The sequence below is a fragment of the Zingiber officinale genome, chromosome 8A, assembly GCF_018446385.1.
Source record: "Zingiber officinale cultivar Zhangliang chromosome 8A, Zo_v1.1, whole genome shotgun sequence".
NCBI classification, from domain to species: domain Eukaryota; kingdom Viridiplantae; phylum Streptophyta; class Magnoliopsida; order Zingiberales; family Zingiberaceae; genus Zingiber; species Zingiber officinale.
In genome coordinates this window covers 74586828-74658916 of record NC_056000.1, presented here as the reverse complement: position 1 = coordinate 74658916, position 72089 = coordinate 74586828, and the positions used below count along the sequence as shown (strand labels likewise).

The following is a 72089-nucleotide window of genomic DNA, read 5'->3' as shown; positions in this document are numbered from 1 at the left end:
AGGGAAGAAAAAAATAAAAACATCTCCCTTTTCCTCTCGCACTTCTTTCAGCTAGCTGCCTTCCTCGTCTCTTCTCGTCGTCTTCCGGGCCACAGCATCGCCGAGCTCCTTCTCCTCAGTACGAAACCCTAGCTTTCCGATCTTTTCGGCGTCCGGCGATTCAATCCGATTCCCCCTGTCCCATCCCGGCTTGGATTCCTCCCACGCCGGAATGGGATCCGCCTTCTGATCCGCAGTCTCCCCTCCTCCTCGCGTTCAATCTCCGCCCCAGTGTATCCCATCCTCCGCTGGTTCTCCCAGATTGCGAATATGGCGATTCGTGTCACCATCTTGTTCTCCGTCTTCCTCGCCCAAATCCTTGCCACCGCCGCGGCGGGGGTCCGCTGCGGTGGAACTGCTTGGCTTTTCCACGACAGCGGGCGCCCCATCGCTCTCTTCGCACGGCCTCTTTCTGGGCCTGCCCCCCCTCCGCGGATTCTCGAACGCCGATGCGTCGCTCGTCAGGATTCGCCTCGGGATTTCTTATCCGAAGCAACTCAGGCTAAGGACTGGGGAACTTCTTTCGCTGCTGGCCTGTTCTCTGTGATCATGCCCGGATCCTGGTCAGCGAGTGGTAGTGCGATGAGCATCTCTTCGATGTCGGCGAGGGGATTCAAGCCGTCGTCTTTGATCCCTCTTTTCCAGACGTCCAGGTGGTTCCCGTGCAATGAGTTCCTTGCCGGATCGAGACGAGTCGACCCAGTGGATGAGCGAGGGACTGATTCTTCAGATCCTCCTTGGAAAGAAAAGAAAATAACTTCTTCTGGCAAACCGCCGGGAGACTCCAAGCACTGTTGTGGCTCCGGTCCCAGGGTGACTTTGATGAAAGAGTTGGAAGAAACATATGAAATGAGCTCCAGCGAGAAAAGGAGCTGGATCTCGCGATTCCTGAGTTCTTGTTCAGATGATGCCAAGACATTGTTTGCGGCAGTGTCTGTTCCGCTGTTATATGGATCATTCTTGGCAGAGACAAAATTTATCCCTTCCAAGTCGATGCTTCCAACATTTGAAATTGGAGATCGAATTTTGGCTGAGAAGGTAGCTCTTAATTATTTTCTTCTCCTGGTGGATTATAATGACTTTTTAACCCTTTTTTTTTTTGGTTATCACATTATAGCAGCTGTTAGACAAAAATTGTTATGCACTACTAATTCTACATTCATCTGTTAGCGTATTTGTGCTGATAATATTGTTTGCTATGGCTGATCTAATGTGTCCTTTGTAGAACCTTTTAATTACTATACTGGTGCAAAGTAATTGTTGATTTATAACACAATATAGTGTCACAAAGACTAGCAAATCAAATGTTAAATAATTACTCTTTCAAATTTACTTGCTGCTGGTTAGTATTTAGCATTGACTGAATTATATTGATTGGTTATCAGCTTCTGTTTTACTAACATTTATTGTGCTTGCTAAAATTTCAGGTCTCGTATCTGTTTAGTGAACCTGAAGTCACAGATATCGTCGTCTTCAGAGCTCCTGCTATCCTTAAGGTATTTTTGGTTTTTCTTTTTCATCCTAGTCATTTATTTGATGAAATAGCTGGGAACCAAAATTTGGTTTTGTAAATGTTATCATTGATTCAGAAAAAATCCTTTTGTGCAGGAATATGGGTTTGCATCAAATGATGCCTTTATTAAAAGAGTTGTGGCCGTAGCTGAGGATGTTGTTGAAGTAAGCTTGTTTTATATTCATGTTCTTGCTATGCTACTGTATATTTTGTGACTGGATTGCAAATATTTATAGTCTTTTTCCAAATAATTGTTAAATCATATGTATTCCTTTATTTTTATCAGGTTCACGGTGGCAAATTGTTGGTGAATGGGGTGATCCAGGATGAGGAATTTATTCTTGAGCCACTTGACTATGAAATGAAGCCAGTGGTATGTATCTCACTCCTTTTCAAATATTTAAACATGAATTGACTTTCATTTTCTTGTGCTGCTGATATTAAATATGTTTACTTTGTTTTAGTAAGAAAGAGAATGCTAGTTTCTCTTTTACTTACTGAACACATTAAAATTTTGAGCTAAGTATGTAAAGTTAGAACCTAAGAATGTTATTGTTTCCCGAAAAGAAAGAAAACCTATAAATGTTGTCTGGAATCTAGAGATTTTAGACGAACTAATTACTGCTAAAGTTCTGGGAAACCTTCAATTTTGTATTATTTAAAGTGTGAGCAATTTTCTCTTGCTCCATAGTTTCCTCTCAACAAACTTAGTTGAAATTTGTGCTATATTGGTTAACTTCTGAAACTTATCTTTGATTTGCTTACTGATTTTGGATTCTCATATGCAGTTTGTGCCTAAAGGTTGCGTCTTTGTGCTAGGGGATAATCGTAACCACAGCTTTGACTCTCATAACTGGTGAATCCTGAATTAGCAGGATAGCTCCTTAGTGCTTGCTTTTCTAAGTAAATGTAATGTTTTAGAAAAAATTTTGAAGATGGAAGACTTACAACCATCATGTTGTTGTTTCAGGGGGCCTCTTCCTGTAAAGAACATTCTTGGAAGGTCAGTGCTCCGCTACTGGCCTCCATCAAGAATTTCCGACACTATCTATGAACCGAGTGTGATGACAAATACGATGGGGGTTTCTTGATGCGCTTTTCTTTCACAAGAACCACATAGTAACTGAAGAGGTGGCTTTTTGCAGTACTTGCCTTTCTTTATTTTTTTTATCTGTTTCCATTTTACCGATTCTGCACAATGCCATCAATAGACTTGATATCTAAGCCATCTGTCAAATTGTATTATGCCTGATCATGTTTTGGCACATTGCTCTGATTAATTAGTACTAAACAAAGATTGACATTTCATAATATTGAACCTTTTGCTTTGCAGGACTCATAATGGTTCCCTGGCATCTAATTCATCAACATTAAGACTAGCGGCTATTTATTCCGTCTCTAGCACTTTCAATTTGAGGAAATCAGATGAAGATTTCAGTCCACTGATGAATAGTGTAAACATCGCTACTTAGTTGCAGGATTTAGTCATGGTCATTCATAATAAATATAGGGTGATTCTGCGCGAAGACCCTTTGCAATAATTTCCTTGCCATAACATGGAGAGGATTTGTATGCGAGATGCAATTGTTTTAACTGTCGCAATTGAATTTTATTTCAGTGGATGATTATTTGTGATTCGTGAGTACTCACTGATCATTACACTATGAACTCGAACATATTGTTAGACAGTAAAGAACTTAAAACGTTTAAGAAGCTAGTGATAAGAACGTATGTAGATTGGCAGCAAAGTGTTATGCTAACTTAGAAAAAGTGCATACACAAAGTGGCAACAGATGATTCATTCGCCCTATCGTCTTTGTTAGTCCGTCCCCGGGTTAATACGGAAAAAGTAAATTATGATATTATTGGTCCTGTGTGATCGGCAAGAGGGAAAGTGAATTATCCTGAAAAGACAACAATAATCTTTCCGAAACTTTCGACTTTGATTAACACAAACACTTTAATAAAATAGACTAAAATGCATAAAAAAGTATGAGACAAAAGAAAGGATTTACTTAGTTTACAATTGAGGAGGTTGCTAATTCAAGACAAATGTGGCTCAACTAGAAAACTCCTTTTTCAACACAAATCGGAGGCGAAGAAGCCTCGTACAGGATGTTTACAGCGCAGAACAATGAAAACAGAAAGAGAACTTTGAGTATAGAAAGTGTTGTATAAATGAAGAAGATCAGGGCTCTATTTATAATCCACTGGTTGAAATTGATATTTACTCACGTGGCACGATCCGGGCGTTCGGATCCTATCCGGGGGCCCACAGCGTGACAAACTCTATCTCCACGCAATGACAAGAAGATAGACTTTTTCATCTACGGACGCTTGGACCATGTCCTAGCGCCCGAACTGGTGCTGACGTGAATCCAAAAGTTGATGTGCAGCGACAAGGTGCCCTTCGGGCATCCTGATGGTCTGGGCACCCGGACAAACTTGACCAAGTGCCTGGATGGTCCAAGCGCCCGGACCAGTCAGCTTTATGCTAACCGTTCGACGCCTTCTTTGGTCGCTGGCTTCAACTTCAGTCGCTTAGGTGTCACGCCCCGGGGGAGTCCCTGCCAGAAGAAATTTCGGAAGCATCTCCCTTGTACGGGTGACAATCTGAAACTTCCTACAACATACTCACACTCGGCCAACACATCCGGAACAATATATATATGATAACATACCACGCAATTTAATAGTAAACTAAACTAATGCAACGATAAGGAAAACCATCTCAAAAATCCTACTCAACTACACCCATAAAGCTCAAAACTTATATCCTACTCAACTATACCCATAAAACACAAATCACAACGACGCACATAAAATCAACTCACCTCTTCTGTCGTCCAGGCAGGCATGTAGCAGAACATATCCAAATAAATATAAAAAGAAAATTCATCGACAAATAAAAGACTATATAGTAATCCATAGAACAAACTAGTACAAATCTAAAACGTAGTTTATATAGCATCATAAGAAAAACCAAATGACGAAATAAATATCCTTAAATATCCTCGCTATCTGCTGGGGGACTAGTGATTGGAACTTTCCGGACAGTCTCAACCTGAAAATAGTAATAACAACGGGGTGAGTCAACTCCTCAGCGGGTAACTACTGACATGCATAGTAAGAAATAACCAATAGCAATAATTATGCGTACAGTCTCCTGATATAGGAATGATAAATGCAAACTGAAAGGAATAGGGAGTATCTGAACTAACCAGGACCTGGTGTATGGATAATAAACTAAGAGGTATAGAAATCCTGTATGCATGTCAAACATATGCATCCACCAAATATGCAGCATATAAGTGCAGCAAACACAAGCAATAAATGCATCAATGCGTATGATGTCAATGACATGTCCTGGTCACCCCTACTGCCAGTCTGCCGTCTCACAAACGATGGTGAAACCGAGTGGGTAGAGTTGTGACAACCGTGCACTCTGAAATCACTGCTCCTGAGTGACCGAGTGGACGAGATGCTGTCGAAGTACACCTATCCTCCTTACCCCAAATCATAAGTGGGGGAGCTCAATGCTCTCATCTCCTTGAACAAGTCCAAAGAGGGATCCCTGTCCTGCTACTACGCTGCGTCACACTACCCATGAGTGGACCAACAGAGCCCTTGACAGAGCAACCTGCTGCAACACACCCTGCCTGATAAAAACCACTAACCCATGAGTGATTGTGTGTGCAGATCCATGTTACTAGCGATGCCCTCAACAATAATGGAGTTGACTATCGCACAGCATGCAATCATGCGAGATGGTGCATGACACTAAATATGGAAATATCCTAAACCTATCCATCTCTACATAATGTGTACCATAGGACAAATGGACCAAATCAATGGTCTAGGTACAGAGGTCAGATAAGGTATAAAAATCTAGGTCCTTAACATAATAAGGCATGGTTATGTCACTACCCCTATTAGCATATAAAATCAGGTGGGTACTAACATGGAATGCATAACAAGTAAGCAAAACAAGCATGTAACAGGTATCTGGTAGTGGCAAACGATGCAGATAAAAAACATAATTATTACTGCTTGTTAAAAACTACTATGCATATCAAATGACATATCTAAAAAGATAAGTCAAAGTACCCACCTTCAATAGAAAGGTCCAATCCAATCTAAATCCGACGTCGAGATGCTTGTCTCGCGTCAAAGTCCTGTGCCACCAATATATATACATTTTTATTTAACTACAACTCAAATGAATAACTAAATAAAAATCCTTAAAAACAATTTAGGGAAAACCCCTAAACCCTAAACCTCAACCTACCTAAATTAAATCCAACGGTTAATTAGGGTTAGTTACATAATCCCCAATCAACCCATTAGATTAATAATCCAACCTAAATCAATCTAGTCATTATCCCTAACTAATCATAATCCAATTACACTAACCATCTAAATAATCCAAATTCTCTATGATCTACAACTAAGATTAATTACCTACTCCTTACCTAAATTCTCAGCTGCTGTTATACTGCTGGATGGGGTTGCTGCGGGAACCAAGAGCACCTACAGCAAATCCTACTTCACGATCACAATTCCAGCACCATAGAAACGTAACCTCTCTGTTGGATTCCAGTATACTGTTAGGATCAAGATTGGAATCAACTGGACCAAGTAGAGATCAAGCAGTGGAGATTACAGATCAAATAAACAACCCAACTCACCTTGCTGTTACATTACCTGAACACCTTTACTCTAAAGAGGAGACCAAGCTTGGCGCTAGGGCACGACACAATAGATCCAAGCCGGCGATGAAGAGGAAGGGTCAAGGCTAGGGCTAGGATTTCCCTTCTTGATCAGAGATCTGCTCACATGAAACAGTGATCCAAAGGGGTAAAGCACCGACGATGAGTGGTGGCAGTCGGGTGAGGATGGTCGGCGATCGAGTAGCCCCCCGATTGTAGGCACCGAAACCAGATGCGAGGCTGGCGGTGTCGATTCTAGGCTGGCGACCATCGGTCATGGTTCCGCAGCGATCGGCAGTGGTGTTAGGGCACAACGGATGGGACTCAATCGCTTCAGCAAGGGTCGGCACAACCCTCGCAGCAGTGGCGGTGGATTCAAGTTGGCACCGTGTGTCGCTCCAAATGTGAGGAGATTGGAAGAGGAGAGAGCAGCGTCGGCTATGGGAGAGGAGTGCCCGGTGATCGTCGGCGTCGAGTCGTCCGCGCGAGAGGTAGAGGAGAGGCTTCGGCGCTGCTCGGCATCGGGAGAAGGAGAGGAAGAGGAAGGGGTTCGGGCGAGGGGAGAAATAGGTCGTGTGCGGTGCCGGTTAGGAGCGATTAGGGCACGACACAGGTTGGGGGGGGGGGGAGAAGAAAAAGAAAAGAAAAAGGAAAAGAAAAATAACTTTTCGTCACTTAAATAGGGTACCTTAAACAAGCTTTCCCGCGGCCAAATTTTTATCCCCGTAATTGAAGCCATACGATCTCTTAAAAATTCCAGAAAAATTTCTAAAAATTTCGGAAAATTACCTTATGGTTATTCACCATTTTTCGATATTTTACATTCTCCCCTACTAATAAAATTTGGTCCCCAAATTTTTGTTATCTACCATCAGCAAGTACTGACAACATATAAAGAATATAAATGTTGAACGATAAATTAACCCACATACCTCAAGTGAAAAGGTGAGGGGTATCGAGCTCGGATCGTATCTTCGAGCTCCCAGGTGGCCTCCTCGTCTGAATGATGCTGCCATCCGACTTTAACCAGTCGGATAGTCTTGTTCCGCAGCCGACGCTCTTTTGGTCCAGAATCCGTATCGGAATCTCCTTGTAGGTAGCGTCAGGCTGAAGGGGAACTGGTATATCAGATAGCACATGTGTTGGGTCGACTACGTACCTCCTCAGCATAGACATGTGGAATACGTCGTGAACACCTGCCAGGGACGGTGGTAGTGCTAGACGATAAGCTACCGCTCCAATCCTCTCCAAGATCTGGAAAGGTCGAATGTAGCGCGGAGCTAGCTTACCTCTGAGGCCAAATCTCTTCACCCCTTTTGTGGGTGAGACTCGCAGAAATACATGGTCACCTGTAGAGAACTCCAGGGATCTCCGTCTCCGATCAGTATAACTCTTCTGGCGGTTCTGCGCCTCTGACATCCTCCATCTAATAGTACGGACAAACTCTGCCTCCTGTTGAGCTCTATGAGACCATAGCAATTGGCCCTCCCCAATCTCATCCTAGAGGGTGAGTGTCTGACAAGGCATACCATACAACGCTTCAAATGGTGTCATCTAGATAGTCGAATGAAAGCTGTTGTTGTAGGTGAACTCTACCAATGGCAAATGATCCTCCCAACTGCCTTCGAAATCCAATACACAAGATCTCAGCAAGTTCTCTAGAGTCTGAATGGTCCGCTCTGACTGTTCATCTGTCTGCGGATGGAAAACTGTACTGAAACGGAGCTGAGTGCCCAAGGCCTGCTGCAGACTCTGCCAGAACCGGGACGTGAACCGTGGGTCTCTATCCGAAATAATACTCAAAGGAACTCCATGTAATCTGATGATCTCTCGGCAATACAGATCTGTCAATCGATCTAGGAATCAATCTTCCAGATCACTAAGAAGTGCGCGGATTTGGTTAATCGATCAACGATTACCCAAATCGCGTCATGACCTCGTCGTGTCCTAGGCAAACCCACCACAAAATCCATGGTAATGTGTTCCCATTTCCACTCAGGAATAGGAATCCGCTGAAGTAATCCGGCAGGTCTCTGGTGCTCAACCTTCACTTGCTGACAGACAAGACATCTAGCTACGAATTCCACGATGTCTTTCTTCATACCATTCCACCAGTAGGAATGCCTCAAATCTCGATACATGCGGGTCCCACCTGGGTGGATAGCAAATCGCTCCTGAAGTAACTCCTCCCTGACCGGGTGAGATGGAGGTACGCATAATCGACCTCGGAAATATATAATACCCGCATCATCTCGGGTGAACTCTGTCTGATGATCGGAAGCTATCTAGCTGCCAATGAACTGAAAATGCTGATCACCGGCCTGGGCCTCTCGGATCCTAGTCCTGATCGACGACTGAGCAACCATGGTAACCATAATACCCTGCTCTGTTTGTCTCTACTCCTGAAGGCCCAACTCAGAGAAGCCCTGAATCAAATCCGTGACTGAAGCTTGGTGGCAAGCCAAAGTCCCTCTGGACTTCCTGCTGAGTGCATCAGCAACCACATTAGCTTTCCCTGGGTGATAGCTAATGGTATAGTTATAATCCTTCAGGAACTCCATCCATCTCCTCTGTCAGAGATTGAGTTCCTTCTAGGTGAAAATATATTTGAGACTCTTATGATCCATAAGAATCTCAAAGGTAACGTCATACAGATGATGCAGCCAAATCTTCAAAGCATGTACTAGGTAGTTCCAAATCATGTTCCTTCAACTGACGAGAAGCATAGGACACTACCCTGCCATGTTGCATTAGGACAGCGCCCAAATCCTGAAGAGATACGTCAGTGTAGAGCACAAATCCGTCCTCTCTGGAGGGTAAAACCAAAACCGGAGCCGACATTAATCTCGGCTTCAGCTCCTGGAAGCTGGTCTCGCAATCTTCTGTCCAAGTGAATTTCACGCATTTCCTGGTCAGGCGTGTCAGCGGCATAGCAAGCCGGGAGAAACCCTCAACGAACCATCTTTAATATCCAGCTAGTCCCAGAAATCTGCGGATCTCCTGTACTGATTTCGGCTGCTCCCAACTGGTGACAACCTCGATCTTCTGAGGGTCTACTTAAATACCTCGGCTAGAAACCACGTGACCCAGAAAACTGACTGAAGGTAGCCAGAAGGCACACTTGCTGAACTTCGCATATAGCTGATGTCATCGAAGAGTCTCCAAGACTGTGCGAAGATGTTGTGCATGTTCCTCCTCGGAACGCGAGTAGACCAATATGCCATCGATGAAAATGATAACAAACTGATCAAGATACTCCAGGAAGACGTGGTTCATCAAATCCATAAATACCGCTGGAGTATTGGTAAGCCCAAATTAGGGATGGCAATGGGTCGGGTTCGGGTCGGATTCTATATCCTCCGTCCCCATACCTATCGGATATAGGATCTTCGATGGGTATACCCATACCCATTAAATGATCGGATATTTTCTATAGTTATAATTCTTCTTCTTTCTATCCAACTATTATCATTCAACAAAAATATATTAAAATTAACAACCTATTAATATATATATATATATATATATATATATATATATATATATAAAATTAAAAAAATAGATTAAACATCTATATAATCTCCTCCTAATATCAATAAAAATAGTAAGTTGATTTTGGAAAAAGAAATTTTTCTTTAATATATGTATATATATTATTTAATCGGGTATTCGGGCCGGGTATCGGGTATTGATAGTCCCTCCATACCCTCCTCCATGCGGGTCGGATGTCGGATCCTCCATCGGATTCGGGTGAAATTGTCATCCCTAGCCCAAATGACATTACTAAAAATTCATAATGATCATATCTGGTACAGAATACTATCCTCTGAATATCAGATTCTTTGACTCTCAGCTGATGATATCCGGACTGCAGATCAATTTTAGAATACACTGATGTACCTCTGAGCTGATCAAATAAATCCTTGAACCGAGGTAAGGGTACTCATTTCTGACGGTCACTGCATTCAGTTGTCTATAATCTATGCACAACCTCAGAGTACCATTATTTTTCTTGACAAATAATATCGGAGAACCCCATGGAGAAGCACTAGGGTGTATAAATCCCCTGTCTAAAAGCTCATGGAGTTGAACCTTCAGTTTGTTCAACTCTTTTGGTGTCATACGATAAGGAGCTTTCGATGTCGGCGTGGTTCCCGGAATCAACTCAATAGCAAACTCCACTTGCCTTCTGGGAGGCAAACCTGGTAGCTCCTCTGGAAATACATCCGAATACTCTCGGACTACTGGAATGTCGGAGAGTTGAGAACTACTGTCATCTTTAGTATGAATCAAAGATAACAGAAAACCCTGACAACCATGTGACGGCAGCTTCTGATCCTGTATCGCTGAAATAGTCAATATGTCGTCGTTTCTGATGCCAGTGAAATCCCACGAGGGTTGGCTCGGAGGCCGAAATGTGACCACCCTCGTCTGGCAATCAACAGTAGCATGATATGCTGACAAACAATGCATGCCAAAAATAATATCAAAGTCGACCATTTCCAGTATTAAAAGATGTACTGTAAGTATCATGTTGTCAAAGTCTAACAGGCAACCTCTGACCTCCTGGGTGCGTCCAAAGTATCATCGGACGGTAGAGAAACGATCAGTCACTGCGGTCTAAAAGTGGGTAATCTACCAAGCTCCCTCATAAAGGTACGAGATATAAAAGAATACAAGCTACCAGTATCTATCAGCATATCAGCAGATAAGACATAAATGGAAATCATACCGCGGAAAATGGATCTGTCGTCCCGCTGCACATCCTCTCTGGTAACCGTGTGTATCCGTCCAGTCTCTGGCGGAGGTGGAGGTGGTAGCGCTGCCAGCGACGGTTGCATCTGAGCAGGAGCCGACCACTGAGGCGGTGCTAGATATGAGGCCAGAGGTGGAAGAGAGGACTGCGACTGATACTGTACTGGTAGCTGGGACTGCGTCTGGTACTGAACCAGCAGCTCGAGCTGTAGATACTGGACTAGGGGTTGAGGCTGCAACTGATACTGGGGTCCCATGACAGAACTCTGTGGTACCATAAGGGCACTGGGGTGCTCTTATCTATATATGCCATAAGCAGCAGCTGCAGGGGAAGCTGTCCTTTACTGACAATGCGAAGATTGGGCTCTGTACCCTCCTCGCTGAGTCCCTGTCTGACTGAGGTGAACTCCGTGACCAGAAACTCCAGAAGCAATATGTTGAGCCTTCAGCGAACAATCTCGGCTCATGTGCTCAGGCGGTTTGCAATAATAGCAAACTGACTGTCCCAAGGTGCAGGTTGATGTGGTGTGCTCTCTGGGCCCACACCGGGCGCAGTGGATGTCACTGGCGGTTTGTTTCCAGGTCTGCTGAGGAGGTCGGAAACGTCCTGATGAAGACCGCCTCGACTTCTAAGGCTGACCAGAAGCCTCAGAAGTACCCTGACCTGGCCGACTGCGACCACTCTGCTGCTGTCCAATCGCCTGTGCCTGTTGGATCTGCCCTGATGTCTGACCCATCTGCTTCCTTTTCTTGTTCGGATACGCTCTCTGGTGAGCTGACTCTATCATCAGGGCTCTGTCCAGTGTCTCTATGTAAGATGAGTTCCTAAAACCAACAAGCTTTACTTGTAGATGTCCATCCAGTGTCTGAATAAACTGCTGTATAGGAGAATTGTCCTCAGCAACTAGTTCTGGACAAAATCTAGCCAATCGATTAAACTCGGCATTGTACTCTATCACCGAGTGGTTGTTCTGTTGCAGACTTAGAAAATCCTGACGGCGAGTCATCGGATATGCCCGTGAGAAGTAGCGGCTCTCAAAAGCCTCTCTAAATCTGGCCCAGGTGATGTTCTGCTCGCCAATGATGGAACGCTGCGAAACCAACCAGGTGTCGGTCTCATCCCGTAAATAGAAAGCAACCAGCTCTGCTTTCTCCCACTCGGAGCAAGCCATGTAGAAGAAGGTCCGCTCCATGGTCTCTATCAGGACTGGGCCACACTCAGATCAATCTCTCCTCGGAAGAGTGTGAATCGACTCTTCATCGACTCTACCAATGCTGGAATCCGGGCTCGTGCCGCGACAATATCTATGAGGTGGGTAGGGATCAACGCAAGAACTGGCAGAATCTCCGGAGCTGGTGCTACAGGTAGTACCGCTGGATAGACCGGGGGAGGTACTCCCGGTGCTGCTGCATAAGCTGGAGCATGTACCACTGGTGGTACTGTAGGGTCGATATGGGTGGTCGCAGCTGGAGGTACGGTAGGTGATGGTACCAGAAATGGAGCAACCGATACCGCTGGTGCGGGTGCTGGGTACACTGTAGGCACTGGGGGTGTGGGTGCCGCTGGGTCGGGTACACGATAGGTCCAGGTGGCGGTGGTGCCTAGTATGCCGTAGGCTCGATCGGAGCAGGTGCCGAGTATGCCGGTGGTACCCCTGGTGGTACCGTAAATACGGTAGGGGTGGGTACAGCGGGTGCAACCGAGATAGGTACCTCTAAAGGAACCATCGGGGTCTGAGAGCCCGACGCGCCCGCAGTATCCTGAGTCTATCCCTGACCGACAGACTCAACCTCAGTAGGTATCTCTGGCAAGTCCAGAGATTTCAAAGTCCTCTTACGTGGTTGTCCAGCACCACGTCTCGACGCAGCTGCACGTGTAGATCTCCTCATATCTGCTAAGTTATATCACAGATATTACTACAAGTAATAAAATTATAAAATTACCTTTTTACCTTTTTACCTATTTACCGTCAGGAGATGTTTCGTTGCTGTCCAGTCCTTATACATAACCTCGGAATCCCGTACGAGAAAATCGACGGAAATCTGTACAAATCCAAAATGGAATTCCGAAACATGAACATAACGGAAATCCGTACAAATCCGAAAGTACCCAGTTTGACTCGCAAATCGAGTTCTAATACCAAAAATATTGGTATCAGATTAACACGTAAAACCAAAATACGAAAACCAAGTATATGAAACCTGACTCTGATACCAAAAATATTGTCACGCCCCGACGGAGTCCCTGCCAGAAGAAATTTCGACAGCATCTCCCCTGTACGGGTGACAATCTGAAACTTCCTACAACATACTCATACTCGGCCAACACGACCAGAACAATATATATGATAACATACCAGGCAGTTTAATAGTAAACTAAACTAATGCAACGATAAGGAAAATCATCTCAAAAAACCTACTCAACTACACCCATAAAGCTCAAAATTTATATCCTACTCAACTACACCCATAAAACACAAATCACAACGACGCAAATAAAATCAACTCACGTCATCTGCCGTCCAGGCAAGCATGTAGCAGAACATATCCAAATAAATATAAAAAGAAAACTCATCAACAAATAAAAGACCATAGAGTAATCCATAGAACAAACTAGTGCAAGTATAAAACGTAGTCTATATAGCATCATAAGAAAAACCAAATGACCAAATAAATATCCTCGTGATCTGCTGGAGGACTAGCGATTGGAACTCTCCAGACAGTCTCGACCTGAAAATAGTAATAACAACGGGGTGAGTCAACTCCTCAGCGGGTAACTACTGACATGCATAGTAAGAAATAACCAATAGCAATAATTATGTATACAGTCTCCTGATATAAGAATGATAAATGCAAACTAAAAGGAATAGAGAGTATCTGAACTAACCAGGACCTGGTGTATGGATAATAAACCGAGAGGTATAGAAATCTTGTATGCATATCAAACATATGCATCCACCAAATATGCAGCATATAAGTGCAGCAAACACAAGCAATAAATGCATCAATGCGTATGATGACAATGACATGTCCTGGTCACCCCTACTGACAGTCTGCCGTCTCACACACGATGGTGAGACCGAGTGGGTAGGGTTGTGACAATCGTGCACTCTGCCATCACTGTTCCTGAGTGACCGAGTGGGCGGGATGCTGTCGAAGTACACCTATCCTTCTTACCCCAAATCATAAGTGGGGGAGCTCAATGCTCTCATCTCCTTGAGCAAGTCCAAAGAGGGATCCCTGTCTTGCTACCACGCTGCTTCACACTACCCATGAGTGGACCAACGGAGCCCTTGACAGATCAACTTGCTGCAACACATCCTGCCTGATAAAAACCACTAATCCATGAGTAGTTGTGTGTGCAGATCCATGTAACTAGCGACGTGCTCAATAATAATAGAGTCGACTATCGCACAGTATGCAATCATGCGAGATGGTGACACTAAATATGGAAATATCATGAACCTATCCATCTCTGCATAATGCACACCATAGGATAAATGGACCAAATCAATGGTCTAGGTACACAGGTCAGATAAGGTATAAAAACCTAGGTCTTGAACATAATAAGGCATGGTTATGTCACTACCCCTATTAGCATATAAAATCAGGTGGGTACTAACATAGAATGTATAACAAGTAAGCAAAACAAGCATGTAATAGGTATCCGGTAGTGACAAACCGATGCAGATAAGAAACATAATTATTACTACTTGTTAAAAATTACTATGCATGTTAATTGACATATCTAAAAAGATAAGTCAAAGTACCCGCCTCCAATAGAAAGGTATAATCCGGTCCAAATTCGACGTTGAGATGCTCGTCTTGCGTCAAAGTCCTGTATCACCAATATATATATATTTTTATTTAGCTACAACTCAAATGAATAGCTAAATAAAAATCCTTAAGAACAATTTAGGGAAAAACCCTAAACCCTAAACCTCAACCTACTTAAATTAAATCCAACGATTAATTAGGGTTAGTTACCTAATCCTCAATCAACCCATTAGATTAATAATCCAACCTAAATCAATCTAGTCATTAGCCCTAACTAATCATAACCCAATTACACTAACCATCTAAATAATCCAAATTCTCTATGATCTACAACTAAGATCAATTACCTACTCCTTACCTAAATTCTCAGCTGCTGTTATAAGGCGCTGCTAGATAGGGTTGCTGCCGGAACCAAGAACACCTACAGCAAATCCTACTTCACATCACAATTCCAGCACCACAGAAACGTAACCTCTCTATTGGATTCCAATATACTGTTAGGATTAAGATTGGAATCAACTGGACAAAGTAGAGATCAAGTAGTGGAGATTGCAGATCAAATAAACAACCCAACTCACCTTGCTGTTACATTACCTGAACACCTTTACTCTGAAGAGGAGACCAAGCTTGGTGCTAGGGCACGACACAATAGATCCAAGCCGACGATGAAGAGGAAGGGTCAAGGCTAGGGCTAGGATTTCCCTTCTTGATGAGAGATCTGCTCACACGAAACAGCGATCTGAAGGGGTAAAGCACCGACGATGAGTGGCGACATTTGGGTGAGGATGGCCGGCGATCGAGTAGCCCCCCGATTACAAGCACCGGAACCAGATCCGAGAGCTGGCGGTGTCGATTCTAGGCTGGTGACCACCGGTCGTGGGTCCGCAGCGATCGGCAGTGGCGTTAGGGCACAGCGGATGGGACTCAATCGCTTCAGCGAGGGTCGGCACAGCCCTCGCAGTGGCGGCGATGGATTCAAGTTGGCACCGAGCGTCTCTCCAAATGTGAGGAGATCGGAAGAGGAGAGAGCAGCGTCGACTGTGGGAGAGGAGTGCCCGGTGATCGTCGGTGTCGAGTCATCCGCACGAGAGGTAGAGGAGAGGCTTTGGCGCTGCTCGGCGTCGAGAGAAGGAGAGGGAGAGGAAGGGGTTCGGGCGAGGGGAGAAATAGGTCGCGTGCGGCGCCGGTTAGGAGCGGTTAGGGCACGGCACGAGTTCGGCGGGGGAGAAGAAAAAGAAAATAAAAAGGAAAAGAAAAACAACTTTTCCTCATTTAAATGGGGTACCTTAAACATGCTTTCTCGTGGCCCAGTTTTTATCCCCGTAACTGAAGCCATACGATCTCCGAAAAATTTCGGAAAAATTTTAAAAAATTCCTAAAAATTCCCTTATGGTTATTCACCCTTTTTCGGTATTTTACATTAGGTGATGCTCCAACCTTCCAAAGTTAGCTCACTCAGACTCAACAACGACCTTCTCCTCGAGCAGGCTTCCGCTCTGGCTTCTCGTCTCTCGGAAGCGCCGCGCACGTCCTTCTCGCTCCAGTTGTGTACTCTTCCGCAACATCTCGTCATTCGGATGCACCGAGCCGGTCAACTTAATTCTCATGCTATCATTCTCGTCCACCATGTCTTTCGCTTGATTTCTTACATTCCTAAGTCTCTGCACACTCAGATGCAAGACATCAAATAACGCAGAGTTTAACTTGACTTGGTCGATCACATCAAAATTAAGACGGGGTACTTACAATATTTCCTTTTTTTATGTGATCAACCCAAGTTAATTTAGTATAAAAAAACAAAAAAAAACAGTAAAATAATTATAATTAATAAATATGTAATACAATTAATAAATGTGCAATATAAGATAATTAATCGGTAAAAAATGTACCTCCCTCTAGATTTAATTTAATATTCTTTCCATTTGATCATATTAAAAATAGGGATGAAAATTCTATGAGTTACACAAATAGTGACTAACGGTTTAAAAAATTTTAGAAATTAATTTAAAAAAAAATGAATTTTTTCTGATTTAAAAAACAGTTTTAGATGAAATAATTTTTAAAATTAGCTTTAATCATTGAAAAATTCTGAAAATTTTTGTATCCGTTAAACATGTTTATCCAAAATAGTGATAAAATTTTCATTAATTAAAAAAATTAAAATAAATAGTAATTAATTATTCTATACAGAGAGTTATATTTAAAAAAAATATTTAAAAAATAGATTTTAGCTTGTAAGATTTTGCAAAATTTGATGAACATGTAAAATAAGAAGTATTTCGGCAAAAAAAAATAAAAATAAAAAATAAAAATCGAATAATCAAGAATTTTTAATGTTAAAAATTAGTATTTTGATAAAAAAATTGTAGAAAATTAAATAACGATAAAAAAATATTTTTTTTGAACATGATATTTCATTAACAAAAATAATTTTTTTAAAAATAACTTTGTGAAATAATTTTAATTTTAAAGATATGATATTTGTTCAATAAATCATAAAAAAATAATATAGCAATCAAAAAATTTTAAAATATTTACTACAGGTAAGTAAGAAAATCCTTTTTTATAGAAAAATTAAGATTTAATTAATTTCGAACAAAAATAAATCCAAAAAAATTATTTGAAAAGGTTAAATAATTTTAAGCATGCAACTAAAATATTAATGCAAATAAAAATTACAACATGTATTAAAATTGAACCTAAGTATGATTTTAAAATCTAATATAGATTCTTATCTACTAGATTAATAAAAAAATTTCTTGGTATATATTTTCTTGTTACCTTTCTGATTTGACCTTTATAAAATTTATAATACCAATTTAGCCCTTGATAGTTCCTAAAATTTTGAAATTGTTTTTTTTCATGTTTTTATATTTGATTCCTTAATTTTTCATTTTTACCTTGTTGAAATCTTTTAATCGGCAAGATTTTGCTAAAGTTATTTCTAATTCTACATTTTTCTTTTTAAATTGTTCATTAATTTTCAATTTCTAATTTACAAGAACTTTTAGACAACATTTATATAAATTTATATAACTTGTCTGGAGGTAGAGATCGTACCTGATTTACCTTGTCGATCTCGTTATCCGATGCTCCTCCTGTATTGTTGCTTCCTTCTGAAGTGGTTCCCTCTTCATCGATGCTCATTTTCAGATGAACTCACTTCCTTTTCTTCTTGGTGAATTGTCATCGGTGCAAGTCCGACGTAGGGTATGATTTCTGAATCTGATGTCCACTCGAATAGTTTTAGAAATGAATTTAAAGCATACATTAACGAATCTCGGTTTGTTACCTTTTCTTTGAGATTCGTGAGTCCGGTGATGAGTATTTGATCCTCGAGTGTAGATGCGTGACTGTTTCGCCTTCTTCCATTCGGAGGTTGCTGATTTGGTTCCAGAGTAGGTCTCGTCTCGCGAGTTTTGCCTTCAAGGTCCCTTCGTTCAGTTCCAAGAATTTCTCCTAGAGCTCTTTGGCTGACTCGTAGGCTCCGATCCGGTTGACTTCTTGTGGTGGTAAGACACTCAACAGATGGAATTCTGCCTTGCCTTTTGCCACGAAGTCGACTTGCTCCTTTTTCGTCCATTGATATTCTTCTTTGTCACCTCCTTGCTAATCCTTAGGTGCTACAAAACTATATTTCATAATTAAAAGTAATTCAAAATTAGTTTTGAAGAGTACCTCCACCTTCCTTTTCCAAGTCACAAACTCCCCTTCGAACTTAGGCAGGTAGATACTTGGTCCGACCATTTCTTGTGTGGTTTGGTTGATAGTTAGTCCTTTTGAAGCGTCCTCACTCTGATACCACATGTTGGTCTCGTGTGGCCAACAAGAGGAAGCGTGAATTGCCCTGAAAAGACAACAATACCCTTTCCAAAACTACTTTGATTAATATAAACACTTTAATAAAATAGACTAAAATGCATAAAAGAAGCACGCGACAAAAGAAAGGATTTACTTGATTTACAATCGGGGAGGTTGCTAATCAAAGGCAAAGGTAGCTCAACTAGAAGACTCCTTCGATACACGTCAGAGGTGGAGAAGCCTCGTACAGGACATTTACAACACAGAACAATGAAAAAAAAAAGAGAACTTTGAGTACAGAAAGTGTTGTATGAATGAAGAAGACCAGAGCTCTGTTTATAGTCCACTGATTGAATATAACTGTTTGCTGATGTGGCACAATCCGAGCGCCCGGACCCTATCTGAGTGCCCCAGCGTGGCAAACTCTATCTTAACGCAACGTTTACACAACGACAAGAAAATAGACTTTTTTTTTATCTCCGGACGGTCGGACTTGTGCTAATGTGGACCCAAAAGTTGATTCGCAGTGATGAAGCGCCCTTCGGGTACCCTGGTAGTCCAGGCACCTAAACCATCTTGCCCGAGCACCCGGATGGTCCTGGCACCGGGATCGGTCAGCTTCGTGCTAACCGTCCGACGCCTTCTCCGCCGCGTTAGAGTGTATACTAAAAGCCTAGCTATTGGTATAAACATTTATCTAAAAATAAGAATCACATTGGTCAAATATCTACATTTATGATAAATGTAGTTGTTCAACTAATTTATATTGTAGATAACATGGTGTGTGGTGTCACACACAGAAGAACATGTTATCAGTTCTTTATAAATTATAAACAGTTGCTCACAACTAAGATGGAAAGGAATAAACCATTGGAATAGTCGTAGTATAATTAGGTATTAGTTTATCTTGACTAATAAATTACACTAGTACACTCTAAGTATATTGAGTAGGACCATTTTAGGTAAGTTCTTTTTATACTGACTTGAAAAAAGAACTAGACCTTAGTTATTATGGAAATGTGTGCTCTTAATCCAAATATAATAACAAGCACATATATTTGATATTTATTTCTTTAATTTATCAATGGGTGAGATTTAGTTCGATAAATCAATAAGTTCGATAAGTTGGGAAATGATATCACTTATAGTGTGTGTTGTTGATTATAGAAGGAATCTGTGTCCTACTAATCTAGGTTGAGAATGACCCCAAGAGGAGCTCATAAGGATTGTCATGTTAAACCCTGCAGGTGGACTTAGTCCGACATGACGATAAGGTTGAGTGGTACTACTCTTGGACTAAGATATTAATTAAGTGAGTTGTCAGTAACTCATTTAATTAGTGGACATTCATTATCTTAAACACAGGGAGACTAACACACTCATATTAAGAAGGAGCCCAAAATGTAATTTAGAATTGGTGCGGTAGTTCAATAATAGTTCTTTAGTGGAATGAATTATTATTGATGAAATTAAGTTATGTGTGTAGGACCGTGATCGTTCGATAGAGGGGGGGTGAATATCGATTCGAAAAGTCGAGTAAAACTACGCAGCGGAAAAGTAAATGAACACAGTTGTTTTTTACTTCGTTCGGAGCCTGTGACGACTCCTACTCGAAGGCCCGTGGTCCTTGACCACTTTCGTTGGGCAATCACTAGCAATTCGAATATAATTACAAAATGAATACAGGAAATGCAAGTGAAGCAAAGTAATATCGACAAAGAAATTAACTAAAAACCGAAGGATCACTTTGTCGGAACGTAGAGCAGCAGGACCAGCAGTAGAAGAGTTCTCAAATTGATTGTTGAAGAAGCTCCATCCTTGGGGCTTCTTTTATATGCTGCTCCGGGCGCCTGGATCCCTTCCGGGCGCCCTGGTACGACGTGGCAGGTCTAATCAGCGAACTCCACGTGGCGACGACTCGGCCTGGATAAAATTCACCTCCGGGCGCCCGGATCCCTTCCGGGCGCCTGGACCTCCGGGCGCCCGGATCCCTTTCGGGCGCCCGGACCTCCTGTTTCCAGAAACTTCCTTTCCTGCAAAACAGAGTTAGTCCGAGGCACATATGTATTCTGCAACACAGATTGTTAGCACAATTTATGAAATAGAATTAACAGTAAAAATATGACTTAGATTCCGTCTTTCCGAGACCGGAATCTAGTCACGATCTTGACTTAGATATCCGAAATGGATCTAAGCCGGATCGACGCCTAATGTTCCCTTCCAGGGAACGCGTCCTCGCAGTCACTCCCCTCCAGTGACTTACCTCACTTACCTGCCAGACGTCCAGTCAGCCCGTCGACCCGTCTGGACTTCTCGCCAGCTATCTAGTCAGCCCGTCGACCTAGCTGGACTTCTCGCCAAGCGTCCGGTCAACCCGTCGACCCGCTTGGACTTCTCGCCAGCTATCCGGTCAGCCCATCGACCTAGCTGGACTTCTCGCCAAGCGTCCGGTCAGCCTGTCGACCTGCTTGGACTTCGTGCTAGACTTCCGGTCAACCCGTCGACCTGTCTGGACTTCTTCTGCACACTCGATCAGAGTGTTAGACAACAACAGACTAACTTAACCTGATTTGTCATTCATCAAAACCTGGGTTAAATCGTTAGTGCTAACCGCACCAACAATCTCCCCCTTTTTGATGGAATGACAACCTGGTTAAGTTAGTGAAAACATATGCAAGAAAAAAACAAGCATTTAAAGGGTTTTTAAGTTAGTTTGTATTTTCAATTCTGGTTTAGCTAACTTAACCACCTAACCCTCCCCTTTTGGCATTCATCAAAAATAAGCATGGATTAAGTAAGCATAGACTTCAGACAAAGAAAAAATGTCAAGATAATCTGGGGGAGTTTAAACTTTTTGAAAACTTGTTCGAAGCATTAGCTTTTAGCTTTTAGAAAAAACAACTTTCAAACATAAGTGTATAAGTTCTAAATTTCAAGATCAAGTTTTAAATTTCCAAGACACGTTTCAACTTTGGAACGCTTTTCAAACATAAGTTTTCAAAATCAAAACTTCGTTTGAAAAATCCAGTTTTCAAAATTGATTGAAATTAATTTTTCAATACTAAGTTTGTAAAAGATTCAATTTTCAAAATTAAGGAAAATGATTTTGAGAAGCTTAGTTTGTAAACTTAAGTTTGAAAAATCTAATTTCCACAATTTTCAATAACAAAGTAATTTTTAAAACTAATTTTTGTAAATTTTAACTTTCAAATCAAATTGTCAAAATTAAGTAAAATCAAATTTTAAGAACTAGATTTTTAAATTCAATTTTCAAAACTAAGTTAAATCTAATTTTCAAAATCAATTTTCAATAAAAGGTAAAACCCAATTTTTTAAAAACAACTTAGTTTTATAAGAGTTAGTTTTCAAAAATAGGTTTAAAATTTTTTAAAGAAAACATTTTTTTTAAACACAAATTTTAAAACGAAGGGAAATTTTTAATTAATTCCTCCCCCTGAACTTAACATAAAATGTTGAAAATATTTGCTAAAAATATTCAAACTAGAATTTTTTTTTTTTTTAAATGAGGTAGAATTTTCTAGAGAGATTTTAAAGAGAAGATTAAAAAATAACACTTAAGGAGATAATTAAAAAATGAACCTCCCCCTGAATTTGATACTCCTTTAATTTATTAATCCTTCTTATTTATTAATCCCCCTTAATATAAAATTTTACAACCGTAACATATTTTCGTACCTAAGTGTTTTAGGCGATTGTATAATTATCTTTATAAAATTGTTTATTTAAATTTGACTAAACGTAATTAACGTTAGATTCAGTTGAAATGAGTTAACCTTTAGTGTAATGTTAAGTACGATAAGTTGTTATTAATTCAATAATTAATCAATATTAATAATTTATTGATTAAATTTTGATTGATTCAATAATTTAATATAATCAAAATTTTGTATTAATTGATGAAGGTGTTAGTTATAATTTAACTTTTCATTTACTTCCTTTTAAGTTGGATTAACTTAGTTTAAAGTTGGTAGTAATTTGAAGTTAAACTCGTTATTAAACAAGGTTAAGTAAGGTTCAATTTAAGTCAAACTTTAATTATGTTTTAATAAAAATAATATTTTAAAGGTTGATAAAAAAAATGACTTAGAGTAATTTTAATATTTTTACTAAGGTTAAACCTAGGTTCTAATCAAATCAAGCTTAGTTCTCAAATAAAGTTAAACTTAAATAGTTAAGTTCTACTTATTAATTACATAATTAAGTTTAAAGTTAAAGTTAACGGAATTTAAGTTTTTAAGTTAGGTGTCTAAGTTTTAAATGAATTTAAAAGAATTATAATTATTATTATTTTTAAGGGATTTCTAACAGGATTTTAAAATGATTTTTATAATTATTTAATGACAATTAATATACGTTCAATTCAGTTTTGATTTTAGATTTAAATTAATATCAGTGATTAATTTAGGTTTAAGTTTTAAGTTTAAGTTAAATTTTTAAGTTTTAATTTAAGTTTTAATTTTCAGATAGGTTAAATTAAGTTGAAAAGTAATGTTTAAATTAAGTTTTAATGAGTTTTAATTTAAGATTAAAATAATGTTTAAGAAAAAAAATTAAAATCTAAATAATAATTTTTAAAGTTTAAATAATCAATAAGAATAATTTTTTGTAAGTTAACAACATTTTATCAAAGTGAACAATAATCTTAAGAAGAATTTTTCAAAATGATTTATTAAAGATTTAATTTTTAAAAGACTCTTTTTTTTACTGATTTTTGAAAGAGTTTAAAAGTAATTTTTAAAATGGTTTAAAATAATTTTTAAAAGAGTTTTTAAAATGTTTTAAAATAATTTTTAAAAGAAATTTTAAAATTTAAATTAATTTTTAAAAGAGTTTTTAAAATGATTTTTAAAAGGTTTTAAAAGAATTATAAATATTTTTAAAATAATTTTTAAAATACTTTTTTTAAAAAGATTTTTAAAACAATTTTTAAATGAGTTTTTAAGTAATTTTTTTAAATGGATTTTTTTTTGTTTTAAAATAATTTTAAAATAGTTTTTAAAGAATTTAAAAGAATTTTTAAAGAATTTTAAAAGAGTTTTTAAAGAATTTTTAAAATAGTTTTTAAAGAATTTTTAAAATAGTTTTTAAGGAATTTTTAAAAGAGTTTTTAAAGAATTTTTAAAATAGTTTTTAAAGAATTTTTAAAATAGTTTTTAAAGAATTTTTTAAAATAGTTTTTAAAGAATTTTTAAGATAGTTTTTAAAGAATTTTTAAAATAGTTTTTAAAGAATTTTTAAAAGTGTTTTTAAAGAATTTTTAAAATAGTTTTTATAGAATTTTTAAAACAGTTTTTAAAGAATTTTTAAAATAGTTTTTTAAAGAATTTTTAAAATAGTTTTTAAAGAATTTTTAAAATAGTTTTTAAAGAATTTTTAAAATAGTTTTTAAGGAATTTTTAAAATAGTTTTTAAAGAATTTTTAAAAGAGTTTTTAAGGAATTTTTAAAATAGTTTTTAAAGAATTTTTAAAATAGTTTTTAAAGAATTTTTAAAAGAGTTTTTAAAGAATTTTTAAAATAGTTTTTTAAAGAATTTTTAAAATAGTTTTTAAAGAATTTTTAAAATAGTTTTTAAAGAATTTTTTTTTAAATAATTTTTTTTAAGGAATTTTTTAAAATAGATTTTTTTAAAAAAAATTTTAATTTTTAAAAAATAATTTAGTTTTAATTCGAAATTTAATTTTAATTTGAAATTTGAAATTTAATTTTAATTTGAAATTTGAAATTTAATTTTAATTTGAAATTCAAAATTTAATTTTGATCCTTAGTCATCTCACCCGATCCAAGTTTTCAGTCAGGGAATCCTATAATTTTGTGAGATGAATTAGATTTAATTATAGAGTTTGGTTTAACTTGTTTTAGATTCAGGTTTAGCTTTGCTCTCAACAAATAGGCATTCTTCGGATAAACTTCTAAGCTTGGTGAGTCACTTGGACGTCATTAGAAGTAACCAACCTTTCGAGGTTTTCCGAATAGTCCTATCCACGGAGCTTAGTACTAAACCTTGGTCTAACTAGTTGGGATCCATTTAAAGATAGCTTCGGTCGGTTCCAGTTGGCCAAATGCACCAGATTGAAGTCATATCTTTCTAGACATGCGATGCCCAAGCTTCCCCAACGTACTATCATCAAAAAACTTCACCAGTACCATGATTCAAGTTAAACTGGGTCCCTTTTTAACTAATCCTAATTACCCTGCCGGGTTAGTTTATTTGGGTTACCCTGTCGGGTAAGGTAGTTTTGGAGGTGTCAGCTATTCTGGAGCCTCCACCTGAATTATTGGCTTTTAATTTAAATGTTCGTTTTAGGTTTGTGTCTAATTAGAGTTGGTTTTAGTTAAGTTTTAATGTTTAATTTGTAATTTAAGTTTAAGTTTTTAATTTTGAATTAATTAAATTGGTCAAATTATCTTTCTTTAAAAGAGTGTATTTAATATTTGAATTTTCTTTCAATTTTAATTTTATTGGGTTAATTGAATTATCTTTCTTTAATAGCATAATTTTAAAGTTTAAGTTTTTATTTATTTTTAAATTGTAATTAACTAAACTGTTTGAATTATATTTTCTTAACGGTTTATCTTTTAGCTTTTTATTAATTGTTAATTTTGAAATTTCTAGATTATTTTTGTTTAATATGTTATTTTTAACATTTAATTTTAAGTTTGTTAAATTCCGTTTTGATTTTATCAAAGTGTTTGATTTTATCCTTATATTTTCTTTGCCTTTTAACTTATATGGTTAATTGAATTTATTAGATTAGTTTTATCTTTAAAGTTTAATTTTTTATTAATTAAATTATCTTGGTTTTGGATAACATTTTCTAGACTGATTTTATCTTGATTATTAAATATTTTATCAAGGTATTTATTGATTTTATCCATTTTCTCATTTTTAGCATTTAAATTCAAATTTATTTTATTTATGTCTAAATGCTCACATAATTTTAAATTTTCTGAATTAATTAAATTATTTGAGTTGATTTTGTCATTGTTTTGTTTGACCAAGTCAAGGTTGATGCCAAATTGATCAGAGTCTTGATTGACTTGATCAGAGTCTAGATTATTTTGTGATTTTGAATTTAAATCATTTAAATTTAGATTATCATGCACCATACTTGGACTAATTTCATAGTTATCATCATGCTGATTATTTAAATCACTATTAGCAGGGGTATTTTGGTAAATATTACTAACCTTGAGCGCAACCCCTAATTCAATAGGCTTCTCTGTTGGATTTGACTCGAGTCCACATTTGACTTTAACTTGATCTTCTAGCTCCATCGGCGTCTCGTGAAGCTTGATCAATTGGATCCACAGCTCATATGCATTCTTGTACTTTTCTAATCTGCATAAAATATTGTTAGGTAAAACATTACAAATAATGTTACTTACCTTTTTGTTCAGTTCCGAGTTTTGAGTAGGTTTCCTCAAAATTAGCATATAATCGATGTCTACGCTTCCTAAGAAGCATTCCATTAATCGCTTCCAGTAATTGAAGTCTTTATGATCGTATGGTGGTGGTTCGCAGGGGTTCCGTCCTTCTAGAAGAGTCATAATTTCCCGACAAGATAAACAAATAAAAAAAATCCCAAGACTTGGTCTTGGATTAGCAGTGCTGGAGAAAGAATATAATATTGCACTAATTTCGAAAAATAATAAAATATTAATAAAATATTAATAAAAAATATTATTTCAAAATTTTGAAAATGTAATATTTTATCAATATTAAGCAACGGTGAAAAGATGATGATGTGTTTTTCAAAAACGGTTTTGGAGGGAAAAAAATGAAAGGCGGTTTTGGACAAACGATATCTAATTTTTCTTTCAAAAAGTCCCGCCTTTGCCTGATTGGTGGTTGCACCAAATCAGAGCGGTACCTACTCTGATACCACTTGTAGGACCGTGATCGTTCGATAGAGGGGGGGTGAATATCGATTCGAAAAGTCGAGTAAAACTACGCAGCGGAAAAGTAAATGAACACAGTTGTTTTTTACTTCGTTCGGAGCCTGTGACGACTCCTACTCGAAGGCCCGTGGTCCTTGACCACTTTCGTTGGGCAATCACTAGCAATTCGAATATAATTACAAAATGAATACAGGAAATGCAAGTGAAACAAAGTAATATCGACAAAGAAATTAACTAAAAACCGAAGGATCACTTTGTCGGAGCTTTGTTAGCGTCGTAGGAACGTAGAGCAGCAGGACCAGCAGTAGAAGAGTTCTCAAATTGATTGTTGAAGAAGCTCCATCCCTGGGGCTTCTTTTATATGCTGCTCCGGGTGCCTGGATCCCTTCCGGGCGCCCTGGTGCGACGTGGCAGGTCTAATCAGCGATCTCCACGTGGCGACGACTCGGCCTGGATAAAATTCACCTCCGGGCGCCCGGATCCCTTCCGGGTGCCTGGACCTCCGGGCGCCCGGAACCCTTCCGGGCGCCCGGACCTCCTGTTTCCAGAAACTTCCTTTCCTGCAAAACAGAGTTAGTCCGAGGCACATATGTATTCTGCAACACAGATTGTTAGCACAATTTATGAAATAGAATTAATAGTAAAAATATGACTTAGATTCCGTCTTTCCGAGACCGGAATCTAGTCACGATCTTGACTTAGATATCCGAAATGGATCTAAGCCGGATCGACGCCTAATGTTCCCTTCCCGGGAACGCGTCCTCGCAGTCACTCCCCTCCAGTGACTTACCTCACTTACCTGCCAGACGTCCGGTCAGCCCGTCGACCCGTCTGGACTTCTCACCAGCTATCTAGTCAGTCCGTCGACCTAGCTGGACTTCTCGCCAAGCGTCCGGTCAGCCCGTCGACCCGCTTGGACTTCTCGCCAGCTATCCGGTCAGCCCATCGACCTAGCTGGACTTTTCTCCAAGCGTCCGGTCAGCCCGTCGACCTGCTTGGACTTCGTGTCAGACATCCGGTCAGCCCGTCGACCTGTCTGGACTTCTTCTGCACACTCGATCAGAGTGTTAGAAAACAACAGACTAACTTAACCTGATTTGTCATTCATCAAAACCTGGGTTAAATCGTTAGTGCTAACCGCACCAACAATGTGTTCGGGGCGAACACGGGATGCTTAATCTCATCGGGAGACCAAAAATAATTCCTCCTTTCGGTCCCTATCGTAGCCTCTTGTATATAGAGATTTATGCCCACCACATACCCACCTTCTTAGCCAACCAATAGGGGCCGGCCAAGCCAAGCTTGAAGTTCAAGCTTAGGGCCGGCCAAGCCTAAAGGTTGAGCCTTAAGGTGGTCGGCCAATAGCTTGGAGCCCAAGCTTAGGTGGTAGGCCACAGCATATTAAAAAGTTTTTTTTGTTAAAATTATTTTTTATGTGGATATCATGATTTTAAAAGAGAGTTTAAAATTTAAATCTTTCCTTTTATAGCTTTCTACAAAAGATTAAGAAAAGATTTGAAATATTTCCTTATTTGTAGATTGAAAGGTAGATTTTAATTTTGAGAAAACTTTCCTTTTTAACCATGTTCATGATTTAAAAGAGAGTTTAAAAATTAAATATTCTCTTTTATAAGTTTCTACAAAAGATTAAGAAAAGATTTGATATCTTTCCTTATTTGTAGATTAAAAGAGATTTTAATTTTTAGAGATAACTTTCTTTTTATCCACATGTTTAAAAGAAAGATTTTAATTTATAAAATTTTCTTTTTACAAACCACCATGAAGGGAAAAATTATTGGAGAAATTTTTTATAAATTTCCGGAGACAAATAAGGAAGTTTTAATTTTTGTTTTAATTAAAACTCTCCTTGTTTTAGGGAAATAAGTGGCCGGCCATGTATATTGAGAAGAGAAAATTATTTTTAATTAAATAAAATTTCCTTTTCATGGCAAAAGAATTAAGGAAGTTTTTTATTTAAATTTCCTTATTTGCCAAGACCAAGGATTATAAAAGAAGGGGTAGAGGTGCCTTCATAAAAAAAATGACTCTATTATTCTTTTCCTCTCTTTTCCTCCTTGGTGGCCGACCCTAGCTTCTCCCTCTTCTCTTCTTCTTGTGGCCGGCGGCAACCCCTCTTGGTGCTCTTAATGGTGGCCGGTTCTAGCTAGGAGAAGAAGGAGATAAAGGAGGTTTTGTTTCTTGCATCCCTTGGAGCTTGGTAGTGGTGGCCGAACCTCTACTTCTCTTGGAGAATTGTGGTGGCCGAAAACTAAAAGGAAGAAGAAGGTGCTTGGTGGTTCTCGTCTCAGAAGATCGTTGCCTAAATAACGTCCGAGGTTAGAAGAGGAATACGGTAGAAGATCAAGAGGTTATTTTTGCTTACAAAAAAAGGTATAACTAGTAATTATTTTCCGCATCATACTATTTTTCTTTGTATTGTTATTTTTGGAAATACCAAACACAAGAGGCATATGATTCTAGAGTTTTCGAAATAGTTTTTCGAGTTTGTGTTTTCTTCTTTTTCGAATTTGTGATTCGATTGTTCTTTTTGGTTAACCTAGAGTTATTTAAGGAAATAAATATTAGCTTTCCTTAAAAGGCTTTGCCTAGGCGGTGGTGGTTACTCCCATGTCCAAGAAGGTCATGTGTCTCGTCATGCAGTCCTGGAAGCCAATTTTGGAAATTAATATTTATGGAATTAATAACTTAGGTAGATTTGAATCAATAGTGTTAAGTTTCGCTTTCGATTCAAATCTAAATCATTAAGAACAGATAAGTTAAATTTAGAATCAATGATGTTAAGTTCCGTCTGTGATTCCTAATTTAATTTCTAAAGAACACAAATAGGTTATTTAAGGAAAGGTTCGACACTTGTACAAAAAAATTTTGTACAGTGGAACCGGTACGTTTTCCTAGGACTAACCAACACGTCGTATCAAAGCTAGGGTTTACCTCTGTGTGTTTGGTTTTCAAATTAGGTTATGCATATGTCATACATAATTTAGGCAGGATAATAGTAGGATGTGCTAACTTTATAGTTGCAGGCTCCAACTATTATGGCATATTTTTATTGTGTGTGATTGGACCCTTGGACATGTCAAGGACATTTTATTGCGTGTGCATGATTGTATGTAACTAATACAGCAGGAGCTGTATTAGCCTTAGGATTTTAGAATTTTATTTTTGATCTAGATTACATGTACATTCCTTCGTGGAATATAGGATCGATATATGTAAAACTCTATTTTTGTTGCGGATCAGATTCTTGTGAGGCGTGGTACTTTTGGAGCACCAGAGGCGCAGCGGAAGAAGAAGCAAGATGGATGCGACAATTCGACCCGATGGCGATGGCTAAAGATGGCAGCAACTAGGGTTGGAGCACATGGAGGACAGTAACAGGAAAAGACCATAATAGTTGGAAAATAATTTCCATATTTATTGCTTTATTTACTGTGATGTGTGTGTATGCATGTGATGTATGGTAGGATAACTTAAAATTCCTCACTTTAAATAACTAAGTGGGAGAGGGATTTATTTTAATAAATTTCACGGTCTCCATTACTGGTTTGTAAGTGATGCAAATAAACTTGCGCGTTGGCTCTGAGTGCCTTCCTCCATATCGGATGAGTTTGTTTACGGATCACTAGATCAAACTTCCATTTAGGATGACTATAGGAAATTAATTAAGAGCGTGTGATCTTCCCCGTCGGAAGGGGCATAATCTTATTAATGGATTTAGTGTCAAGTAATGGTATACACTTAGGCATGTCTAATAGTATCCTCCCCATCGGAGTCACTGCTATTATTTGTGTGACCAAAGAAAACCAACTATTAATTTGTCATAAAGATAGGTTGACAAGATAATAAAATTAAAACCCCCTCTTACAAATGTTAAGATTTTTTATACGTCCACACTATCGTGACATACAAAATTTACGGTGTATGAGGTAATTTTATTTGTCAGGATGACAAGAAAATAAAATTAATGGGAAAAACTCCTCTTACAAATGCTTGGTTCTGTATACGTCCACACTATCATGGCATACAAAATTCACGGTGTTTGAGGTAATTTTATTTGTCATAAAGACTTATTGACAAGATAATTAATGGGTAAAACCCTCCTCTTACAAATGTTTGAATTTGTATACGTCCACACTATCATGGTATGCAAAATTCACGGTGTTTGAGGTGTTGGTGAATTTAAATGATATTGTTTTGAGGAATCAATATTATTTCAAATTCAAAGTTATTGACCAAATATTTGATAGACCAACTATTAATTTTATTGGTCATAAAGTTAGGATAACGAGATAATAAAATTAATGAATAAAATCTCCTCTTTGTTTTTGTATACGTCCACACTATCGTGGCATACAAAATTCATGGGGATTTTAAGGTGTTGGTCTTGACCAAATAATTTTGTAATTCTTAGGATTTAAAATGTTTGTCAATCCCCTAGTTGTTATACTATAGAATAGACTTATTAGTCCCAATTGTAATGATTGGAAATAGGACTTGGACATTTAAGGTAGACTGTTCTCTTAGAGCTAAGAACAAAATAGGTGCATTTCATTCATTAGTTAATACATGATTAGTGATGTTATCTACCGGTACCTGGTGTGTAGATACGAGAGCCACTAATCATGTCTGCAATTCATTGCAGAGGTTCCAGGAAACTCGATAACTATATGAAGGGGAAGTCACCGTCTACATGGGCACTACTGCAAAAGTGATAGCTGTTGCAGTGGGAGATGCTTATCCTCTGATAGGGATAAAATATGGATTTTAAGAAATTATCTTTACGTACCAAGTTTAGAAAGAATTTGATTTCGGTTTCTAAACTATAGAAGAATAGATATTCTATCTATTTTGATAACAAACTTGTTATCAAGAAAATAGGAAAGATATCTGTTCTGGTACGTTGGTTAACAATTTATAAATCCAATAACTCCCACGATACAATGGAAATTAATAACACATCTTCTAACTATTAAGAGAAAGCAACCTTCAGAAATGAACCAATTATATCTTTGGCATCAAAGGCTAGGTTATTTTAACGTAAATAGGATTCATTGGTAGCTGATGAACTTTTGGGTTCATTGGTAGTGGAAATATTTCCAACCTGAGAGTCTTACTTGGAAGGAAAAATAATCGAGAAGCTTTTAAGTCTAAGGGATATGGAGCCAAAGATATAATGGAATTGGTTCATTTTGATTTGTGTGATCCTATGACTATCCAGACAAGAGGTAGTTTCAAATATTTCGTCTATTTTATAGACAACTATTCGAGACACAGATAGATTTACTTGATACACCGCAAGTCTAAGTGCTTTGATTAGTTCAAAGAGTACGAGGCTGATGCGGAGAAATGTCAAAGTAAAAATATCGAGACACTACGGTAAGATCGTAGTAGCAAATACCTCTTAGGAGAATTTAGGAGTCACTTATCAGAAGTAGGGATTCAATCCCAACTAACTGCACTTGGTACATCCCAAATAGAATGGTGTAGTAGAAAGAAGGTATAAGGCTCTTATGGAATAATTAGATCGATGATGAGTTATTTAGAAAATTACCAAATTCGTTTTAAGGATATACACTGAAACGGAAGTGAACATAGTACCTTCTAAGTCAAGAACTCTCTACTCCCACAGAATTGCAGAATGGGCGTAAGCCTAGTCTGAAGCATATTTGGATTTAGGTGGTCTAGCATGGGAGAGACACTAAAAAATTGGACATGAGTTCACTTGTTTGTGAGTTATCCTAGAAAAACGAAAAGAGGTTTGTAGTCCTTAAAATCGGAAGGTCATTGTTGGCACCAATGCTCGATTTGAGAAAAGGACTATACTATAAACCACAAGCCCATGAGTAAAAATTGTTCTTAAGGAAATTAAAGGGCACGTCTAACCTAGTACCAACTGTACAAGATGAAATATCACAAGAAACTGCAACACGTATCACAAATGATACACAATTGCAGAAAGTGCCTCGTCGTAGTGGGAGGGTTGTTAGGCAACCTAAAATATTCATGTTTTGGGAGAATCTTTGAACTCGATCCCTGGTGGACATGAACCTGATCCCCGGACATATGACAAAGCACTCCAAGATAAAGAGGCAGCATCTTTGCAAAAAGCAATAAATACAAAATTAGAATATATGTATTCTAATAGAGTCTGGGAGCTTATAAAATCACCAAATGGTGTAAAAGTCATTGGATGAAAATTAGTCTACAATAGGAAAAGAGGGATAGACAGGAAGGTAGAAACTTTCAAAGCAAGGCTTGTTGAAAAAGGAAACCATTTTACCGATGGCCATGCTTAAGTTTACCCGGATTCTTTTATCTATGAGATTTAACAAGTGGATGTCAAGACAGCTTTCCTTAATGGAAGTCTTGAAGAAAACATCCATATAAAGCAACCAGAAGGATTCATTGCAAAGAACAAAGAAGCATCTTGTGTGCAAGCTCAATCAGTCTATGGACTGAAGGAAAGCTTCAAGGTTTTGGAAAATCTGGTTTAATGAAGTAATCCAGACTTTTGGATTTATTTAATAAGCGAATAAGTCTTGTGTATACAAAGAGTGTGATGGAAATGTGGTGGTATTTCTTGTACTATACGTAGATAACATTTTTGGTAGTTGGAAACAATATCAAAGTGTTGTCAGAAGTAAGGGTATGGTTGTCCAAACAATTTGATATGAAGGACTTGGGAGAATGCATATATTCTTGGGATCAAAGGGATCGCAAGAAAAGAATATATTTTACGTATCCCAAGATTCATATATCGAAACAATCTTAGCTCGTTTTAGCATGCAGAACTCCAAAAAAGGTTTCTTACCTTTTAGGCATGGAATAGTTTTTTCTAAAGAGATGTCTCAGAAGACATCAAAGGAAATAAAGGACATGAAGGCAGTTCCTTATGCTTCGGCTGTAGGAAGTGTAATGTATGCAATGCTGTGTACGAGACTGGATATCTGTTTTGCCGTGGGCATGGTTAGCAGATATCAAAGTAACTCTGGACAAGGACATTTGTCTGCGGTAAAGCATATATTGAAGTACCTTAGAGGCACTAGAGATTATATGCTAGCTTACAAGGTAGATAATTTAGTCCCTGAGGGTTACATGGATTTTAACATCCAATCGGAAAGGGACAATAGTAAGTCAACCTCGGGATTTTGTGTTTACTTTAGGAGGTAAAGTCATAACTATGGAAGAGTGATAAGCATAGGTGTTTTTTTTCAACTCGACCATAGAAGCTGAGTATATGGCAGCCTCTGAGGCAGCCATAGAAGTTGTATGGCTCAGATACTTCAAGATAGACTTAAATATGATTTATGGTTTGCCCAAAATAATTTGGTGCAGTAGCAAACTCGAAGAAACCATAAGTCCATAAGGCAAGTAAACACAATAGAGCGCAAGTATCACCCAATACGAGAAATCTTATAAACGAGGAGAAGTTGTTGCCGCCTAGATTGCATCAGATGATGACCTATAGATCTTTTCACTAAGGTCCTTAAGGCAAGAGCTTTTGATGGACATGTTGAAGGGTTGGGAATCAGATGTATGGCAGCAGATATGGCAGCTTAGTCTTTAGTATAAGTGGGAGATTGTTAGAGTGTATACTAAAAGTCTAGCTTTTGGTATAAACATTTATCTAGAAATAAGAATCACATTGGTCAAATATCTACATTTATGATAAATGTAGTTGTTCAACTAATTTATATTGTAGATAACATGGTGTGTGGTGTCACACACAGAAGATCATGTTATCAGTTCTTTATAAATTATAAACAATTGCTCACGACTAAGATGGAAAGGAACAAACCATTGGAATAGTCGTAGTGTAATTAGGTATTAGTTTATCTTGACTAATAAATTACACTAGTACACTCTAAGTGTATTGAGTAGGATCATTTTAGGTAAGTTCTTTTTATACTGACTTGATAAAAGAACTAGACCTTAGTTTTTATGGAAATGTGTGCTCTTAATTGTAATATAATAACAAGCACATATATTTGATATTTATTTCTTTAATTTATCAATGAGTGAGATTTAGTTCGATAAATCAATAAGCCCGATAAGTTGAGAAATGATATCACTTATAGTGTGTGTTGTTGATTATAGAAGAAATCTGTGTCCTAGTAATCTAGGTTGAGAATGACCCCCAAGAGGAGCTCATAAGGATTGTCATGTTAAACCCTGCAGGTGGACTTAGTCCGACATGACGATAAGGTTGAGTGGTACTACTCTTGGACTAAGATATTAATTAAGTGAGTTGTCAGTAACTCATTTAATTAGTGGGCATTCATTATCTTAAACACAGGGAGACTAACACACTCATAATAAGAAGGAGCCCAAAATGTAATTTGCGATTGGTGCGGTAGTTCAATAATAGTTCTTTAGTGGAATGAATTATTATTGATGAAATTAAGTTATGTGTTCGGGGCGAACACGGGATGCTTAATTTCATCGGGAGACCAAAATCAATTCCTCCTCTCGGTCCCTATCGTAGCCTCTTGTATATAGAGATTTATACCCACCACATACCCACCTTCTTATCCAACCAATAGGGGCCGGCCAAGCCAAGCTTGAAGCTCAAGCTTAGGGCCGACCAAGCCTAAAGGTTGAGCCTTAAGGTGGATGGCCAATAGCTTGGAGCCCAAGCTTAGGTGGCCGGCCACATCATATTAAAAAGGTTTTTTTGTTAAAATTATTTCTTATGTGGATATCATGATTTTAAAAGAGAGTTTAAAATTTAAATCTTTCCTTTTATAGCTTTCTATAAAAGATTAAGAAAAGATTTGAAATCTTTCCTTATTTGTAGATTGAAAGGTAGATTTTAATTTTGAGAAAACTTTCCTTTTTAACCATGTTCATGATTTAAAAGAGAGTTTAAAAATTAAATATTCTCTTTTATAAGTTTCTACAAAAGATTAAGAAAAGATTTGATATCTTTCCTTATTTGTAGATTAAAAGAGATTTTAATTTTTAGAGATAACTTTCTTTTTATCCACATGTTTAAAAAAAAGATTTTAATTTATAAAATTTATTTTTTACAAACCACCATGAAGGAAAAAATTATTGGAGAAATTTTTTATAAATTTCCGGAGACAAATAAGGAAGTTTTAATTTTTGTTTTAATTAAAACTCTCCTTGTTTTGGGGAAATAAGTGGTCGGCCATGTATATTGAGAAGAGAAAATTATTTTTAATTAAATAAATTTTCCTTTTCATGGCAAAAGAATTAAGGAAGTTTTTTATTTAAATTTCCTTATTTGTCAAGACCAAGGATTATAAAAGAAGGGGTAGAGGTGCCTTCATAAAAAAAATGACTCTATTATTCTTCTCCTCTCTTTTCCTCCTTGGTGGCCGGCCCTAGCTTCTCCCTCTTCTCTTCTTCTTGTGGCCGGCGGCAACCCCTCTTGGTGCTCTTAATGGTGGCCGGTTCTAGCTAGGAGAAGAAGGAGATAAAGGAGGTTTTGTTTCTTGCATCCCTTGGAGCTTGGTGGTGGTGGCCGAACCTCTACTTCTCTTGGAGAATTGTGGTGGACGAAAACTAAAAGGAAGAAGAAGGTGCTTGGTGGTTCTCGTCTCAGAAGATCGTTGCCTAAATAACGTCCGAGGTTAGAAGAGGAATACGGTAGAAGATCAAGAGGTTATTTTTGCTTACAAAAAAAGGTATAACTAGTAATTATTTTCCGCATCATACTATTTTTCTTTGTATTGTTATTTTTGGAAATACCAAACACAAGAGGCATATGATTCTAGAGTTTTCGAAATAGTTTTTCGAGTTTGTGTTTTCTTCTTTTTCGAATTTGTGATTCGATTGTTCTTTTTGGTTAACCTAGAGTTATTTAAGGAAATAAATATTAGCTTTCCTTAAAATGCTTTGCCTAGGCGGTGGTGGTTGCTCCTGTAACACCCACTAAGCTTTTAAGATAAAATAAGAGAATGATGAATTTGCCTTAGAAAAATATTAGTAGAATGTTGAACCAAAAAGAAATAAAAAGAAATAAAATAGGGAGTTGTCAAGGATTGAACCTTGGACCTCTTATGATGTAAATGATAGGATTAATGGGTAATAAACAGTTGGGATAGGAATAATATATTGATAGCAAAGGAGGGAAATTCATGATAAGGATGAGAGTAAAAGCTAGCCAAAAGAAAACAAGAAAAGAACAAGAGAAAGGCAACTTGCCTTCCTTCCTTTCTCTCCCTCTTTCTCTTCTTTGCCGTGACTTAAAGAGGAGAATTAAGGGGATTCATTCCCCCTTGTTCTCATCATAAATGATGAGAATAAATTAGAAAATAAAATAAATAAAAGAAAAATGAAAAAAGGGCTAAGGGAGAAGGAAAGCAAAAACCAATTTTGCTACCTCTTCCCCCTTAACATAAAAGAGAGTATGTAAAGAGGAGATTTTATTTTTCTCTCATTTCTCTCATTCTCTCCTCTCCATCACCGAGAACCTCAGTCCCCTCTCCTCCATCTTCGGCCCAAGCCAAGGTTTTCTCCTAAGAAAGCCTAAGATACAAGGAGGACTTAGCAAGGAATCAAGGGAAGGGAACTAGAAGAAGAAGCTACTTCTTTCATCACCACACCTTAGATCCACAAGCGAAAAGGAAGTAAGCTTCCCCTCACCTGTGGTACAAGGTGTTTTATGTGCTTTTCGGATTTTATGAGGATTAGAAAACCTAGAATAGAATTTAAGAAAAATTCGACCAAAGAAGAGTTTTCAAATCTAGGAAGGTTTAAACAAGTCCTCATTTCATGATATTTTTCTATGCTATGTAGGAAGGTTTTCCTTCATGTTTTTATACCTATATGATGCTTGGTCAGAGGAGTACCTAACCCTAGAATTTCGGCCAAAAATATTTTAAAGAGGTTAGGGAAATCATTGTTTAACCAAACTAGTACAAGATTCCCTCCATGAATTACTAAGGGTCTTTTGTTGGTTTTTCCTGCTTAAAAGTTACTTGGAACTAAAAGAAATCCACTCATATGTTTCGGCCAAGAAAAGAGCTTAGGGTTAGGAAGACCTTTAAATTTAAGTAACCATGTTTATATGATAGAATATAGAGTTCTCTTAAAGAATTGCATGTTGAATATTGCTAGAAATTCATGAACTCTTCATTAAGATTTTCGGCCATGATAAGATGGATAGCTTAGAAAAGCTTAAACAAAATTTTAACATGCTCAAGACCTCTGTGATATTAAGATATGAAAGTTGTTTAATGCTCTCATGCTTAATTAGGGTATAGAGAATTTAGTTACATGATATATGACATGTAAGATCACAAGGGTCCTAGCTTGTTTATGAACCAAATTTGTATATGATGTTCTTAGTAATTTTTGCCATGAAACTTACTTAGGTTTTCCATGCTTTAGGCCACTTAAAACCTAGTTTAGAGATTGGTAGGTTTCGGCCATGAGGAAAAATAAAAGAAAAAGGAAAGAAACCTAGGAAGCCTAAGACATAATTCACATGTATGTTTATTATGCTTGTCTTTATACATGCTATGAAACTTGTATGACTTCCTATGCTTTTAGGCTATTTGAAGCAAAGTTAAACACTGATGAGTCTCGGCCAAGTAGGGTTTAAATGACCTAGAGGCCTTAGAATTTAAACCAATTGTGTTAAAAATGCTTCTTGTGGAAATATGATAATATGTTGATTGAGTCACATGCTTGTATAATTTTTCCATGACCTAAATGGACCATTGTATGTTTCGGCTATGAAGGGATAGATGCCCTAGAAACCCTAGAACAAAAATTAAATATGCTCATGTCACTCTACATGAAATATGATAAGTAGAAAGCCAAAGTTCTCATGCTATATGTTGTTTAATGACCTAAAATGAGGCTAGGGTAAGTTTCGGCCATACCCATTGTATGATGCCTTATTATGAATTTATACATGATGTTAGTTCAAGTTCACATGCTTGTATGCTTGCTTTTAGCCCTAATGAATACTTGTTAAATTTCGGCCATGACATATGTTAAGGGCTTGAAGAACTTAGGAACTAGCTCAAATATGCTTACTATGTTACTTGGAAAAAATGCTATAAATATGGTTTAAGGTTTCCATGCTTTCATGACATTTGGGACCTTGTTTCACACCTGATAGGGTTCGGCCACATGAAGTTTAGGGACTTGGAGAACTTAGAAACCAAGTTAATCATGCTTATAATGCTTCCTATGAAATTGATGTGATGATAATTTAGGTTCCACATGCTTGGAGGTTGTTTTTACCTAAATTTAGATCTAAAGGGGGGGTTCGGCCATGATAAGAACCCAAGGGATTAGGAAGCTTAGAACCCAAGCTAACTATGTTACCATGTTTCTTATGATAGTATAATCACATGATACACCCTTATGCTTAAACATGTATGCTTGTGATTTATACTTTCCATGATATGCTATGTGGATAGAAATATGCATGCTTTGATGATATGCTATGTGCTTAAAATATGCATGCTTTCATGATATGCTATGTGGATAGAAATATGCATGCTTGGATGATATGCTATGTGCTAAAAAAAATATGCATGCTTTCATGATATGCTATGTGGATAGAAATATGCATGCTTTGATGATATGCTATGTGCCTAAAATATGCATGCTCTCATGATATGCTATGTGGTGAAAATATGCATGCTTTTATGACATGATGTATGCCTAAGTGATGCATACTTTTTATGACATGATGTATGCCTAAGTGATGCATACTTTTTATGACATGATGTATGCCTAAGTGATGCATACTTTTATGACATAACGTATGCCTAAGTGATACATACTTCTATGATATGCTATGTGACTAAATGATGCATTTTTATACATGCTACTTTACTTTGTAAGGCTTGTACCAAGGGTGGGCTCATAATCAGCCCCTAGGCCTTTGGCTGTGTGATCCAGGCTAGTAAAAACAAAGGGATGGGCTCCTTAGTACGCCCCTAGGTCTATGGCTGTGTGATCCGGACCTAGTTCCTAGTATGATTCAAGACTTGCTACCTTGGATATACTTAGGAAGCGCGCATATCTACGTGATTTATCTATGTGTGGTACAAGTCGGGGCCCTGATTATGTTGATATTATGTTCAAGTATATATGTAAGAAGAAATGGTTTTAAAGATCATGAGACATACACATGTTTTTCGGATACATGTTTTCAAAATCATATTGCATATACCCTATGATCATGTTGTGATGGTGCTATGATTTATGATATGTCATGATTAGATACGATTATGTTATGTTTCATGCTATGCTTTAAGAGCTTGATATGCCATACCACCTTATGATGATACTATGATATGCCATGATTAGATATGATTAAGTTATGTTTCATGCTATGCTTTAAGAGATGATATGCCATGACTAGTTATGATTTTGTTATGTTGCATGATATGCTTAAAGAGTATGATATGTTATGCCATGACTAGTTGAGATCATGTTATGTTGAGACATTCTTTGATCATGTGATGATTTTCGGTTTTAGTGAGTAGGAAAGGAACTTACTGAGCCATGAGTGCTCATAGCTTACTTTCCTTGTACCACAGATAAAGAAAAAAGCTGGATGAGCTAAAGGAGCAGCAGGAGAGGCAAGGAGATGTGTGTGGCAGTGGCTAGGCAACCAAAAAAGAACCTGTTTTAAAAACTTTTAAAGAACTATGCTTTGGTATCATGAAATGTAGTACTGTATGTGTGACTTGATGTTATGTTTCTACTAATTTTGATATCATGTTATTGATGCCATGATAGTGTAGTTCAGATTTGATGAAAAGAAAAACAAAAGAAAAGTTTTTATTAAACTAAGAAAATTATTTTAAGTCTTCCACTGTTTTAAAAAGAAAAATTTATACATAGAGTATCGTAGCCCCGTCCCTTAGGGTTAGCAGGGAGGGCGGGCGTTACAGCTCCCATATCCAAGAAGGTCATATGCCTCGCCATGCAGTCCTGGAAGTCAATTTTGGAAATTAATATTTATAAAATTAATAACTTAGGTAGATTTGAATCAATAGTGTTAAGTTCCGCTTGCGATTCAAATCTAAACCATTAAGAACAGATAAGTTAAATTTGGAATTAATGATGTTAAGTTCCGTCTGCGATTCCTAATTTAATTTCTAAAGAACACAAATAGGTTATTTAAGGAAAGGTTCTACACTTGTAAAAAAAATTTATACAGTGGAACCGGTACGTTTTCCTAGGACTAACCAACACGCCGGTCACTGGCTTGTTCTTCGATCGCTTGGGTGATGCTCTGACTTTCCAATTAAGTTCACCTGAACCCAACTCCGGTCTTCTGCACGAGCAGGCTTCTGTTCCGACTTCTCATCCCTCGGAAACATCGTACGTGTCTTTTTTGCTCGACTTGCGTACTCTCAGTGGCGGATTTACACATGGACCCGGGGGGGCCACGACCCCCCAGTCCATGTGTAAACTTTATTAATATTAGGAATAATATTAATTATGAGTAATAATATTATTAGTAAATATAAATTAAACATTTTGATTGGAAAACATATACGAGTTCCGAATTTTGCAAGAGGCGGTGGCGTCGTTGCAGCGGCTCCTCTCTTCGGTGTTGTTGAACCAATGATCGTCGGATGTTAGACGTGGAGCGGTGGAGGTCTAGTGCGACGAGAACATTCTCAAGCCCTATTTGAGAGAAAGGTACAATTTCCTTCTACTCCTTGCTCCTTAGTTCTTAGGGTTTTGAAACTCTTAAGTCTTAAAAGTTAAAACTGAGAAGGGAAAAAGAAAAAAAAAACTATTTTTTTGATATTTCCATGTTCTGATGTTCATTTCTAGTTTTCTACCACACTATGAAGGTTAGCTGTTAGGACAAATTCATATCTTCATTTATGAATGAGGCAAACTTGGAAGGCAAGAAGAACATACACAAAGGACGGGGAGATAAATTTCCAAAGTTCAAAGATCAAGATTCCATAAATTTTGTAAGAAAAAAAATCTTATTATTACATCACATGGCCCCCTTGTCCAGTTGTCTGTTTGCTGCTAAAGGGTGAGGTTGCTTTAGAATTTTTTTTAAAGCCTATAATATATTCACTCACATGCAAATATATTATATTGTAATTGGCATCCAATATCCATGATCCATCAATGGTCCTACTATTTAGCTACCGTGGGTCATGACTCTGAAGCAACCCTTGCAGCTTCTTCTCAAAAATAAAATTATCTAAAGTTCAATTTTATTAGATTCCTTATTTTGTTTGCTTTTCTCTTGTTTGCTGCATTCTTTGATTTTGTTTGACTTTCTCCCACTAAAATGATTAATTTTAGACATTTTAATCAAATCTTGTTATTTTAGAAATTAAACTACCTAAATGGCTAAATAGTTGAAATTAGAATTGTTGATTTAATATTTGATGAAATGATAAAATGCATGTTTTTTTTTGATGATTTGTTATTATTCACTAACTTAATGTTTTATTTAATATTGTTGTTATTAATTATTATTCACTTATTTGAAATAACATGAGTTTTCATTGTCAAAGGCTTCATATACTTCAAATGGGAAAATCTGTTACGATTGATAAGTTTTTTCAAAGAAAGAGAGCAAATGAACATGATCCAGCTACTTCTATATCCTCATCAACAAGATCAAATAACAATGATCTTCCATCTGAAATCCCCCCTAAAAGATTCAAAAATAAAGAAATAGAAGAGGTTGATCTCCATTCTTTAGAGCGTGATCCAGGATTGCGTCGACAAATTTGGGAATATCATCCTAACCAACGAGAGGAGATTCGTCGAGCTTATTTGAATCTGAAAGCATATCAACCTATTCTTCGAGAATATCCATTAAATAAAAATATTAAGCACCCTCGAAGATTTCAGTCTGCTTGGTATGAACAATTTCCTTGGTTGGAGTATTCACTAGCTAAAGATAAAGCATATTGTTTTTCATGTTTTATCTTCAACAAGCCATCAGGATGCTCAAATCAAACTACATTTACTGTTGATAGATTTGATAATTGCAAGAAAGTTCGAAATGGAAAAACTTGCGTTTTCCTAGGCCATATAGGGAAAGATAATGTACCTTCACCTCATCGTAATGTTGAAAAGGCATGTGAGGATTTGATGAACCAACCACAACATATATCAAGGAGATTTGACAATTTTAATGATGAACAAGTCGCAACTAATCGTCTTCGGTTAAAAGCTTACATGCATGTGGTGTTGTTGCTTGCACTGCAAGGAATTCCGTTTAGGGCCATGATGAGAAATCTAGTTTATCTAATCGTGGCAATTTTCTTGAATTTTTGGATGTGCTAACTATGTACAATGACGAACTTTCAAAAGCAATTGCGAAAGCTCCAAAAAATGCCAAGTATACAAGTCACGATATTCAGAAACAAATACTTCATCTGATTTCCATGAGAGTGAAAAATGTAATTCGTGAAGAAATTGGAGTTGCCAAGTATTGCATAATTGTCGATGAATCTCGAGATGAATCAAAAAGAGCAAATGTCTATAGTATTGAGGTTCGTTGATACTAATGGATTCATTCAAGAACGTTTTTTTGGGCTTGTTCATGTATCTAATACTGCGGCTTTGACTTTAAAGAATGTCATATATTCTACTTTGGCTCACTATAATTTGGATGTTCAAAATATTAGAGGTCAAGGTTATGATGGTGCTAGTAATATGAGGGGTGAGTTTAATGGATTGCAAGCTTTGATTATAAAAGATTGTAGAGGTGCTTAAATTGCTTTGCTCATCGGTTACAATTGGCTTTAGTTGTAGCATCAAAAAATGTGACACCTATTCATCAATTTTTTGATAGATTAACTTTTATAGTTAATATTGTTGGTTCTTCATGTAAGCGTAATGATGAATTGAAGAATGCTCATGCGGATGACATTGCACATTTGATTGCAATTAATGAACTCGAGACAGGGCGTGGACTTAATCCAATAGGTACTTTACAACGAGCTGCTGATACACGCTGCAGTTCTCATTTGAAATCATTGAAAGGCCTAATTAAGATGTTTAGTGCATCGTATACGGTATTGTTCAAGGTTATGGATGATGGGCTTCCTTTTCAACGAGCAGATGCAACATCTGTTTATGATGAAATGACTTCTTTTGATTTTGTATTCATCTTGCATCTTATGAATGAGATTATGGGGATCACAGATATTCTTTATCAGGCTTTGCAAAGTAAGTCTCAGGATATTATAAATGCAATGGAGCTGGTATTATCTACCAAGAATTTACTTCAACATATGAGGGATAACAAATGGAATGATGTGCTTGCAAAAGTGAAATCTTTTTGTGAACTTCGAAATATTGATATTCCTGATTTTAATGCTCTGTATATTGATAGGCGAGGATGAGCCCGCGTTCGTCAAGACAATTTCACCATTGAGCATCATTATCAGGTAGATCTCTTTTATGCTTCTATAGATTCACAGTTGCAAGAAATTAATGATGCTTTAGTGATGATGCTATGGAATTTCTCATTCTTAGTAATGCCTTAAATCCTCAAAATGTGATGGAGTCTTTCAAAATTAAGGATATTTGTAAATTAGTTGAAAAGTTTTATGCCCAAGATTTTACAAAAGATGTAAAAGAGCAATTGGAGATGCAAATGAAGCATTACGAGTATAATGTAGTCAAAGGACCCGACTATAAAAATCTTTCAACTATTTCAGAATTATGTCAATGGTTGGTGAAGACTAACAAATCTGTTACATACAACCTCATTTTTAAAGTGATTATACTTGTGCTTACTCTTCCGGTTTCCACTGCTACTACAGAACGATCATTTTCTGCGATGAATATTGTGAAAACAAGGCTTCGGAGCAAAATGGAGGATCTTTTCTCTCGAATGCATTAATGGTATATGTTGAGAGAGAAATTGCTAAAAATGTGAGCATAGAAGATATCATTGAAGACTTCGAAAATTTAAAAGAACGTCGAATTCCTTTTAGTTAGAGGATTATACTTAATTGAATGTACATTAAGTTCATGGTTTGATCTTTGACTATGAGACTAATTTACAATTAGTTTTATGTCATTTCATCTATTTGAAAAAAAAAAAACTACTGCTATGTAAATTCAGCAAGTTTGTAGGTATGTTGGAGGTAGTGAATTATTATTCGTTATTGCTCTGTACAATCTGGTGGAGAGTTTAGCTGTGGTGTAAAATCTTGGATTCCTATTTGCTCCCTATCCATCTGTAAAATCTGTTGCTTTGGGAAATCTGTCGCTCCTATTTGTCACTGCTTTGTAAATTAAATTTAGCAAGTTCTAAAAAAAATCTGCTTCAAAAGTATTTATTGGAGGTTTGAGAAAATACATTTTAGAATAACTTATTACCTTGCTATTGATTTTCTGTTACACAACTTATGATGATCTTATTACTTTATAGGTTTTTCATTTGGCACTGATGACTGAGTTTAAAAAAAGCATTTACAAATTATGAAGTTGTTGATGGTAAATCGTGATGTCTTTTTGATTTTTTTTTTTTAATCTTTGCAGTACATTATATTCACTGGTATTTATGCAGCTAGAGTCATTATTGACATGGAAAGTGGAAGGTCTAGACTCTAGAGAGTTTGATTTTGTGACTTTTACATGCAGTGAAGAAGCTTCAGTTGCTATATGTGGCATGGATGGGAAGGTAAACATGTTTTTCTATTATTTTTGTTTATTTTAGATAATGTTAATAGAATATGTAGATGTTGTTGCATACTTGCATCATTCATTTAAAAAAATATGAAAGTGATGGGCGCTTTATGAGATGCATAATACAAATTAGTAATCTAATGGTATGGAATTTCATATAGACATAGTGATTATATTATGCTATGTTAGATTTCTTTAACCAAGGACTATAAATATTAATTTAGTCATTTTTTTTCTTTTTTAATCATTCAAGTGTTTAAGATTGTGCTTAGGACCTTGATAAGTGCCTTCGGATAGTTTCAAGTGTTGGCCTAAGGATGGATTGGCGGGGGCGCTGGGGACGAGCGAATCGCCTTTTGCCACATGGGTTCGAAAGAGTTGATGATTTTCATTATATGGCCCCCCAAATATAAAATCTTAGATCCACCCTGCGTACTCTTCGCAGCTTCTCATCTTTAGGATGCACCGAGCCCTGTTGACTCAATTCTCGTATCACCCTTCTCATCAACTATATCTTTCGCTGGACTTCTTGCGTTCCTAAGTCTCTACACACTTAGACACAAGACATCAAATAACACAGAGCTTAACTTGATTTGATTGATCACATTAAAACTAACATGGAATACTTATAACTACTAATTTTGGATAGTTGAATAATATATAGGGGAGAATAAGCATCCGGTTATTAGTTAGGATTTGACTCTGATATCATAGTGACAACATAAATATATACTAGCCAATGGTAGAAAAAGCGCATATAAAAAATAAAATAAAATAAAAACAAAATGTAATTAGTATAATTGCATGTAAATGTTTTCGATATGCTATTGATTTATCTGATATTTGAATTATCTATCTATTCCTCACACAGAGTCTAATTGGTTTTTTTTAAAGTATGATAACAATTTTAATATTTGTTCACACAGTCTCGAATTGTATGTACATTTTTACCCACATCTGTTGTGACTTTCATTTGCAATAAATAAGATAAAATAAAAACAAAATGTAATTTGCTCGTTCTAATCTCTATTGTCAAAAAACAGTTAGCACAATTCTCATTCTTCTGTTTATGGTTTTGCTTTTTGTCTATGTAAGCATTAATTGGATTACCGAACCAACAGTGACATGCGGATTAGATGGCGTGACAGAAAATAAATATTTAATCATAAAAATAATAATAAATAAATAAATATAGAGCATTTTAGGTTTTTCTCTTAAAAACAATAACGCCGAGTTAAATATCTATTATAAAAAAATAGGGCATTATATTCTAGGATATCCTGTATCTTCAGTATGGGCGAATAAAAATTGAATTAAACCGATCGAATCGATGAAATTTAATATTTTAATTCGGTTAAATTGAATAAATAGAAATAAAAAAATTAAATCTGTAAATCTCTAGTGATTTCATTATTTCGATTTCAAGTAAATCTCCTATTATTCTGAAAAAATTAATTAATTAAGTTTTTATTAAAGTAATCAATATTTTATCAGTTGAATTTATTTAATTTTTAAAAAGAAAATTAATCGGTTTAGTTTGAAAAAAAAATGGTTAATTTAATTTTGATTATTTTAATTTGATTCGGTTCAGTTTTAATATAATACTAATCCTTATGCTCAGGGATATATTTGTAATTTAATACCGCCAGTTAAGTGTTAATCTACAACTAATGTATAGGTGACCGATATGAGTTAAGGCAAATATCTATTATCTATTTGGTCTCACTAATAATATTTATTTTTTGACAATGATATTTAACAAATCTGTAAAATTTGGTGGCAAAAAATGAATATGTTTATCCCAGAGTCCCCATCAATCTATCTCAGGATCAACACGAAGGAAGTAAATCGCGGACGGCTACTAGTCTTTAAAATAGTGACTAGCACATAAGAGCTGTTAAAATAATCCTTACGTATATGGTAAGAGGTAGCAGAGAAAAAATGATAGTTTTTAACGATAAATCTTTTTTGTGAGGCTGATTTTTGCTATACCATTTAAATGTTTCATATTTTTACTTAGATGCAGTTGTTTTTATTCAAATTGTAATAGCTTAAAAATAAAAAAAATGATTAACCAAACTAGATAACGTCGAGTATGGGATGATCGGTCCGATCCTAGGAAGTTTCTCACCGCTACCAGGGTAAATCGAAAAGCGCTCGCAACGAGCAGCCCAAGAGTCCATCATCCTTTAGTTGCGTGCCCTATTTGGAAAAAAATCTATAAATTCACCATAATTAGGACTCAAATGATAATATCTTGAAAATAAAAATTATAGCAGAAACACTTGTAATAATCCAAGAATTTTATTTATTTATTGTCATACAATAATGTGGATTTGGATAAAAGATTAGAGATTTATCCTGTTATAGCATAATTGCTCGTTGAAATGTCATCAATTATTTAATAATTTTTTTTATTTTATCATATTAACAAATTTATCACCAAATTAAGAAACTTAAAAAGATAAATTTACAATATTAATTACAATTTGAATTGGTCCGACACCTTATAACAATTGTGAGGTTAGAATAGGGGTGAGTAAAAATTTAATTAAATTGTGCAAATGTACTAAATCTATCGAATTTAAAATTTTGATTAGGTTAATCCGGTGTTTTAGTTTTTTTCTCAGAAAAAATTATTTATTTTAATTAATTCGATTTTAAAATTTCTTTTTCTATTAAATTAACATAAAAAAATTGAACATGTAAATCTCTCATAATTTTATTATTGTTAAAATATTTAATTTCGATTTCGATTAAATCTCTTATTCTTTGAAAAAAAAATAATTAATTTAATTTAAGATGGAATTAATTGTTATTTTATTAGTTAATTTTTTTTAATTTTATTAAAAAAATTGTTCATTTAAAATTTTTTTAATTAATTCAATTTCGATTAATTTGGTTCAATTAAATTTTAACTGAATATCCTGTAATAATTGTAAAATAAAAAATTAAGGTAAAAAAGTTATTTTGATATTTTTTTAATATAAAAAATCCTTTTAACAGTGATAAAAACAAATCCGTACGAGGAGAAAAAATGGTGCTGGTTTCCGACGGACCAGCACCACCTTCGTTAAGCCCCGACGGACTACGGTAGCCGGCGGTATTTCCGTCATCGATCTCGCCCCGATCCACCTCCTCGAGTCACCCTCGCCGCTCGAGTTGGAGGATTTGAAGGCGCAAGTGGAGGCGGCCTGCCGAGAGTGGGGTTCTTCCAGGTGATCAACCAACCGCCAGCAGTTTTTTGGGTCTGAAAGTGTATTGCAGTGTGGATGAATATACTGATTTTTAATGCTGATTTTTAATGATACCAGCTGCCATCCCAGAACAAATACACTGGATTATGCGCCTGATAATTTTTGGGAGAGTCGGCTTAATACCATGATGTTTAGCATCATTTTGGGCTACCCACAAAAACTAAATAATTAACAAAGGTGTAGCTTCTGTAACATGCCCACCATCCAATTTTCCAAAGGGAGAATTCTGTTAACACCAAATAATTGTGCAAAAAAAGTTCAAACCCCCTTAGCAATTAATCATCTAGCGATAATTTCCAAACAAGTCTATCTGGACTACCAAGTGTACTTAAATTCAGCTGCAATAATAAATAACAAAGGAGAGATAGGATCCCTTGTCGAAGTCCTCTTCTAAATGGAAAAAAACCAGCTAATTGTCCATTAAAACATACTGAAAACCAGCATCCCGCAACACATCTTCTAACAATATCAATGAAGGTATTAGAAAAACCAAAACCATGCATTACTTTGGATAGAAAACCCCATTGAAGCCTATCATATGCCTTTGCCATATCCGGCTTCAGGATCAAATTTCCTCCTCTAACATGATAATTCAATTTATGATGAAGCTCTTGAGCCAATAGAATATTATCCCATATCAAACGCCCGGCTACAAAGCTACTTTGCGATAGAAAAATAGTTTTATCAAGGTTGTGGTTCAATCTATTAGCTATCACTTTAGATATAATCTTATATGAAACATTGCATAGACTAATAGGTCTAAAATCTTGCCACTGTTGTGCATTATCAAGTTTAGGAATAAGAACTATTGTAGTAGAAATCATACCTTTTGGAAGCGAAGCTCCTTGAAAAAAAAATCCAAAACAGCCTGGTGGACATCAAATTTGATAATCTCTCAGCAGGCCACATAAAAGGTCACAGAAAATCCATCTGGACCAGCTGCACTATCTTCACACATTTCCCCAATAACTTGCTTAACTTCTTCAATAATGGGTAAGACCAACAACCCCTTATCTTCCTCCGGACTGATCATCTATGGAATACGATCCATATTCACAGAATCAGCCACATACTCCCCCCTATCAGCAGCTTTTCAAAAAACTGCACACCACATCATCCTATATTCTCTTGCAAAAAAGCAGAGTAAGGCTGCACACAATGGATCCTTCCCCGGAACCTTACATGGAGGGAGCTTCATGCACTGGGCTGCCCTTTTTTTTTTTTAATTGTTCCTCCATGTGCAAAGTTTGGAACAATGAAGCATGCCACTTCGCCATATAAATCTTGTTCTCCACCGTAGGTAAAGAATCAAAGGCTCTTTCCGCACTAGCAAATTGTTCTTCAACTTTCATAACATTCTCATGGACATTCCCAAATACATCAGCATTCCACCACTTTAAATGTGCTTTCAAACGTTTAAATTTCAACTGAAGTTTTTGGAGCCCATTTCCATAATAAGGTAGCATCCAATTTAATCTAACAGTTATCAGAAAATTATGATGCTTAATCCACATCTTTTGAAATATAAAAGAAGGAATCGGCTTAGTGAACCCAGGAAATGAAAGAAGTAAAGGACAATGGTCTGAAGCAGCTCTACTAAAGTGTTCCACCCGAACAGAAAAATTTTGAGCATTCCAAGATGGGGATACCATAATTCTATCCAACTGCTTCCAGATCTTATTATTTGTCCATGTAAACCTATCACCCACAAACCCAGCATCCAATAAGCCAGCCATCATAAAAAATTATTAAATTCACTCACTGCATCCAGTTTAGATAAAATTCCTGCAGAATGTTCATGGGGACCCGTAATCACATTGAAATCCCCTCCTACTAACCAAAATTCATCCGAAGAAGGTTTGATTTCCAATAATCTTTCCCATAACACCATCCTTTCAGTACTAGTGCACTTAGCATAAACTATCATCACATACATGCCAATAGGCAAAATAGGGGAACTTAGCTTAAGATGCAAAAATTGATCATGATCCATCAAAACCAAGCAATCAATATTCGAATCATAAGCAAACCAGATTTTTCCTGAACAATTTGATACAACAAATTGAAACCCCAATCTTCTAGTGATATAAGCTTCATCTAGTGAAATGAAAGGCTCAAGAATACCCATAAAATTGAGGTGATGTATATTTCTAAGATAATGCACTCTCCTCTTAGATGCTGCATTTCCAATCCCTCTAATATTCGATATTATTCCAGCCATTAACCCTTTGAGGATAGAGCAACCCCTTGTGCTTGAGTTTTACTCCGAGTGACCATTTGATTCACCACCGGAGGAGCCCTATTTAAAATATTTGTAAAAGAGGAACTTTTCCTCATCTGTACTGAAGCATCCCACTCTGAATCATCCTCCTCCACAAAGGATTTAGACACAACATCATCCTCAGAATCAACCTGGAATTCTGCAGAACTTGGATCCCCCCACAGCTCTGCAATTTTTTGGGCTTCGATTAAATTTACAAAGTGCTAACTGCCCCACTAATGATTGATCCACTTCTTTGACACTTGCTGGCACCTCTGAAAACCTGTCTACTGCAGCAGAACCCTCTACAGCTCTTTGTTTTTCAGTCAAAATCTGCAACCCTCTCCTTTCAGCCAATGTTCCAGAAGCAATCTGTATACTACCTACTGTCATATCCTTGGCTATTTTCCTTTCCTGTTTTGAAGGATCTCTCTTTTCTTTAAGTTGTTTATCTACATCCTCCTCCTCCATTACTGATTTCTCATAATTTGATTTCTGTACAGCATCTACCACCTTCTTTCCAGCCACATCTTCATTTCTTTTTACAATTTCACTCGCAACTTGGACAATCTGTTGATCATCCACCACAGCTGCCTCCTTTTCTTGTAAATCTACCTTTCTATCTTTATCAGACTGATCATCCACCATAGCTTGAAGAAAATCCTGATTTACCTCTTCCTCCATAAGACCCAATTCCTGCTCCAGCACAATTAAAGGAAAAAATCTATCTCTTGAGCATTCTTCTCTATGTTCACTACCTCCTTTCCCTTCAAGCTCACCTGTTGGAAATGGGGATAGTGGGAACGTGGCCCATGTTCCCCACTACTCATAATAGAAAAGTCCATTATACCCCTAGTATATTTCCCTATATAAAGGGGGTCCGTCCAAGGCTCAGGGTGTGAAAATTGCTATTGTGCAACGACGAGAGTAAGAGGAGAAGATCCAAAGCAGCGGGATTTGATTTGTGGAATTGCGGAGGGCTTTCCGATCTTGTGATTGCTCTTCCGATAGTGAGTTTTCGCCACTGCCGACTGTGGATCTGCGGGAGATCGCTGTAAGTTTTTACCGCATTTATTTTTAATTCGTCTTTCATGCATTTAGTATAATCTACATTGGTATCAGAGCGCGTAGTTATTTCTAAATGCTTAGAGACGAATTATAAAATCGTTGTTCGAATGTTTTCTCGATTTGCAATTTCTCGTCACTTTTTTTTTTACACGACTAATGTGTCGTAGCATACAACGTCGCTCACCGGCGACAGGGTCGCTGGTAAGAGTCACCATCGACGTTAATGTCGTTGCTCAACAGCGTACTGTACCAAGTTTTAAAAAAAAATCACAACAGCATAGCAATTTCCATCAGAGCAGGGCTCAGGCCGTAATGAAATACCGGTGAAGGCATTCTGTGGCCTATGATGGCATCTTGGTTGGTCGACGGAGTGCTCATGGTTGCTGCCTCTCACAATTTCTGCGCAAGCAGAGACTGGCTACCTGCGTTCGTCGTGGGTGAGGCACTGAAGTGGTGGGCGGCGAATAGATTGTGGTGAAGAAAATGCCGGCAGCGTGCTCGAGGCGGCCTCAGCCTCTTGCAGTTTCTGTACCGTGTTTGTCACTGGTGCGCGGCTGAGACGGCGTGCACGATGTGCGGCGCATGCAATTAAAAAAAAAAAAACCGAAACCTTTTGGTTTCGAATGACTCTTCCTGTAAGATTTTTTTTTTAAGCTTCTGTGTTTAAAAAAAAATATTTTATGCATGTTAAAATTAATTAAAATTATGATTATTAATCTAATTTTAATTAATTAGGTGGGTTTAAACTGGTTGGTCCAATTAGATCCGGTTTAGATTAAACCATTGGGTTTAATTAAACCAATTTGATTCAACTCCAAATTAATTTGGGTTAATTAATTAGACTTGGACCAAATATGATCAAATGACCAGATTTGTTCTAATGGGTCAGATTTGATCAAAATAATTAGATTTGTTCTAATTGGTCGGACTTAAACCAATGGACATTGGTTTGATCAAACGGACCTGAGTTTGATCAATAAGGCTGAAATTGGTAGAAATGGACTTAGAGAAAAAGTAACAGAACATAGGCACAAAATCCTTATCCAATTAGATTAGTTCTAATTAAGGACAATGGACTGAGCTTAGGATCTGGATCCCTAATCAACCGATCCGATGGATCTGACAAATTAGATTAGTTCTAATTCTCGACTTAACTCCTGAAAATCGAGAAGATTTGTTTTTCTTGATTTATTATGTTGGTACTATGCCTGTATAAATTGAAATAAGCCGGTTTTGTACTGGTTAGTCGGTTTTGTACTGACTTATTTATTTTCAATTTTTCAGATGGCTAGTCGTGATTTACGACAACATGAGCTTTGGGAGGAGATTAAGGAGCTTGATTTCGACCCTGTTCAAGGACTCGGATGGCTTATTGGTCGGCTCGATCGGTTGTTCTAGAAACTCGAGCGAGAAGAATTTCCAGTAAAAGACACACACAGAAGATTTGCTCTAGTCTATTCACTGCCAAAAAACCTTAGACAGATAGCATTCCAACTTTGGGATGATTATGATGGACACATCTCGTATTCAGAGATGTGCAGACAGTTACTTCATCTCTATTGGGGTCCTGAAGATCCAGAGGAGGATCCAGATGAATCTGAAGAGGATTCAGAAGATCCTGAAGATCCTCCAGAGAAGGATCCAGAAGAATCTGAAGAGCATTCAGAAGAGCCTGAAGATCCAGAGGAAGATCCAGAGGATCTGGGAGAGTGTGTGTGGGAACCAATTGAAAATCTTGAAGCTGTCCTGCTTGGGATTACCCCAAATGAGTCCAGGCTGAGAGGGATTATTTTGGCCACTACACTAGTGTCTGTCCTAGTGGGAGTGGTAGTTGCCTATCTAGTTTATTAGAGTTCTGTTATTTTTATTGTCGTTTTGTATGAACAATAGATAGTCCATTTCATTCATGTCAGTTGGTTATATGTTAACAATTTGCAGCATAATTTTATATTAATGATATGTTCATTTATTTATGCTGTTTGCTTGACATGATACATGATTAGTTCATGATGTATTAAATGATTAGTTCATTTAATTAAAAAAAAATTCATGATATTATAAATGATTAGTTCATTTGTTGGGATGTATGTAATAGAATTGATTAATATTAATTTGATTGGTCATACGGATGATGAGTGAAAATATAGTTGTCACTTGATTTTGTAAACCAACTCAAAGTAATATTAAGTCAATCATAAATTGCATACATATGATATACACTGAATACTAAATAATTTGTTTATTTATGATAGATTATGGCAACCAAAAACATAATAGCTGAACTCAACAAAGGTGAAAAACTTAATGGAGATAACTATAAGATCTAGCACCTCAAGATACAATATGTACTTGAGGAACAAGAAGTTCTAGAGGCTGTAAATCAGGTTATGGAAGTACCTGTAGATGGTCCCACTGCACAACACAGACGAGATCTTGATGCTTATAAGGCATGGAAGAAAAAGGACTCCACTGCAAAGGGTATATTGATTAGTTCAATGGTAGACGACCTAACTTTTGAATATGAGTCATATCTTACGGCTCATGAAGTCTGGGTTGCCCTTAAAGAAAAATACAGTGGAGTAAGTCTGAGCAAGCTTCGACAGCTGACAATTAAATTTGACAGCTACAAAAAGCGTCCGAATGTGTCAATGGTTCAACACCTCAGGGAGATGTCGAACATGATTCGGGAGCTTAAAACTGCTGGTCATGAGTTGACTGATGAACAACAGGTTCAAGCAGTTATTCGTTCACTTCCAGATTCTTGGGAGACCATGAAGCAGACCTTAACTCACAGTGAGAGTATCAAGACTTTCACTGACGTCTCACGCCATGTAGAATTGGAGGCGGAGAGAGTTGAATCCGTAAGGATTTCTGGACAAGCCTATGTGGCTGTAGGTTCTGCTGGATCATATGGATCCAAGAAAAGGAAATGGTTCAAGAAAGGGAAGGGAAAGAAGAGGGAAGCTGCTGTTGTGGGACAAGGCCCAATCAAGAAGATAGTAAAGAAGACTGGAAAGAAACCTAAAAACAAGTTGACTTGTTTTAACTGTGGCAAAAAGGGCCACTATGCTCGGGAGTGCACTGAGCCGAAAAAGGTAAATCCAAGTATGTCTTCTTTTCAAGAGCATTTTATTGCTAGTTCAGTGTTGTTAGCCGATTCTTATCCTTTTTGGATTATAGATTCGGGAGCAACCAACCATGTAGCTCGGGAACGAGTTACATTTGTTGAGTACCGTTGGGTAATAGCTGGCAACAAGTGGATCTATGTGGAAAATAATGCAAGAGTTGAAGTCAAAGGAGTCGGCACTTGCAAACTCAACCTACGTGGTGGTAGAGTTTTATTTCTACATGATGTCCTGTATGCTCCTAAAATTTGATGAAATCTTGTTTCCGTTACGTGTCTTCTTGATTTAGGGTATTGTATTAATTTTTACAGTCGGTCTGTTGAACTAAAGATTGACTCAGTGTCAATCGGATATGATTTTTTAACAAATGGTTTTATGGTTCTTGATGTAGAACCAGATGTCAATTATGCTATTGATGGTTGTTTTTCAAACATTGCTTTAACTAGTGATGCAGATATAACTGATGAAGTTTGGCATGCTAGATTAGGACACATAGGACAAGAACGTATGAATCGATTAGCTAGAGAGGGTTTATTGGGCACTCGAGCTAAGATTCAATTGTCTATATGTGAGCATTGTCTTGCTGGAAAAGCAACTAGGAAACCATTTAGTAAGGCTATTAGATCTGAATCGACATTGCAGTTAATTCATTCGGACATTTGTGGTCCAATGAATGTGAAGGCTAGACATGGAGCTTCCTATTTCATTACATTTATTGATGATTTCTCTAGGTTCGGTCATGTGTATTTGATTTCTCACAAATCTGAAGCATTAGATTGCTTCATTCGTTATATGAACGAAGTTGAGAATCAAACAGAACGTAAAGTTAAGGCTTTACGCACTGACCGTGGAGGGGAGTATTTGTCTGATATGTTCAAGACAATATGTAATGATAGAGGGATTATTAGACAGTTAACAATCCCTGGAACTCCACAGCAAAATGGGGTAGCTGAAAGAAGAAATAGGACTCTTCTTGAAATGGTTAGGTCTATGATGGCGCAAGCTAATTTGTCAATCTCCTATTGGGGAGATGCACTATTAACTGCAGCCTATATACTTAACAAAGTTCCTTCAAAGTCAGTTCCATCTACCCCATATGAACGTTGGACAGGCAGAAAACCAAATTTAAGTAATCTGAGACCTTGGGGGTCAGCTGCTTATGTTCATGATAGTTCTCACAAGTATGGAAAACTAGGGCCTAGAGGTAAGAAATGTATCTTTATAAGATATCATGAGACCTCCAAAGGTTATGTTTTCATAGGTGAGCAACTAGATGGAACCATCTCCGAAATAGACTCGAGAGATGCGACTTTTCTCAAAACAGAGTTCCCAATCAGAGGTGATGTTGATAAAAATATTCCTCTATTTGAGGAGGATGAGATATTATCAACAAGAGAGGTGTCAAAAGGGATACCTGAGTCTAGTCAACTGAGTGGGAGTGATATGCCGAGTTATGAGTTGACTTCTCAACAGCCCAACTTACGGAGAAGTGTTCGTAAGATTAAACCTAAGAAGAGGTTTGATATTGAGAATGAGGCATTGGTTACACTTCCAATTGACGACGACGAGCCTCAATCCATTGAGGAAGCATTGGGATGTAGAGTTAGAGAAAAATGGAAAGCTGCAATGGTTGAAGAAATGGAGTCCATGATTCAAAATCATGTTTGGGACTTAGTTGATCTTCCTCCGGGCCGAAGGGCTATTGGGAATAAATGGATTCTCAAAATAAAGAGGAAAGCAGATGGATCGATTAACAGATACAAAGCTCGTTTAGTTACAAAAGGATATACCCAAATGGAGGGTATTGACTTTGAAGAGACACTTTCTCCCGTAGTGAAATTTGTATCAATAAGAGTTATTTTGGCCTTTGTGGCACATTATGACTTAGAATTACATCAAATGGATGTAAAAACCGCTTTCCTTAACGGTGATCTTGACGAAGAAATCTATATGGTTCAACCAGAAGGTTTCATTGATGAAGGCCAAGAGCAAAAAGTATGTAGACTTAGAAAGTCTATATATGGGCTAAAGCAAGCGTCAAGACAATGGAACATAAGATTTAACGAAGTCGTTTTATCTTATGGTTTTGAAATGATCAATGAGGATCATTGTGTTTTCCTGAAACAGGAAAAAGGAAAGTATGTCATTTTATCATTATATGTTGATGATATGCTGATAGCTGGAAATGACATAGGATATGTGAATGAAGTCAAGAAGTGGTTGTCATCACAATTTGATACAACAGATATGGGAGAAGATAAATACATCTTAGGGGTGAAGATCATAAGAGATCGTCCTAAAAGACTTTTGGGTCTGTCACAAGAGTCTTATATAAATAAGATGTTACATCATTTCAGCATGTCTAATTGCAACATAGAACATACACCTATTGTGAAAGGTACTGTGTTGAGTAAGAGTATGTGTCCTAAAACTCCAGAGGAAATAGCTGAGATGAATAAAAAACCCTATGCCAGTGCTATTGGTAGTTTGATGTACACTATGTTGTGTACACGTCCCGATATCAGCTATGTTGTGGGCTTGGTCAGTCGCTTCCACAAACCCATGACCGAGACACTGGAAGATAATAGATTATTGTCTCTGTTTTCAAGGATCAGATATGAGTCTGAAAGGTTATTCAGATGCAGATTGGGCTGGAGACCTGGATGATAGAAAATCCACATCAGGCTATGCATTCTTGCTGAATGGTGGCGCCATCTCCTGGAACAGCAAGAAACAAGCTTGTGTAGCTTTGTCGACTATGGAAGCTGAATTTGTGGCATGTTCAGCAGCTGTGCAAGAAGCAGTCTGGTTGAGAAGGTTTCTGAAGCATCTGAAAATTGCTGAGGATAGTGGGAGTCTAGTAACTGTCTACTGTGACAGTCAAGCTGCAATAACTTTTTCCAAGGATCCCAAATATCATAGCAAAGGCAAGCATATAGAAATTAAATATAATTTTGTAAAGGATATTGTGGCTAAAAGAAAAGTCATTCTTGAGTATGTCCCTACACGTGTTATGCTTGCAGATCCTTTTACTAAGCCAATAACTAAAGAGTCATTTAAAGAACATGTAAAGTCTTTGGGACTTCGTAGAATGTAACAATATTGAAATAACAATCAAACTTTGTGTTATGATTGTGTAATTTACCATAATTTATTCAGTGTATATGTTGTATTTGTTACATTCATGTAAGATCTCGGTGAGCATGTTGGCAGGTGGAGATTGGTCCACTCACATGGACAATCATCTCTGTTTGTTACGTACAAATAGAGGTAAGACCGTTACTTGTGAATCATCTTACGTAGCTGAAATTATGAAATTAGAGACAGATTCATAAGTTGAGGTCGCCTTGATAATTGTGTCAAGATGAGATCATTTATGTGTAAATAATGATCGAAGTAAATGAACCCACCATTTACTGAACCTGTTGAAGGCCAGATTAGAATTCATATGTTGAATTCAGGATTAGACGTTAAGTATGTCTAGATCAAAATCTGTACGATGTTAAATTTGAAGACAACATGCACTCTTTTTAGTAAAGAGAATAACATCGTAGCATGTGATTCATACCACATGTGCTATTGCGACAATAAAGGTAGTAGGAGAATGAATCCCTATTTCTCTACTATGTGAGACCTTTGAGATTATATGTTAATCTCAATTTTTGCCTTAGTGACTATTTATCTATCTACTTGAAGTTTTAATCAGTGTCTGTTACTTTAGCGTGTATCCTATGGCTATGGATGATTCGGTCTATGGAGCATAACTAGGAAAGCGACTGATTAAAATGAATTGATTCTAGCTAAAAAGGAAGATTAAATATATTTACATCTTTTGTTGTTATTCACTGGTCGACCCATTTCTGTTATGTACGGAAATGAATGTGAATATTGGATATGGAACATGCTCATGACATAATGGTCATTATAAGGGATTAGAGATGTTCATATCGATGTAAATGAAAATTATTTAATCTGGGTAAATAGCAAGACATGGATATCTTCAAGATAATGGCTGTGTGTCACTTGAAGATTGGATGGATTCTGGATAAAGGCTATGTGCCACCAGGAAAGAGGCTATGTGCCATGAAGAGTGTGTCTCTAATTTATTTGAGCAGCTAAGTAAAGTGTAACAACTTTATTAGCATTGATTGCTCAAAGAGCGGCTAAGTCAAGGTGTAACAATCTTCTTAGCAACTATCGCTCAATGTGCTTGCTGTCGCACGAACCATTTTCTCTAAGTATGGATTGGATGTTCTCATATGGTCTATGTGACCAAACTCTCTAAGAGTCTATGTGACTTATTAAGTCTTTGTGACTTACCTGAATGAACTAGTCTTAGTGACTTACCTTGGACGAGTGGGAGATGTTGGAAATGGGGATAGTGGGAAACGTGGCCCATGTTCCCCACTACTCATAATGGAAAAGTCCATTATGCGCCTAGTGTATTTCCCTATATAAAGGGGGTCCGTCCAAGGCTCAGGGTGTGAAAATTGCTATTGTGCAACGACGAGAGTAAGAGGAGAAGATCCAAGGCAGCGGGATTTGGTTTGTGGAATTGCGGAGGGCTTTCCGATCTTGTGATCGCTCTTCCGACAACGAGTTTTCGCCACTGCCGACTGTGGATCTACGGGAGATCGCTGTAAGTTTTTACCGCATTTATTTTTAATTCGCCTTTCATGCATTTAGTATAATCTACATCACCTTCTTTTCTAAAATGATCGGATTTTAACTCACTCGGCCCAACTCCATTCCCCTTCTCATTTCCAGAATTTCTCTTCCTGTTAATAACCTCTCTTAAATCTTCACCAGCAACCCCATTGTTTCTTCTCCCAACCTTCCATTCTGGTTTTGGTTTATTTCCATTTCCCAAATGAAGACAATCAACACAATATTTTAGAAATTTCTCAAAATCTACTCTCTGTAGTTGCTTTACAGCCCTGATCCAATCCAGAATTCCTCCACTTTAGGTTTCAACAAGTCAATTTCAACACAGATTTTTGCCATAGCCAATCTAGATCCATCTGCAGTTGCTTCATCAATTTTTATCAGCTTCCCAACAATTCAAGCAGCAGAGAATAAACATCCCTTGCTGAACATGTGAATTGGTAAATCTGGTAATTGGATCCACACTGGAACCAATGATGATTCTACAGTGTACGAGAAGTGTGGAGACCACTTGAAAATTCTCAACAGTACTCCAGATTCCCCTTGCCCATATACGGGCCATATCTTAATTGGATGAAAGACGAAGAAAAATATGTTGGTGCAGTTGACTAAGCTTGAGTTAACTTAAGCTTGAGTCTTGATATTCGTGTTTCGATATTTGACAATATATGAAGATTGTTGGTGTAATTATTCATATGAAAAATTGACGGTCAAAAGGTTAACTAGATGTTAAGTAGGTCAAGATTAACCGGATACTTGACTGGGAAAATCCTAACTGGAGGTTAGGTAAGGACAATACCAACAGGATGGTTGACAGAAGAAAAAAAACCAAGTGGGTCAGTGTTGACCAGACAATTAGTGTGGAAAAGTCCCGGTGAGTAAAGTCAGACAATGAAAAGTCCTGGCGAGTAAAGTCAGGCAGATTGGGAAGTCCCGGTGAGTGAAGTCGGACAATGTGAAAAACCCTAGTGAGTGAAGCTAGGCAGATGGAAAATTCTGGTCAATGAAGCTAGGTGAAAAGTCCTAGTGAATGAAGCTAGGCAGTGAGGAAGTCCTAGTGAGTGAAACAAGGTAGTGGAAATCCAAGTGGGTCAAGGTTGATCAGACATTTGGTGTTCGAAAGTTCAAGTGGGTCGTGGAGGACCGGATACTTAGTAGTGGATCATGGAGGACCGAACGCTTAGCATGAGACACCAAGTCCAAGTGGGTCAAGGTTGACCAGACACTTGGCACAAGGAGTTGAAGTCAAAGTGGGTCACAGAGGATCGAACACTTGGTGCGAGGAAGAAAGTTCAAGTGGGTAAAGGATTGACCGGACACCTGGTGGAAAGTCCAAGTAGGTCAAAGGATTGACGAGACACTTGGTGATCGAAAATCCAACGGGAAGTTGGCAAAGTCCAAGTGGGTTAGAAGGCTAACCGGACACTTGGTGGAGAAGTCCCGATAAGTTACGGTTGACCTGATGTTGGACAAGGGAACCTTAGACTTGGTTAGGCAAGTCAAGGTTGGTCAATCGGTTGGGAAATCGATAAAGCCAAATTCTCAATCGATCACTTGATCAATTGGGGAAGTGTCGTAAGAATAGGTAGTCCAATCGATCCACTGATCGATTGAGAGCTGCACCAATCTATCAGTGGATCGATCGGGCGTGTTTTCCTCGCAAGCACAGTGTTCTCCCCAATCGATCAAGGCTACTCCAATCGATCAGTTGATCGATTGGAGTTGGTTTTCTCGCGATGGCGCTAGGTAGCCGAAATTGGTTGATCAATCGATTCCGAGGTCTTCTACGAGAGCTCAAAAGACATCTGGATCGAGCTAATCGATCTAGCTGCTATCGATCATCCGATCGATTGGGATACAACCATTGCCTAGGTTGCGAGGTTTGGATGGCTGGGATCGATCGGATCTCACGTGGCAATCGATTGGGAAGTAAGCCCAATCGATTGAAAGCTCTAGATCATGAAGGATAAAGTTGTTGGCAAGGTTCAAACCAAGTAGAACTCTCCACCTTCTTCTCCGATACTCACCGCCAATTCTTAGGAGCTTAGGGTTGAAGTGCTGCTACATTTCCAAGCTTACAAAAGAGGCATCTACAAGCAACAAGAGATCAAGCAAGAAGGTTCTCCATTTGTTTTGTACATTTACTTCTTGTTTTGAGTTGTATTCTTGTTGTTATGTTGTACGAGATTTGTCTACCTCCGGATTGTTCCGAGAATGAGTGTTTTTTGATAGTGGAGAGTGTGATCATGTGTGGATCCTTAGATTAGTCACCTCATCTTGAGGTGGATACCAAGTAAATCCTTTGTGTTATCATTGGAGGAGTTCGCTTTGTGTTTTCCGCTGCAAATCATCTTCAACGAAGCAAACGAGCTATTCACCCCCCTCTAGCTCCAAAGTGTCCCAACAAGTGATATCAAAACGAGGCCACTCTTCACCGGACTCATCGTCGGAAAGGGAAAAAAGCTAGAGAAAGAAAAAGTTAAATCCTACAGTCAATAAAGTCAAAGACTTCATCAACAAACTTAACTTCAAGATAGATTTCTGAGATGGACTCAGATTTGATACACGAGCACCTCCACGTTACTGATTTGGGAGTTTCGATCAATGGAAATCAAGGATTGAAAATTTCTTGATGGTGGAGATAGAGCAATGGTTTGCTCTAATAGAAGGCTTTCAAGCTCTAATAAATGACAAAGGCAAACTCATCAAGAAGAGCAAATAGAGCGAAGAATAAATTAAGAGAAGCGAGGCAAATGATAAAGTGACCAAATTATTGGTCAATCTAATGCCTATCAACATGTTGAACCAAATTGAAGGGTATGAAGATGACAAGGAGTTTTGGAGTAAATTGGCAAAGATTCATGAAGATCCCTCCACTGTACCAAATCATGAAGAATCTAAAGAGGAAAATTCATTGGATCAAGAGGAAGAGGATTCAAAGGTTGAGAAGTGCTTAACATCCGAGGAGAAAATTCAAGAAGATCCATCCTCATAAGAGTGCAAAGACAAAGGCAAAGGGGCATACTCCTTGTTTGATGTGCACGAGGATTCGAAGGTTGAGGAATGCTCAACATCTAAGGATGAAGATGAAGAGGCATCCACATCAATGATTAAGGTGGAGTGTAGATCATTGATGTTGGATCAAGGAGAAACCTCTACATCCGGATCAAAAATAGGAAGTGCCACCCCTACAAGAAAAGGTATAAAAATTTCAATTTGTAAAAATAAAGATCACATCCTTAGCTTGCTAAGGATTTATCTTTCGCGGCTGCAATCCATATTCACGTGGGGAGACACCTCCTTCCACTTGAGGTGCATCTGTGCCTTCTACACTGAGGCACCTCCTTACCACTGAGGTACCTCCGTGCCTCCAGCGCGGAGGCTTCAACTAGCTACTCCAAGGCACCTCCAATCTAACCGAGGCACCTCAAGCGAACAATATCTGAGGTTTTTTTTTGCTTCAAACTCTTATAGAGACATATTAGTGTGAAGAAAAATAATAGAACCTACAAAATAGAGTTAGCACAATTTATAAGCATTATTAATTAGATTATATCCTTCATACTAGGATCTGATCTTGGTCTCAACTTAGACTTCCAAAATGGATCTAAGCTGGACCAACACCTAAGTCCCTAACTGAGACTCATCCTCACTAGATCACTCTCCTCTAGTGACTTATCTTACTTAACATGCAGAATCGCTTGACTCTCATTTGACCATTAGGGCTTTCTACTGGTTGTTAGGTTCGCAAACCCAACTAAACTTCTGCCAACTATAAGGTCCTGTAGACCTAGCTGGACTTCCTGCCAGATATCGGGTCACACCTTGACCTATCTGGACTTCCTGCTAGATATCGAGTCACACCTTGACCTATCTGGACTCCCACCAACTATCAGGTCTAACAAACCTAGTTGGATTTCAGTATGGTGTTAGGTTCTCCTGATCTGTCAAGTCCTATACACTTGGTAAGAGCATTAGATCACACATAACCTAACTTTAATAATTTTTTATTCATCAAAACTTAAGTTTGATCATTAGTACTCATTGCACCAACAGAACTAGCCCTAGGTCTAAGAGTCAAGTCAAGATTACAAGGGAAGTTATCCCCAGAGTTAACCTTAAGAATATCAACATGGCTAAGGCTTCTAAGAAGCCCAAGAAAGTCATTAAAAAGGTTACAATAGAAGGTATCCCTAGAGTTGACCTAGAGAAGACTAATGTAAGTAAGGCTTCTAAGAAGCCTAGAAAGGTCATCAAGAAGTTATTAAGGGAAGTTATCCCTAGTGAATACCTAGAATACCCGAGGAGTACCAATAGATTTTGAGTTTCTAAAAGTGTATTCACTACGCCCTAGATAAGTTTATAGTTTGTTAACTCTAAATGGAAGGGTTGTTAACCTAACTGTGATAAAGTTAGCACTTTGGGGCATTTTTAAGGTAATATTACACCTTTAAAATGAAGGTTTAAATCTTTACTCTTGAAGAGTAAAAGTGTGCCAATATTTTTGAAGAATTGATGATTAAATTGACACAATTTGATTAAAAGCCAAAGAAATGTCAAGTTAAGATTTTAGCATTTTCTTAGGAAGATAAGAGCAACTTAGACTTATTTTTAATTTAGTGATTAGTGTAGTGATACTTAGATAGAGAATCTATATATTTTATTTATTCTAAAATTATCATATTTTGTGTGCCCTATCATATACCATGATATTATATTTTATATTATATTTGTTATAAAAAAATATCATATGTTATGTCATACATGTATCATTTAGATATGATAGATTTCTTTTTGGAAATATGCATTTGATGTATGTCATAATTATTTTTATGCATTACTTTTAATTTCTTAAAATTAAGGGCAATGACGCCAATGGACATCCTAGGCCTAATTAACAATGCATAATCTCTTAGTTTTAGGGAAAACCCATTTTATATCTCATAAGATGTAACGACCCACCTTCTGGGTACTGGCTGTAAGGCCGGTCGCTACAATTTATGCTAAACTATACTGTGCGGAAAGCTGGGCTAATTAAAATTTTACTCTACTAATGACGGATACAACTGATAAGAAAGGTCTAAAGACCTTCTTTGCTGGTATACATATACTAAGGAGGGGAAACTGAACATCCCAACTGAGCTAGGGACTAGAAACTAAACTTCCCAACTACCTACAAACCTGCCGATCGATCCACAGACCGATCGGGGCTGCGGTCGTTCTGTTCCTAACTGGATCGGTCGGCAGCCATCCCTGATCGGTCGGCGGATCGATCCAGTATGTCTGGATCGGTCCGGACCGATCCGTGCACCAAACACGGAACTCGCATATCAGTGTTGGATCGGTCGGTGGCCGATCGATCCAGAGGATCTGATAGCATATCTGTCCGGATCGGTCGGGACCGATATCTACACTCGATCGGTCAGACCGATCGTAGTTCGATTCATCGAACTCGATTTCACACTTTCACGTGCAAAATCTCACACAACAATTCTAAAATCAATGAAAATACATTCTAACAACTATTAACCAGCATTCTAACATAATTACTAACAAACTAAACCTGGCATACTACATAGTGCATGGTTTACTATTTCATGACACTTAACAACCACAACTGAATAATGAAACTAAAAACGCAAAGTGCTAATATTGAAGTCAAACTGTTTAGATCCCAAAGATCTTTATTCCAACTCCTGCCCACACACATCTTGATAGCATTGCCCTCCAGCCTCCGCTACTGATCCACTTTTCCTTTACCTTTATCTGCAGTATAAGAAAAGTAGTATCTATAAGCTAAAAAGTTTAGTAAGAAACCATCTACCACACAAAACATGCAACGATGCAAATATGATTTTAAATCATGCTGTTTAAAACATATGCTGGATATACTGAATAAACTAAGCATGGCATGGCATATAAGCATACAATCATGGCATATCTAAAGCTGAACATAAAGTCATCATGCATATTCACAGGCAAAAACTAAGCTGATACTAAGAACTGAGCTACGCTAATACTGTTCTACTGCTAGAACTGTACTGAATTCACGAACTAATTTCTGGAAGGTTGAAAACCATATACATATAGTAAGTGAAAATACTAAACATGCTGCTGAGGGGCCCGGCAACTGTACGTGCTATGCGCGCATCTCTAACTAGACCCGGGGTTGCAAGTCCCGAATTTAGTAGAGGTACTAGGTTATCTAAACCTAGGGACCGACTATGGGAGCCCAGCCCAATGGATATCTAATCCAGTACAGTGCCAACTGAAAAGTAAAATACTGAGTATAGCTAAACTGTTCTAAATTGCTCTTTCTAGGTTATCTGAACCTAGAGCTAGGTTGTCTGAACCTAGAGGCGACTGTGGGAGCCCACCCATTGGACAGTAGTCCCATATAAGCTAGAATAAACTGATTTACTAATTTAGATGCTTCTAATGCATTCAACCGTGCTAATAAAAATGCCTAAGTTGCATTCTTTTCTAAGCTGGTCATTTAATCGAACACCTAGTGCTCTTTAACTCCCCTCTCTATTAGGGAGACTACCTTTAGGCACCCAACAGCATCTAAACCTCCAACTGAAGGAGAAAAGATGTGTCCGGCCCATCTAAAGGTACTCACTAAATCCCTAACCCTGCGAGGAGGGTTAAATACACCCTATGTGTCGAAAACATACGCATATAACTAAACTAATGCACAGAAAAATCACACGGTAGCTATTATACTGCAGGTGAGGGGTTTCTTACCTCCGGTTCGTAATTTCTTACGATTCTATTCGCTAGAATTCTGGTGGAGATGACCCTTTCGAGAAACTTCTCGCGTCTATGCGTTCCTCTCGCGAAGGAGTGCGCCCTCGTGTCGAAATCGTCGCCGGAAAGTGCTCCTAGAGCCCTTGGGGCTTGGTGTGCCGAGAGAGGAAGAAGAGGGAAGAGGCGGCGGTGAGGTCTCGGTGGTGAGGGTTGAGAAGTTGCCGAACCCAAAATAAACCAAAACCTACTTAAGTTCTTAATTTATATTAAGCGGATTATTGAACCCAACTCTAATATAAATATAATTTGTTCCTCTTTCTTTCAGCACGGCCCTGCTGGGTTCAACCGGTTACTAACATTATCCCTAAACCATAGGTCTCGGGTTCGATTCCCGCCTAAGCTATTTTGCGGTTCTATTTATTTTTACTGCTTCCGCTACTCGAAAAATTCCGGAAAAATATCTAAAAGTTCCAGAAAAATCGTAGAATATTTATAATGCAGTTTCGAGAATTTTCGGGCGTTACAATCCCCCATACCTTATAAAAAGTTCGTCCTCGAACTTAGAACAATTCTGGGTACTTCTGTCTCATGCTGGCTTCTGTTTCCCAAGTTGCCTCTTCTGCTGTGTGACTGTGCCAAATGACTTTGACTAAAGGTACTTCCTTGTTCCGCAATTTCTTAACTGCTCGGTCTATTATCTGAATAGGCCGACTATCATAGCTGAGGTCTTCGCGGATCTGTAGGGTGACATCTGGGTATGCTTCTTCAGATAGAGACATGAAATATGTTGTGGATACTTGGGGTAGCTCTAGCTCATATGCTACCTTGCCCACTCTTCGCGATAAGGTATGGTCCCACATATCGGACTTAGCTTGCCCTTCTTCCCAAAACGCATTACTCCCTTCATGGGAGCTACTCGAGGAACACCATCCCCAACTGAAAACTCTAAGGGTCTGCGTGTATCAAGATAGCTTTTCTCCGGCTCTAAGTCGCTCTATCCTCGCGGATCTCAGATTGTTGTGGTATCTCGCTACTAGATCCATCAAGCTCTAGTTCCTTCTGCTCACCACTCTCATACCCAGATTGGAGATCTACACCTCCACCCATAGAGAGCCTCGTGGGTGCCATGCCGATAGTGGCTCGATAGTCGTTGTTGTATGCAAATTCGCTAAGCTCGGATATTTGCACCAACTTCCTTGAAATCTAGGGCACACGCCCGGAGCATATCTTCGAGTGGTTTACCCGTTCAGTCTGACCATCCGTCTGCGGATGGAATCTGTGTCTGAACTTTAACTCCGTGCCCAATCTTCTGTACACACTCCCGAAGTGTGATGTAAATCTGCTGTCTGAAATAATGGTGCGTGGGACTCCATGAAGTCGGACGATCTCCGGAGATACAATCGAGCTAGCTTCTCCATGGAGTAGGATATCTTGATAGCTAAAAGTGGGCTGATTTAGTCAACTGTCGACTATTACCCGATGGCGTCAAAACCATTCGTGGTTCGGGCGGTCCGACTATGAAATCCATAGAGATATCCTCCTCTTCCATTCTCGAATCTATATAGCCGCAGAACTCCTTCGTCGTGATGTTCCGCCTTGGCCTCGGCTGTGAGGCAGATGCTAACATATCTGGCGATGTCTCGCTTCATCCCGGCCACCAAAACGCTTTCTTGGTCTTGATACATTTTAGTGGAACTGGATGCATCACATAGGAGTCCTGTGAGCCTCATCTAAAATCATCTCCGTAGTTCCTCCCGATCCGGAAGTCTATCACCAAAATACAACACCCCTCTATCGGACACTCTCTACTTTCTGGTTCTGCTAGCCCTTGCTTGATTTTCTTAATTTCAGGGTCCTGCTCCTGCGCTGACTGAATATCACCAAGCAAGGTAGACTCTAAGGTCATAGTAGAGAGTTGTCCAACGATGAGTTCAAGACCGAAATCTACGATCTCCTTCTGTAGGGTTGGTGACATGGCTGCTAGAGATAATAAGGTAGCACTGGATTTTCTGCTAAGTGCATCTGCTACCTTATTTGCTTTCCCTGGATGGTAGAGGATGTCTATATCGTAGTCTTTGACCAACTCAAGCCATCTGCGTTGTCGCATGTTCAGATCCTTCTGAGTGAAGAAATACTTCAGACTCTGATGATCTGTATACACTCTGCACTGAGCTCCATATAAGTAATGTCTCCAAATTTTGAGAGCGAACACTACTGCTGCAAGCTCAAGGTCATGAGTAGAATAATTCTTCTCATAATCCTTGAGTTGTCTGGAGGCATAGGCGATCACCTTACCATTTTGCATCAGTACTGCTCCTAGTCCCAACTTAGAGGCATCACTATAGATGTCAAAGTTACTGGTGTTGTCTGGTAGAGCCAAAATGGGAGCACTGGTCAATCTCTTTTTTAGTTCGCTGAAGCTGTTCTCGCAGTCCTCAGTCCACTGAAATTTCTTACAAACTTTCTGTAATATCCTGCTAATCCCAGAAAGCTCCTGATTTCGCTGGCGTTCTTAGGTCTCTTCCAGTTACTTACTGCTTCTATCTTGCTGGGATCTACCATAATACCATCCTTTGAGATGATGTGACCCAAGAAGGACACCTGATCTAACCAAAATTCACATTTCGTGAACTTGGCGTATAGCTGGTTCTGCTGAAGGGTCTGCAATACTAGTTTCAGGTGCTCTGAATGTTCTTCCTGAGTAGATAAGAATGTCATCGATAAACACAATAACAAACTTATCTAAATACTCCCTGAATACTCTGTTCATGAGATCCATGAATGTAGCTGGAGAATTGGTCACGCCATAGGGCATGACTACGAACTCGTAGTGTCCGTATCTGGTTCTGAATGCTGTCTTGGGTATATCCCCTTCTTTAACCTTCACCTGATGATAACCTGATCTGAGATCTATCTTAGAGAACACTGCTGCTCCCTTCAGCTGGTCGAACAGGTCATCGATTCTGGGAAGGGGATACCTGTTCTTGATCGTGACTTGGTTCAGTGATCTGTAGTCTATGCACAGTCGCATGCTTCCATCCTTCTTCTTCACGAACAATACAGGCGCTCCCCATGGCGAGTGACTCGGGCGTATGAAACCCTTGTCGAGCAGCTCCTGTAGTTGCTCCTGAAGTTCCTTCAGTTCTGCTGGAGCCATGCGATAAGGCACTTTGGAGATAGGATTTGTACCGGGAATGAGCTCTATCTCAAAGTCAATCTCCCTGTCTGGTGCTAAGCCTGGTAACTCTTCAGGGAAGACTGCTGGGTAGTCACATACGACTCGAACCTCTGCTAGCTGTTGGTTCTTGTCCTGGCTGGCGTTGACTACATGTGCTAGGAATCCTGTACATCCTGAATCCAATAGCTTTGCTTTCATAGCTGAGAGAAACTTCTTGGCCTTTCTCTTTGGTTCTCCGATGTATTCGAACCGCACTTATGACTTTTGTTTACGGCACTCTATGGTAGCACCGCATCAGAAAGTCCATTCTAAAGATCACGTCATAGTCGGTCATCTCTAGCACTATCGGATCACAAAAGAGCTCTCTGTCTGCTAAATTGCTCTGAGCCAGTGCGTGGATGCTATGATCTCTCCGGGTAATGTCAAAAACCGACCACCGAGTACCTCGAGGGTCTTTCTAATTTTTCGGAAAACATCGGCTATATATGAATGGGTTGCCCCGATCAAATAGAAAGTAGCACTATCTTGAAAATGCTAATCGACTGTGACAACCGCCGAGGCATTGGCTACGCCCTCTCGTGAGTGAGTAGATCCTTGCATTCGCCATCGCTGAAGGGGCTTCTTGGCCGATAAGTGGACCTTCTAGAGCGGCCTGCATCTGATATAACTGAGCTGGCTGGCCTGCATACTGAATCTGCTGTGGCTGAGGAAAACCGGTCTTGTTCGGGCACTGCTTGTCCATGTGCCCTTCTTGTCCACATTCAAAGCATCCTCGTGTGCCCTTGCGACAAACCCCTGGGTGGAATTTCCCACAAGTAGCACACTTTGGATAGCTGGGTCGCTTGCTAGATGGTCCTCCTTTTGGGTCACTCCCTGATTTGCGCTTGCTGTTGGAGTTCCCTTTCCAGTTAGAGCTGTGGCCTTGCTGTTTTTGAGGGTGAGTGTTTCCTTGGCCTTTGGACTCTAAGGAAACTTGCTTCTGCTGCTTTATGCTCTCTATGGTCAAGGTACTGCTCACTAACTCCTCTGTGGTTTGTGGCCTATGTATGCCACCAGCCACGTTCACTGCTATCTCTGGCCTCAGCATCTTGAGCATCAACCGGATTCGTTCCTTCTCTGTGCTAACTAGCTCCGGGCATAGACGAGCCAACCTGTTGAATTTCTTCACGGCTTCCTCAACTTAAAGGTTGCCCTGACGAAACTCAGTGACCTCGTCATAGTGGCGGTTTGTAACCCGTATGTGAAAGAACTCCTCGAAGAATTCTTTCTCGAAGTCAGCCCATGACATCTGGTTCACTGGGCGCTTCGTTCTGATTCTTTCCCACCACATGTGTGCGTCTCCTGTCAGGCAAAAGGAGGCACACTTCACCTTCTCGTGTTCTGGCCAGTCCAGAAGCTCCATCGTGCTCTCCAGTGTTTTGAACCAGGCTTGTGCATCCCATGGTTCACTAGTGCCTGAGAAGTTCTCTGGCTTGACTCGCTGCCACTGGATCAGATAGGCTTTCTTTCTTGGCTCAGCTGCTGGGGCTGCTGGTGCTGGTGCTGGTGCTATAGGCTGAGCTGGTGGAACCTCTAAGACTACCGGAGTCGTCAAATTCGGTTCCGAGGTGACTATGGGGTACTCTGCTGATTAGCCTTTAAGGTGGCTATTTCCTGTTGCTGTTCAGCTAGCTGCTGCTGTAACTGAGCCACTAATGCTGTAAGATCTGGCGGAGGCACTGAACTGCTGCCTCTTGCTGGGCTCAGTAGCTAGTGCCCTTCTAGCTGGGCGTCCTCGTGCCATTTCTAAAGACGTAGAGAACATAACATAACTAATGTAATCACAGTTATATAACTACTAATGTCATGTTTAAAAACTATCACATACTAACAAGCAGTAGGCATATAAACATGAACTGTAATAACAAAACAAGGAGCATAAATAAAGTAGAGGTATTCTTACTTGGAAGCTGCAGGTTCAATGCTGATGTGTGTGTAGGAAGTATGGAACACTGCTCTGATACCACTGTAACGACCACCCTTCTTAGTAAGGCCGGTCGCTACAATTTATGCTAAACTATATTGTGCGGAAAAGTGGGCTAATTAAAATTTTACTCTACTAATGACGGATAATCGATAAGAAAGGTCTAAAGACCTTCTTTGCTGGTATACATATACTAAGGAGGAACTGAACATCCCAACCGAGCTAGGGACTAGAAACTAAACTTCCCAACTACCTACAGACCTGCCGATCGATCCACGGATCGATCCAGTGATCGTTCCAGCTCGATCTGGCACGGTAGAAGTCTCTAGATCGGTCGGCGGACCGATCAGTATGTCTGATCGGTCGGTGACCGATCCGGCACCAAGCTACCGGAACTCGCTATCGTATCGTCTTGGATCGGTCGCATGACCGATCCAGAGGATCGATAACATCTTATCTCGTCCGGATCGGTCGGCTCACCGATCCATCTACACTCGATCGGTGCTCAGACCGATCAGAGTTCTGATTTCAGCCCTGAACTCTGATTTCAGCACTTTGGCGTGCCAAAATCTCACACAACAATTCTAAAATCAATGGAAATACATTCTAACAACTATTAACCAGCATTCTAACATAATTACTAGCAAACTAAACCT

General features: G+C 38.2%; 2 protein-coding genes across 3 annotated transcripts; both read left to right on the top strand.

The window, feature by feature from the left end:
• Positions 1-11: 11 nt before the first annotated feature.
• On the top strand, positions 12-3189 carry LOC122009564 (thylakoidal processing peptidase 1, chloroplastic-like). Of its 2 annotated transcripts, XM_042565770.1 has the most exons (7): positions 12-1077; positions 1467-1535; positions 1648-1716; positions 1839-1925; positions 2341-2408; positions 2523-2683; positions 2886-3189. In XM_042565770.1, exons 1-6 carry the CDS (start codon positions 310-312, stop codon positions 2641-2643), a joined length of 1182 nt encoding a protein of 393 aa, XP_042421704.1. In that variant the 5' UTR covers positions 12-309; the 3' UTR covers positions 2644-2683; positions 2886-3189. The 2 variants fall into 2 exon arrangements, with proteins under 2 accessions (XP_042421704.1, XP_042421705.1); XM_042565771.1 differs by lacking the exon at positions 2886-3189 and having other exon boundaries at positions 2341-2455; positions 2523-2574.
• A 12365-nt stretch (positions 3190-15554) lies between these two features.
• On the top strand, positions 15555-48520 carry LOC122010977. Its single transcript, XM_042567432.1, has 8 exons — positions 15555-15884; positions 42746-43018; positions 43101-43188; positions 43275-43811; positions 43864-43918; positions 44007-44204; positions 45021-45162; positions 48482-48520. The coding sequence occupies exons 1-8, from the start codon at positions 15555-15557 to the stop codon at positions 48518-48520; spliced, it is 1662 nt and encodes a 553-aa protein (XP_042423366.1).
• Positions 48521-72089: the final 23569 nt, after the last annotated feature.

What these genes read in the sequence shown, in the direction of transcription:
- LOC122009564 (XM_042565770.1), top strand. Translation starts at nt 310, where the DNA reads ATGGCGATTCGTGTCACCATCTTGTTCTCCGTCTTCCTCGCCCAAATC. An exon ending in ATCGAATTTTGGCTGAGAAG is followed by an intron (nt 1,078 to 1,466) that starts GTAGCTCTTAAT and finishes CTAAAATTTCAG; the next exon opens with GTCTCGTATCTGTTTAGTGA. An exon ending in GAGCTCCTGCTATCCTTAAG is followed by an intron (nt 1,536 to 1,647) that starts GTATTTTTGGTT and finishes CCTTTTGTGCAG; the next exon opens with GAATATGGGTTTGCATCAAA.
- LOC122010977 (XM_042567432.1), top strand. Translation starts at nt 15,555, where the DNA reads ATGAGTGGCGACATTTGGGTGAGGATGGCCGGCGATCGAGTAGCCCCC. An exon ending in TCGAGTCATCCGCACGAGAG is followed by an intron (nt 15,885 to 42,745) that starts GTAGAGGAGAGG and finishes AATTCCGTTTAG; the next exon opens with GGCCATGATGAGAAATCTAG. An exon ending in ATTTCAGAATTATGTCAATG is followed by an intron (nt 44,205 to 45,020) that starts GTTGGTGAAGAC and finishes TAATCTTTGCAG; the next exon opens with TACATTATATTCACTGGTAT.